The 72,089-nt window shown below is 38.9% G+C and overlaps 2 protein-coding genes across 2 annotated transcripts in view; both read left to right on the top strand.

Annotated features, from left to right (window-relative positions):
• Positions 1-14,317, top strand: part of LOC149298984 (phospholipid phosphatase 4-like) — a 24,308-nt gene extending 9,991 nt beyond the window's left edge. Inside the window, exons 6-7 of the mRNA XM_089486809.1 lie at positions 12,846-13,016; positions 14,115-14,317. Coding sequence (XP_089342935.1) covers positions 12,846-13,016; positions 14,115-14,317 — 374 coding nt within the window. The remainder of the gene's footprint in view (positions 1-12,845; positions 13,017-14,114) is intronic.
• Positions 14,318-30,545: 16,228 nt separating this feature from the next.
• Positions 30,546-60,343, top strand: LOC149298983 (WD repeat-containing protein 11-like). Its single transcript, XM_089486808.1, has 29 exons — positions 30,546-30,631; positions 34,273-34,384; positions 35,011-35,164; positions 35,305-35,478; positions 35,830-36,016; positions 36,874-37,039; positions 37,924-38,038; positions 39,372-39,570; positions 42,083-42,177; positions 42,609-42,788; positions 43,062-43,146; positions 43,547-43,653; positions 47,793-47,868; positions 48,136-48,244; positions 48,839-48,963; positions 49,738-49,885; positions 52,105-52,211; positions 53,410-53,524; positions 53,824-53,995; positions 54,217-54,325; positions 55,461-55,523; positions 55,697-55,762; positions 56,174-56,321; positions 57,061-57,156; positions 57,405-57,570; positions 58,196-58,293; positions 58,656-58,801; positions 59,034-59,113; positions 60,189-60,343. Exons 1-29 carry the CDS (start codon positions 30,546-30,548, stop codon positions 60,341-60,343), a joined length of 3,639 nt encoding a protein of 1,212 aa, XP_089342934.1.
• Positions 60,344-72,089: the final 11,746 nt, after the last annotated feature.

Here is a 72,089-nt window from a genome sequence, read left to right as displayed (position 1 = left end):
GAAGCTTAAGGTATATCTCACTCCACCAGCACCGTTTAAGATATCTGCTCCTTTATGACATAGGCACAGTTAAGAAGTTAAAAGATTTGGAGCACGGATGACTGCATAGCGTATTAGTATTATTTTATTGACATCCCTTTTTCATATCAAAGACCAGTTGAGCAATAAACACCGTGGTGGTTGTTCTGAGCATCTCATAAATAATAATGCCTCAGCTGCCAAATGTCCCATTATGATTGGGACTGCCTACAAGGGCACTATCGTTTGAAATATTCAACTCTGTGGGAGTTTCTGAAAAAAGCAGGATATTAGCAAAAGTTCCCAAAACTGTGAGTTTTCATCTATTGATGTGAAGCTGCATTTTTGTGAATTGCTTCACCTAGCTCTTGTCATAACTTCAAACATGTTTAGATCCATCCATGCCATTCCCAGTGGAATTGGGAAGTTAAAAGTAAAAAAAGAAAAACAAAAAAACAACAACTTGGGGATAAATACAGCCCCTGTTGTTGTTGGTTAGGTTTCCGTATAGATGTTTGGAGACACATAAGCCTCATCGTCTCAATAGTAGTAGGTAGTGTTCCCTCTCAGTTTTAGTGAATATACCAACATGTCTTTTTTAATATTCTTAGCTTTATAAATGTAATGCTTTGAAGATTTATGGAAAAAAATAGGGCAGTTGGTGGCAAAACCTACTAAACTAACCATGTCTTGGTTCCTATCTAGCCTACCTTCTCTCCTTCTAGATTTTCCGTAGAACAATAACAGGATAATAATAATGCATAGACAGTGTTATGTTGTTTAGATGACTGTTCTTATCCATATAATGATACTTTTAAATAGACTTGAACTGTTTTTTTTAATGTGCAAATAAATTGAACTGTAACAACCCAATCTGTTGGGTTGACATATGGTGAGTGACTGTCTATATTCCCTTAAGTATGGTACATAGCATTCCTCTTTCAGTCTACATGCCTTTCATCTCTTCCCAGCTTTATTTAACTGTTTGATAGAAGAGTTAGATTTCAGTATCAATTGTTTTTAATAAAACACCTGTTTTGTGCAGTAACTCAATTGGGGCTTTTTCACTAAAGGACAACCACGGTGAGCTTCTGCATTCTAAAGATTAACCATCTGTTCTCCCTACCTTTGAAATATCCAGACCACTTTACCCTCATTACAATCAAATTACCGTCACCTAAGCAGACCTTTACCCAATCAGTGGTGTCGGCAGGCGGGGGCAGAGGGGACCATGCCCCCCCCATGAGCCCCGCCCAATTGAAACGCCATCTTTTTTTGCAGCCGTGATAGATGCGGAGTTGAGAGAGAGACAGGCACCGAGCGGTCGCTCAGGATTAAGTTTTCAGCAAATTTCAGCCTCTCACTCTCCTCCGCGAGGCCTCTGTCTTGGTTGCATCATATTCCGGCGCTCAGCAGTGATGCAGCGAGCACCGCGGCAGACCAGCAAGACAGAGGCCTCGTGTTCCCACCGCAGGACTTCTACAAGGTAAGTGAACTTCAAAGGGGGCAGAGGGTAGATAGTGAGAAGGGGGAGAGAGGGTAGATAGTAAGAGGGTAGATAGGGAGAAGGAAGTGAGACAGGGAGAAGGGAGGGAGATTGGGTGGATGAATTGTGTGAAAAAGTGAGAGAATTAAAGAATTTCTGAGAATGCATTAATGAATATGTGTAAATAATGTGTGTGAAAGAGTGAAAGAATAAATGATTGTGTAAATGAATTGTGTGAGTCGAAGTGAATTAGTGAGTGACTGTAACAAAGATGTCATACGCTGGGTTGTTTGGGGACAAAGATGGCACATGTAATTTGGTTGCTGGTCAGGTTCTATGTGGACGCCAGGGCTGGCTTTGGGGTGTGCAACCTGTGATCTATGCCTGTAATTTAGGGGGTTTTATCTATACCTTTAATGCTGAGTTTTTATGTGAATTCCATTTGATCTATACATGTATTATTCTGTTGATCTATTACTGCTATGCTATGTTTGAATACATTATTTATGTATACCTGCAAAAATAGGGTTTGTATGTCTTATTCAGTTGCACGTGCTGTTTCCATGTGTTGTTTATTTGATCTATACCTTCAGTGCTGCGTTTACATGTGATTTCCAGTTGATCTATACCTGCAATGCTGGGTTTGTGTGTTCTGTTGATCTATACCTGCTATGCTATGTTTCCTTACATTATTTATGTATACCTGCAAATACAGGGTTTTTATGTCTTATTCAGTTGCACATGCTGTTTCCTTGTTTTGTTTATTTGATCTATACCTGAACTACAGGGAGTAAGTAAAAGAGATGTATGGCTATGGTATGTATAGTGAATGAGGGGACTCTGGGGATGATTTTCGGGGGAGAGGACCTCTCAATGTCACGGTGCAGTCAGAAGGAGGGAAGACTGCAGTGACTCTCACTATCTTCCCCTAATCTGCAGTCAGCGTGGCAAATTTTTGTTTTTTGGTGTGGTAGGGGATGATTGCATGCTATGGAGCATAGAGCAGGGCCCAAGGAAATGCTTGGATAGGGTCCAGTTTTTTCACTATAAAATATATTGGCAGCAGGGGCAAATATTTATATATATTGGCAGCAGGGTCTAATATTTATATATATTGGCAGCAGGGGCTAATAGTTATATATATCGGCAGCTGCCACCTGTCCACTGCCGAAAGCGCCTACAATGGGCACGGAGCAATGGAAGAAGGTGGCCTGGTCTGATGAATATTTTACATCACGTGGATGGCCAGGTACGTGTGCGTCTCTTACCTGGAGAAAACATGGCACCAGGATGCATTCATGGAGGCCGCACCTCACAACTTACAGGACTTAAAGAACCTGCTGCTAATGTCTTGTGTGCCGCATACCACAGCACACCTTCAGAGGTCTAGTGGGGTCCATGCCTTAATGGGTCAGGGCTGTTTTGTTAGCAAAAGGGGGACCTACACAGTAGTAGGCAGGTGGCCATAATGTTATGGCTGATCTGTGTATACTTTCACAGTTAGATGCATTGTTGGATTTTCATGATAACAGAAAAGGATCATGAATGAGTTGTTACAGATGTATCCATTAATTTAAAAGATACGGGGAAAGTGGCAGGGTTAAATTTTCAATGATAATTAAGTAGCACATGGCATTCAGCTAAAGACAAACTAAAATAAACTATATCTGGCATGGAGTTGCCAGGATCACCATCTAATGTATGGTGTACATTTTGGTGCAAAGCCCATTTCAATTAGGGTTCAGTTAATTTCTTTATGCTCACTGTGTATTTGCTCTGAAAGCTGGTGCCTAGAAAATTAAACTGTTGTGGTTCATTTTAAATTGGTAATTATTATTAACTAATCAGAATCAGTAAAAAAAGCATTTGTCATTTTGGGCATGTACTTTTTCTGGTTCAAACAATATTATTATAAAGGCATTTGTGTTCACCTCCAGTGGGTTTGTGAGTTTTTAGAGGGATCACCAATAAATCATTTTATTTGGAAATGTTTCATAGACACCTCTGGTTGTGTTGGGGGAATCAAAGTAAAGCAATCTGCTGCAGGTGACACTGTATCTCAGTACTTTCCTTACTTTCACCTCTCATTTTATCATTATTTTTTTAGAAATTTATGTTCTCAAAGAACCAAGTGGTGTCCTTATTGACACTGGTGTCCTAATTAACATTGGTGATATAACTCAAATTCTTCAGACAGAGGCAGCTATGGGAATCTGGTGCCTTAAGCAAAATATTTTATGGTTTTTTAAAACATACTTTATAATGATATCACATTAATTATTAATGCTTGATCTGCTTATACCATCAACATATCTTTAGATAATAAATTCAGATTTGTTTATGTACACAAACATCTTGCTTGTAATATCTATTTAAGGGTTATATTTATAAACATCATCCTTATTGTTTAGGAGCTGGTTTACCTAACTCATTCAGAGTATATTGCAGTCACCTAACAGTTTTAACATATTTTCTATAAAAATCCCCCAGAGTGGTGAAAAATAATCTCTTTTGGATCTGTATAAATCCCCCTCCTGCTTTAACTAGACACCTGGGAGATGTAGAAACTTTAAGATGAATGACTTGCTGCATTGTAGGCTACAGAGTGTGTCTGGGGAGATGGAGAATTAGACTTTTTCCAACAAAGGAAAACATGATAAATGAGATACTTTTCTCACCTCCTCTATGTTCTAATTGCACCAGGAATTCATTCTTAAAGTGATATTAACTTGAGAGTTGTGGAGGTCTCCCAGTATTTTTTTACTCTTGTCTACCTTGTTACTGATATAATTGCACTTTGCATATAAAAAATTAAGGTTGGATTGGACAAATTGATTGTTGGTTGTTATCAAGTAGAAATTGAACCATAATGAAGATTGTTGTTTTCCTGCTGCTTGATAATTGCATATTATTTTGTATATGTTGAGTGATTTCTTTACTAAAAAGTGGTTAAAAATATTATTGGAACAATATGTTTGTGCGTTAGTGGATGAAACAAATGATTATATAAAATGAAACATGGTATTCATTAGATTTATGAAAATGGACCAAAAACAATGACAACAAATGTAGTTTTTTGCATTTTGTGTCAGACAAAATTCTTCTTGTTCTCTGCTTCTTGTTCTTCTGGCTCTCTGCTTCTCTGGCTCTCCCCTATATTATACTGACCCCTTCCATGTACTTCTGCAACAGGGTAGAGCATGAGAGGGGGAGAATGGAGGACAGGCTATCCCCATGGTGTGTGTGCTGAGGCTCTGTCACACCAGGCCAAACAGATCCACGGAAAAGAGAAGTGTAGAAAATCTGAAGTCTAGTATTCATTAGACTTGTGAAAATGGACCAAAAAATAATTCAGACTAATTTTTCATTTTGCTACTGGTCTATTCTTTTTCGTAAAGCGAATTTTGTTTCCTGCCCTTTGGGTTCTGTTTCAGAAGGTTGTTTCCTGCCCTTTCGGTTTTGTTTTGAAAAAAAAAAATTGTTATCATTCATTCTTATTCATTCTCTCTCACTATCTCTCACACTCTCTCTCAATGTCTCCTTAACTTCTCCAACAAACACTTGTGTCTCCACTTTTCCGTCTCCTTCGCTGCAGCTCCACTTCTTGTTTTTCTCCGTCTCCTCCTGGCTCTCCCTGGCATTATCCTGGCCTCCTCAGTGTACTTATTCACCAGGGTGAAGCCTCGGTGCACATCTTCTCGTACGAATTGACAAATTTATCAAAACTTGTCAAAATTACAATTTGTATAAATCCAAATGTACAAGTCTAGTATTCATTGTCCCTAAAACAAAATATTAAGAAACTAATATATTAATTAAGCATTCCCAAAAACATCATTCACAGATGTGGTTCTGTATCTAGATACTCTTAATTGATTAGTTGGGACTCATTTGAGCCGTATTTTGCACATCTCTCCTCATCATGTTAATTGGCCCTTTTGTGTTAAAAAAAAAACCCCCAAAAAACCAAAGCATAGCTTTTATTTTTACCATTTAAACTTCTATGACGGCATATTCTCCTCTTCTGCAGAGAATATGTCATCAATATAGCATGTTTTAAGCCCTATATCTCCATGACAATACACCATATATTATAGAACCTAAGGGCAGAGATTTATTATTGCTGTATTGTTACATTGCTCTGCATCACTGTGCAAGTAAAAAGTATTAATAATTAATATGATTTCTGTGCTTGCTTTATATCTTTGAACTTCACGGTGGGTGTTAAAATAAAAATGTGTCCAATGATATATTGATATCATGGGATGCACATATCAAAGCAAGGTCTGACTAACCTTGTATAAATCATGCAAAGGGAATGTATAATACATTCTCATGCAATCACACCTTTACTGGGTAACAATCCTGTTTCAATCATTACCATAAAGGAATAATTATCATCCAAGAAAGATGTGCAATTTTAAGACACCTTCAGCAGTTTATAGCTTCATATATTGATTTATGACTTATGGTATATGTCAGTGGGAATGTTACAGACATGCTTATATACATGTGTTAAGAATAATAACATAAAAATATATAACTAACCTAGTATAACTATAATAATACCCTGCTTATATTGTAATATACATGTATTCATATTGTGAAGCTGTAAACCCCAGGGTACAGGCATTTGGGTACAGGTGCTATGCATATGATACATATGGGTCCCTGGGGTGGAGCAATTGGAGAGTAGGGTAGGCCAATCCTCCGTTCCCCCATTCTGTGGAAAATCCATGCCCGCTTTTCCAAGTGGCTAGAAGTCTGCAGGATCCGGGATTCCTATGGGACCTGCATCAGGCCCAGGTGCTGGGCATTAAAAACTCCTGGAGCTTGCACTCCCAGGGCAAGGAGAGGCCCTGAAGAAGACCATCTCTGAGCCAAGTGAGGCAATACCTGCCTGGACCTGTGTTCTGTCTGGGGGAGGTTTTCCAGAGCCTGGCTTAGCTGGGTCTGGCGGGGAGGTCAAGTTAGTGGGTGTTTAGGCTGGCCAGTGTGGACCAGCATAGTGTAGTTAGAGAGGGCTTTAATTGGGAGCTAGGTTTTTCTTTTTATGATTTGGTTTTGGGGTTTGAGCAGTTAAAAATAAAGCACTGTTTTTGCTTATCCCTTGTCTACCAAACAGTAGGCACCAGGTATTTCCTTGTGGATTCCCGTATCAACCCCTGCTATACTACATTTATCCTCCGTCATATTCATTTGTTTGTTATTCGGTTTGACAAAACGAAAACGCAACATTCCTGTTCGTTTTCATGTTCTCCCGAATACAAAAAGTCTATTAATTGCTTTACTAAGACTTGGACAGTTTTTCACAAGAAGAACATGTGGCCAATGCCCTGAAAAATGATGCTCCCACACACACTTGGAGAGATGTTTGGGGGTAGTTATGGTATCTTAACCCGATGAGCCCCTCTCAAGAAGAGAAGAGAGACAGACCTTGGCTGGTGGAGACACAGATCTCCCTGGTTCACACTGGACTACCAAGGACAGAGGTCACAAGGGACATAATTGAGTTGGGCCCTGTGGCTTGATTGCAGGTGCATCATATTCTCACATTATATATGTTGCCAAATATACATCCCTTTCTCAAATATAATATCTCAATTAAAAACTAAAGTGTAACATAGGATTAGACACACCTCTGTTGATTGCATGTAACCATTCAAAACTTTTTAGTAGTAAAATCTATTGGTGACATTAAAAATCCTTTAAAAACAATATAAGCATGAGTGACCACAGGGTTTTTTCCAAACAGGACCAAAAGAACAGATAATTTGTGCAGCATCTATTGCTACAGTGCAAACTAATAAGCAGTACAGGAGCGCTGTGGCTGAGTGCCGATACTGAAATGGATGTCAGTGCTTCCCTTGAAGCATAGCATGTTGTATATTACTACGCAGGTAGATTGCTGCAGAGAGACTGCTGTGTTTTAACAGTAAAGCTGCAGGTACATCATTCTGAAGGGTTATATGTGCACTCTATACTTTGACATTGCCTGTAAACATTAATATTTTTTAAACTATATTCACTGTAGTGTGGCGACTACTACTGCATTACTAGTCCCTAACTGCATATTTTATAAACACGTATTGGAGTTTTGCATGGGCCCCAGTTCAATTTACAAATTTTGACTTCTTATAGCAGTAACAAAATGAATAGTCAACATATTTTAGAAATATATGCTAATAGGAATGCACCCTGTATTAGAGCCCTGCGCGGGATTGTTTTCTTAATCGCGCCCCCGCTGAATTTCTGACCATTACCGCCTGCTCCCGCAACGTGTGTGTTCCACTCCCACCCTCTCCCGCAACATATGTGTCCAATCCCACCTGTTCCCGCAATATATGTGTCCAATCCCGCTCGCTCCCGCAAACATTCTGTCACAGCTTTTAGAGATAGTGAAGAATTTAATTCCCTCATTCACAGATACTCATTCATTCCCTCATTCACAGATACTAATCATTCACAGATACCCATTCATTCCCTCAATCACGTATACTCCTTCATACAAACTCACCCACCCCCTTACCTGAACTGCAGATTCCCTGCGCACTCTCGCAAGGCTGCCTTCGCATTGCTCGCACACAGCATCTCTTCTCTTGTCCCACCCAGAGGAAGCAGGGACGGAGCAGAGTCATGTGACATGACGTAAATTTACATGACTCCGCTGGGTTCCTGGGCGGAACAAGAGAAGAGATGCTGTGTGCGAGCAACGCAAAGGCAGCCTTGCGGGAGTGAGCAGGATTACTGGGACCCGCAGGTACATTATCTGACCGCCCGCTCCCGCCCGCAACACCCATAAAACCGCCCGTCCAACTTCACCTAGCAACATGTCCCACAGTGCCACCTTGGTCCCAAGCAGCTTATCAGTGCCATCCTAACCCCAAACAGTCAGTTTGTGCCATTTTTGCCCCAAGCTTGTTAGTTCCCCCAAACAGCTTATCTGTGCCATGATTGCCCCCAAACAGCTGGTCTGTGCCATCATTGCCCTCAGCTTGTCTGTGCCATCATTGCCCCCAAACAACTTGTCTGTACATTCTTTTCCCCCAAACAACTTGCCTGTGCCTTCTTTGCCCCTTGCCCCCCACTTCCAACACATACTCTGGCACACATACGTAAACAAATATACACAAATTACACACACTTACTAACACTCACTAACACACACTCCATCTCACCTCACTTACACATCCATGCTCACACACACATACAATTACACATACATGCTCACACACACAGTTACACATTCATGTTCACACACAATTACACATGCATTATCACACCACACACATAATTATACATACACATTCATGCTCACATACATCCGTAAATACAAACATATATACATATATACCCCCATACCTCTCACCGATCCTACAGCTTGCTGTACGGCTGCTTACACACTGTGCGGACAGCCTCGGTTTCACTGTGGGATCACGTAACGTAATGTGAACCCAAGACGTTCTTGTCTCCCTGTGCCGGTTCAAAATAGTTTAGAAAGGGCCCTTCCAACCTGGACCAGTACGGTCCAGGTCGCAACGGCTCTTTCTAAACTATTTTGAATGGGTATGAGGAAACAGGATCAAGAGTTTCCAGGGGTCGCCTTGGGCCCCCTAGAGGCTGCTTCCTCTGTGTCACTTTGCACACCTATTTTAGGCATCTCCATGTATTTGTGTAGTGGATAAAAAAAGAGTATAGCTCAAACCTAACTTGACGATACAGGAGTTAACAGAGTCTACTGATATTGGTGGGGGTTGCATCCGAAAAACTCATAACTGTGATAATGAAATGAATTATTGAGAAGTATAATATTGAGTTCCTTGCACCACAAAGGTCTGCACGAAGGTATGTTTGCAAAATCATAGATTTTACTGCAATTATTTAGAGCACCAGTAGATTCTGTAACACTATTGAAGGGCCCTTGTCTTGCAAGCTTGGTATGGCCCTAAATGTTTATGGGTGAAGGAAATATTTTGGAGGCATATGAATCACCCCAAGAAATAAAAGGAGAAGGAAATCAATGTGTAGTTGTTTTTTTTAATTAAAACATTACATGGTATTATAAGGATGTATTTGATTTCTCAATAACAATCGTCATTTCAGTTTTACACTTCCTCTTGTTACCTCATGACCTACTAAAGTTGTATGGCCAGTCAACAGGTTAGAGTTTTTTTTTCTTGTGAATGAAGAAAAATATCTGCTAGATCTTCAGTTTATCCATTTAACTGTTCTACCACTTTAGGGATCTGAGTCTAAAAGGTTAATACTTCTCTGGTAGGAGCACAGAAAACATAATACATGACTCCTGCATGCAGAATGTTTAATGGGGAGGTTTCAGCTTGGCTGCTTGAGCTAGACTTGTTGCACAGTTATCTTCGATTAGAATCATATTTCTAAGTGTTATGAAAACATGACTAATTTCCCGTAGGACAATTGACAAGACAATTTCTGTCATTCTGTAGCTTTGGAGCTCTGTAATCAAGGCCAGTCTTTGCAATGGAATTGTTCATTATCTGCAGCAGATAATTACCAGGAGGTTGTTTTGATCTGTTTTACTAGTGATTAAAGAGTTTCAGTTTAATCTGAGCTGTCACCGCAAGGCCCATTTGTCATGTTTACTTGACAGTATAGTGACTGTGCTACGTGTAGAACTGCTTTTGGGGAAAATGTTGTGGTTTTTTTTTTCTATGGAGCTTATCTATCCACTTCAAAATGCAGATGCATTCGATGGTTATTTCACTGGTGGTAGCCCCACCAGTTTTCTGTCTATCTGTTGGCTGGTATGCAAACACCAGGACAGACGAATCTTAGCTGCTGGGGTGTTGCCAACAGTTTCTTCCCTATGTTAGCATTGCAGGCAGATGAACCAGATTTATGTTTTACTAGTGTGCTAGAAATCTCAGTTCATGTCTGACTAAAGCAAAATTAAACTATCAATTTTATTTATGGGTTATTGAAGACTTTGGTGACAAAATATCACCAGACACTTTAACAGAAAGAAAGAGATGAAAAAGAACGATATTAATTCTATTTATACATCAATATGATTCCAAACACTGAAGTGTGTTTGTACCAACTGAGTTAATGCAATACAGAAGGGGTACCAAGGTTATTGGAGCTACAGTATCAGGGAGTGTTACCAGAGAGAATAATCTCCTATAGAGGTCTATAATCTATAATGGCCATGTGACACCAGTCTGCAGTAGACAGGACCATGTTAGCTTCTTAAAGGACTATAGGTAAACTGAATGGTATATTTAACTTTGTGGCTGTTGTTCTAGGCATCGCACCCTCTGTGGTCGGTGTCATGATAACTCCCTGAGGCTGAGGACACATGGAGCTGGATTTTAGTTTGGGAGAGGGACACTGATGGATTCCTGGGGAAACTCCTTGCCTGTCTGCCCAGCCCTCTCTTATGTCTAAGACCTAGCTGCAAATCCATGGAATGACAATTGTGTCACTACCTGTTGTCCCACCACATTGCTCTTTTTGGGATTACACTATGCTTGTGGTGGGCAACACTCGGTCATTACGGAGAGGGAGCTTATTTGGGAGCCCTGGATTTATTACCAATCTTTAGGACTGGGGTTCACCCAGCCACGGCTATTGAACTCTGGCCCGGCTACCACACGGACTATTCATGGGGATGTTTCCGATGTAACTGGCCCATTGTTCGGTGGCACAATGGGGGCTTTGTCACCAGAGAGGGCGATCTTAATAAATATCTCACCAAATAAATAGTTTCTCTTTAAGATTTCATCATGTCATTGTAAGAACTGTAAGAATTGTAAGTGCTAAACCAAAAAATGAACATATAGTTTAACTCGTGTGTTCAGAATGTTGTATAAGATTAAGAACCTGTTAAGAAGCATTAAAACAACACTCTCACAGATACTGGCCTTTGAAGTACCATCTACTGGAAACAAAGCCACATCAGATTCTTTCGGTGCACAGCTTGCTAAAAATGAACTAAAGTTCTCTTGAGGCAATAACATCATTTTTTATTAAATTCAATGATTAGACAGAAATTATGTGTGTTGGCAGATACTGACTCAAATGAACATTAAGAGAAAGGAACATGTATATAATAGGAACTTTATGTGTTGTAGAAGGCAACTAAAGTATTTTATGATATGCCTAATATATTAATGTTATTATTGTTTTGCATAGTGCCATCATATTCATATAATAATCATACATGCAAATTTTCTCAGTTACTTGACTCTATAAATGCTCCAGCCTAAACCTGGAGACGATCGGAACCACTCCAGATGTGACATTCGGAAACTGCATTCAGTTGTTGTAAACTATAGTATACATATATATATATATACATATATATATATATATATATATATATATATAGTATCCCTACTCAGTGTTCAACACCAAACTATCAGTTTTTTTAATTTGTGCATTTGATGGCTGGAGTGTCCCTTTAAACCCTACTTGCCATGTATAAACAATTCAAGTTTTCCTTTTTCTTTACATTCACTGATTTCATATTTTCTTTTTTAATGACCTTCTGTGGCATCTGATTGTATCCCTCCAGCACAATCTTGCCTCCTACCTTTCCACTGTATACAAATTTATGTTTTCACTTTCTTTACATACATATTTATTTTGTATGCCATTTTAATGTAACTTTTAGTCAGTTACCCTTTAAGTATCACACCATTTTCTCATTATCCACATTTTTCTTTGTTTTATAGTCTCCCCTCTAGATACACTTACCCTGTGCCCTTACTAAAACACCTACATTTGTTTAAATCTATTTTAAACATAATGTCAATGTCTTCTTTTTATGATGGCACCCTTTGCTTGTTTCTCAATTATATTATTCAAAAATCTGGAAGGTAGAACATTTTACATAAGTTCTAGCAATATGGAACTTTACCGCTCATACAGTACATTTGTTGGAGATTTCATCCAGGTCTGTATTTACATGCCCAGTGCCTTTGTTCTGTAAGATAGTGTAATAGGTAGAAATGGGCAAAAAATGGTGGGGAGTTGGCAGGAAATGCACAAAATTGGCAGAGCATTGCTAAGAGCAGGTGGGTTAACATTGTGTCCCATCCAAAACATGGCGCTATAGCCACAAGCCTTGTGGGAAATCCATCCCTGCATGCAACACAATTCAGAACAATAGGCTGTAATGTTTTCTGGCAAGGATAGTTGATCTATTTTGATGTGCAGTGATCTTTTTTGACTTCTCGTTGCACAGCTATTGTATGGTGGGTTGTGTGCACTCTAATTCCCCTTCATCTCTTGCTTTCCTTGATTTGTTCTATAATTTTGCTGTGTTATAATTTGCTTTCTTGTCTTACTCTCTTTTTATCAGTTGCCTTTTCAGGCTTGGGCTTCACTTCATTCTACCTAGCAGGAAAGCTGCACTGCTTCACTGAGGTTGGGCAAGGGAAGAGCTGGCGTCTCTGTGCAGCAATACTTCCACTCTATTGTGCTATGATGATCGCTCTGTCACGTATGTGTGACTACAAGCACCACTGGCAAGGTAAGAGGTAATCCTAGGCAGCAACGACAACAGCAATGTATTTACCCTGGGCACTCCCCCGGCACACCAAGGAATCCCTGATCTCACCTGTGTGGCTTAATGCTGAGCACTAGGATATGATGGCGTAAGGACATGCGGAGCGAAGTTGAACATAATGGTTTAACAATATCTGGCCCAGCTGTCATGACTGTGTGTTAATATACATGGCAGTACCCTTACGAAAAAAATTCTTCAGTTTTTCTGAAGTAATACTGCAGTTTTTTGGACATGAAAAAACTGCAATACTGCACTTTTACTGCAGTATTACTGCACATTTACTGCAGTATTACTGCATTTGTACTTCACTGTACTGCAGTTTTACTGCAGTTATTTTTGTACGGAAGTACAAATGCAATAAAGCTGCAGTACATTGAAGTACAACTGTAGGTTTGCAGTATAAAAAAAAAAGTGCAGTAAATGTGCAGTAATACTGCAGTAAAAGTGCAGTATTGCAGTCTTTTCATGTCCAAAAAACTGCAGTATTACTTCAGAAAAACTGCAGTAATTTTTTGTAAGGGTAGTGTAGTACAGCTGTTAATTTCTTGTTGGCTTAAACCATATAAGTCTTGTTTCAAGCTCTGTCAAATAACTGTTGAGGTGGTTGTTGTCAGTTATGTAAGCTAGGGGACAGTTTTTCATTCAAGCTGCCCATCAGACCTGTTAGTCCTAATGTGTTAAATGTAGTTTTGTGTCAGCTTCTGCAATCATAGGAAGGCAAGGTAAATTATTTAACTGATTTACCTTTGTAATCAGAGTTTTCAACTAGACAATATCTGAATGAAGTTTTCATCACAACTAGAGGCTCTCTTGAGTTGAGTTAAACATAGAAGTTGGATAATTTGGTCCAACTAAAACAAGTTTGCCATGCAAGCGTAATTGAAAACCAAATGAGATTAATTAACCTTTAGTAAATAGACTAAGGCTAAGATCATCAAGTTTTATTGGTAACACAACTGGGAAAAAAACTCACATTTTGTGGTATGTGGTTCTTACTCGTAAAGTAATATTTGTTTATGCTTCTCTATACAATTGTTTCCATCATTCTTTTTCAATTCCCAGATTCCTTTGTGGGTGGAGTTATTGGACTAATTCTAGCATACATTTGTTATCGTCAACACTACCCATCCCTGACACATTCCTCTTGCCACCGGCCGTTTGTATGCCTGCGTCAGGTCACCAGCACTCAGAAGAAAGAAGAGCCTCCAACAACAGAGAATACTGAAGGGCTGATGAATGAAGACACGGCAGAGGGACCTGTATGACAATGGATCTTACTTGACTTCTAATCTTGCACATCCTCATCAATGGGTTTCCTGCACTTTGTGTATTTTACCATGCACATCTAGAATATGTGACCCAGAGCACTGTAGTGAAACCATTGACAGCATCCAGCCACCACGTGGAATCCAGGGAGCATAGCCTTAAGTGCTAACATCCTCATGATCCTAATTGAACTGGCAAATGCATATTTTCTGTTAGTGTAAATTGTTTATTTCCTATTTGGATTCTGTTTTATGTCTTGTATTTGATGCCATTCATTTCATTACAATGCAATCTTGACTCTTGCAATATTTTAATGATGTCATGATAACCTCATACAAACAGTGCACTTACAGTGTTTGAAGGTCCAATCACAACGCAGGAATATTCACACCTACCACTGTGCATTTATATAAAGTCTTCAGAACTTTCCAAACATAAACCCACGCATTAACTTATAGACTGGTACAGATACCCTACACTACGTTTTCTACATCACTGGTAGTTCTTTTTGTCTTAGGATATAGCACTGGTGTTTTTATGTGTTTCTGCCCAGCAGCTAGAATTTCATGTTTCGTTGCCCAGCCCTAACCAAGGTTCTGACAGACGTATTTATGTGTACTATGAAAAAATACCAAGCATGTAATGTTTTTTGTTTCTTCTGTATTTGGCTAGTCAAGCATATTGTTTGATAAATATCCTGCTGTCGGCTGCAGAAAAAATGGGTCAATATGTCATGTGACTATTTCAATAGCTATCTTGCATCCATCCTGTATGTGCAGGTGTATCCTTTATGTGAACACTGAAAGAGATCAATCCATGACTTGCATTAGCTGCATGATACATACAAGCAATGTTTCTCAGTTTAAGTGCTGTGCTGAATTGTCCTGTAGTTTGCAGATGGCGAATAAGCACCAGCAACATCATTACTGTCTGTTACCTATCCATATTTTTACAGTATTTTACTGTAGAAATTACATGCAAACTTACATGCAAAATACCCAAATTGATTTGCATGTGTTCATCCAGTCGATTGCTGATATGGTCTGGAAACTTCAGAAGGCAGTTGGGTGAGCTCATGGCACAAGCTAATAATCATGCTGTATTTGCCACAATAGGGTACCAGGGGCAAGTGAAATACTCCCTAAATGCCAACATCTGCAGTTTGGGGGAAAATGCACACACAACAAAACATTTTATAACCTTCACTACAACAAGACTAGATTTACTACATCCCATAGCATTTAATTAAAAGTTACATGGGAAAACAGCTACAGGATTTTGGTAAACATTTCACTAAATGCCCTATAGGAAGCAGTGATGGGTAATTTATGTAAACTCTTCTTTTGCTATTAGTGTTCACTGCAATTTAAGGTGAAAATTATTAAACATTCCTCCTTCCAGACTACAACTATGTGCACTAAAGAACACCTTTGCGCAAAAAAACCATATATATATTGCATATAAGGTAAATATCCTTCACACAACCTGCGAGGTATTGCTAAAATCAATATCTATTTATTTTGAGCAATTAAGATATAGTGTTATACTGTCTCTGACAAAAGTCTGTTTTCCTGGCAAACGCACTGTAATAGGATCATTTATTTTCCTTTTTTTAAGCAGTTTATAGGCATTCTGTTTTGCAATAGCTGTATTTACAGTTAACTGTTATGATATACATTGAAATCTTACATATAGGATATTGTAATAAGTCAGCAATCACTAGTGACTCATAGATTTTCAGTATTAATAAGTTTATCTATTAGACTATGCATGGCTACTGGAATTCCCAGAATATAGAGAGTCCTGTTAATGTGATTATGTGTTAACAATTTGTCATGATTTTTACATTTGTTTACATTATGAGACAGAACAAATAATTTCATTATTATACAAATCAGCACAAACAGAAAACCATACCATGACTTATTGAGTTGTATCTCCCTGGAGGTCAGTGGGTGCTTAGATCTGTAGCTTGGTGTAACAGAATTTCTACCAGGTTCTTTGCATAAAGTTAACTTTTAATTCCTTATATAAGGATCAGGCTGAATTTAACTTGTATGCACATTTGGGAACTCCAAAGTTATTATCTGATTTAAGCACAATAGATCATATTTTATTACCAATGAAAACTCTTTAAAAATGTATGTCTTTCTGAACATAACAATCAACCCTTAGGACAGCATTTAGAATGTACAAAGATATATTACTCCTTCAGCATCACATTGCTAGCAAAGCAGGTTAAAGCCTCCAGCCAGTTAGGAGTTAGTTCTATGTGCAGTGCTTAACATAACCAAGTGAAAAGGATCTAAAGAATGCATTAGCCTGTGCTAAAGGCAGATATTCCCTCTAATATCATGTCTGGGAAACATTTTGGTTCAGAATTTTAAATATTTGTTTCAGTATTAATAGTCAGATCTTATAGCAATGATAGATTTTCAGTTGTATATGGGCCAGGAAAATTGCACTGTTTGAAGTTTGTAATACCCCAATGACCATCTCTCTACTCTACATCATGTGTAGTAAAAAAATGATATATGCCGAATAATATTTTACATTTAACACAAAGTTCTATGTTAAAATGAATTCCCTCTTACGTGTTCTAGATTGCGCACATTGTACACATTTTTCCTATCTTTCACTTTCTATTTATCCGCTAGTGGACCACAGATCACAATTTAAAATCTGATCTACTAATTTAGAGGAGGCATTAAGTCATGTTAATGCCAATATCTGTTTGTTGGTATTTCCTGGTTAGAAAAAACTGTAGACGTAATTATCTTGTAAACCCAAAGAGTGGAGTGCTGATGTTGTCATTGTGCTTTACATATAGTCCCCACAAGGAATGTCAAATACAGCTGTCACATTGTGCAGTGCAGCCATGGCTTTGTCTAGTAGGCCTTACAGGTCTTAAACATTTGTGCTGGGGAGTTCCCTAATGCAAGACTTGCGTACCAAGAATCTCTAACGTCCCCCACCCCGGCATTGTGTTCTACCCCTCTAGATTTTTGTTGGTTTCTATGCACATGTGTGGTACACAAGGTGTAAAAATAGTGTAATTAACGTGGATCATAGGTAAGGAGGACCTTCAACACTGAGATCCTCCCCACAAGTACCTGACCAGGTCTGCTTTGGTTTTGCTTTGCTTTCAATCCAGGTTGATTTGACTTTTTCTGTGAAATCACCTGCTTTGCAGACCATTGGCTGTCCCATCGATATAATCCCACAAAGTCATTAAGTATCCATAGTCACGTCTTGCACCACAAAGTATAGAAACCAGATGGAAGAAACCAGGTTATATTAGAAAATGTGCTTATCTACTACCTATAAAACATTGATAACGGCGCATGTGTTGTATTGCATTGCGTAATTCTTTCTTGTACATATTTTCACAACTTCTGTATGGGCATGTTATCTTTTTGTAATCGATTATGTTTGTTACCTTTACAGTTTACCTTTATGATTTCTTGTCTGTGAAATATTGCTATGCTTATGTCTGAAATATACCACTTTACAATTTTAGATTATTTCCGATGAGCATGTCCCCCCTGGTTTTGTGACTACAGCATTTCCCAAAGCTATTCTTTTTGTGTGGACCTGCGTCTCCCTCACATGTATCAGCCTGCGTATTCATGTGTTCTCTCTTTTCGCAGACGTTCAATGTGGATTTGAATAACATATTCTTAATTTACCGCTGCAGTTGCAAGCAACTGATAGAATTTTATTTTAGTTTCACTGATCACATTTGCCTTAGTTAAACAGTCCCCAAGAACCTCTATATATGCTGACACATTGGACTCTTTAAATGTTGCAGAACAGAAAAAAAATACATTAAAATGGCTGCTGCTTTTGCTTCACTCAGCAGTTAGGTAGTTAAATTCCGTGAATCTGATCTTCATAATTGCAGAGGGAGATAATAGATTGAAGCCATTACGGCTGCCATATGGTCCATAAGAGGCTCTCACAAGGAATGAAACATTTAGAGTCTGCTTTCTAATCTCACATAGATTGAATCCAAGTTTAACATGCTGTGTGTTCTGGGACAGGAAGCCATTAGTTTCCAGCTTCCCCTTGTGTTTGATTCTGTCATTCTTGTGCTACTACATTTAACCAGATTACTTAATGAGATGCCAAATAAACATTAATACGCTCTAGCAGCCAAGGCTTTTTAAGTGTAGTATCTCTTAAGCAGGTTAATTACATTACAATTGTAACAGAAAAGATACGGTTGCCACCCTTTTTCATTGTTGTACAATTTATGATACCTGAAAGCAATTGGGCAAGCCAGATTCCGCAGGTGAGTTTCCTGGAGAATAGCAGTTTCAACAACATATGCTGTAAAGGGCCACACATGGTAGCTTTCTCCTGGGAAAGTGCCGAGATGGTCCTGCGTAATTCTTTAGTTCAGTCAAGGTGACTTTCAAGAAATGTCTTTGATTTAACTATGCATTATACGGGAAACCAAATTATTTTTTCCGGAGAATCTCGTTGAGGATTGACCTTTAGAATGTATAGTGAAGTGTGTGAGTTGTAATTTCAAATGTCTTGCAAACTCACCAGGAAAACAAAAGTTACAAAGGACTATGCATTTAATTGGAAATATAACACAATGTGATTTCAATTGTTTTGTCATAAGCCGTCCATAAGCTTTGGTCTGAAGACCACTGATGGTCCACAAGATTTGCAGACAGCCCATTTTTTTAAGTGTGTAGGGAAGAACAGTTCTTGACTATTTCTTTTTATGCTTTATATTAAATTTAAGCGATAATTATATGTTTAGTGATGAGTCTAAAAAGGAGATGGTCCTTGGTATCTAGCTTGTTTCTGTAATATTCTTTGTTTCATTTTAATTTATTTCCTGCTGCAAGGTCAAAAGGTTACAGCCAGTCATATCCCTTGCTCAGGGTTTTATCACCTAATGTCACAGAGAGCCTACTTCTGAATTCCACCGCTTTTCCTAGTGAGACAATCAGCTGCACCATATAGCATGATACATCAAATAGTTGGATAATCATCTTCTATGTATGGCTTAAGTAAGCTAAATAGAATGGAACAGATTAAGTTATCAAGGTCTCCCTGTTTTAAAATATTTTAATATAGTTTGACACATAACTGTTAAAATTATCTTGAGGAAATTGTAAAGCAACAGTAAGTAAGCTCAATGTTATGATGAGTTTGCACACTTACAAAAATTGTAGTACTATGCTATAAAAGCTATTCCAGAGATTATACATTTCTTTCAGCTTTACACTGATGTTATAAAGCAAGATTTTGCCAAAACAACATCCGAGACATATTTGAAGCACATTAATACAGAACAAGTAGACCGTTTTACTATCTAGACACAGCGATGCATGTTAAAGAAGGGAGGTGATGGCAGCATCTTGTCTTCAGATTGGACACAGAACATATTTCAGCAGGGTTGGTAAAATAGTTCATTTTAAACAATCTGAAAAGGATTACATTTTGAAGTATATCGCTGTTTTAGCGTGCAACACAGCTAGAGATTCACATGGATGTAATATTTGCTTCAGAAAACTGACCCTAGTCGCATAGATTTGGGTTAGTGGTTATTTGTCAGGATAAGGTTAAGCTAGGGTTTATTCAATACACATTTCATTTCACCAGTTTAACTATGCAATTTATGAAGGGCCACTACCAGTGAGATCCTCCTTCAGAAAAGCAGCATGCCTAAGTTAGGTGGGGGGCACTGTCGGCATTTGCTCGGTGTGCCAGACAACCAGATGTTTCATTCATAAATCATGTGAACTTCTTTTTTTTTTCTTTTTTTAATCCTTTCCCTGTTTGTAGTTACAGAATAATTTTGTGGCTGCAAAAGTTGACCCAAGAGTTTTCCTGGTATTATGTGAACTGCAGGTAGCTGTTAAACGACGATTACTGATTAGAGAACAGAATATATTCCATCAACTATTTTGCAGCATGGATATAAAAATATGAAAAAATCATTAGTAATTTATTAAAAGCCCGTATCAATGCTTTGATTAAAAGCCCGTATCAATGCCTTTCCCTATGCATTCTATAAATTGGTCCAAAAAACATATTCCTTAAATCCAGTGTAAATGCATAGGAGACTTGTGCATTTATACACTTCATTATATAACCTCATTTTTTAAATGAAAAAAAAATCTGAAATGAAAGGTTAGGAACCTAAATCAATTTTGCTCGCCATGCACAGTTCTAATACATACTGTAGCTGTTCAGTCCATCTTTTTGCAGCGTTCTAGATGGATACTCATACGCTGCTTTGTTTAATTATAGAATTCCTTGCTTGGCACCCTTGCGGACAGCTGGGTCAAGGATATCTGGCAAAATGCATTGTGTTTGATGCTTGCTTTGTGCTTGAATGTATAAGTTAACGTGGAAGTTCTAACGTCCTCAGTGGCATGTTTGTCGGCACCATATATGTTGTTTGCATGTGTATGTAAGGAGGTCTTGCTTTTATGTATGCAGGTTCTGGTTCAATTTGTGTTGTTTAATAATATTGTCTTTTTTCTCTGCATTGTCCAATAAGTTTTTATATAGATTTTATATACTTTGCAATAAAATGTTGGCATCTTCTATTTTGATAATAGTTTTTCTTACATTATACCCTTTTGCACTTTCATTGAGAAGAACATTGGGGCTTAACCAAATGGCACCGCAGAGAAAGAATAACTTCTTACACCCCCTAATTTGGGAGCAGGGCAAGAAGACCATATAGGCCAAGACTCAGCCGATTGTGTCATGCATGTTTGTGCACTTGATGTGCGTAATAATAATAATAATAAAAAAGATAATTTAAGATATACATCTCTATGGGAAACAACAAGTAGATGCTGCTACATGCTGTAAAAATGCAAATTCATAAAAAAAGGAAAAAGTTTAATGTCCAGAAAACCCACTGCTGGACATAAGATCTGATATGCTTTAAATCAGACCTGGGAACTTTGGAGAACAGGCTACCTGGTGCTCTTTGTGCAGGGGGTGTTGAGATGCTCAATGGGCGTGGCTAGATGTGAGATAGGCGGGGTTACCTTCAAGTATTATTAACTGTAGTGGAAGGAGAAGATTATAAGAGTTCCCATTGAGTTTAATAAAATGATAAAACAGAGGTAGATATATATATATATATATATATATTATATATATAATGCAGGTCTTTAGGTATTTGTGTCTTTCTAAAACAATTTTAATTGACAAACAAAAGAGTTTTATGTTTCATAGCCCCTGAGATGGAAAACAAAAAACAACTAGCACATTGTTACAAAACATCTGTGGATAAATAACAAGATGAGCAGTTATTATCCTGTGCAGACTGCATGATAATTGTCTGTGAATACCCACTATTAGCTAAAACTATCAAATGGCATCAGTAACTGCTTCTAAATGTAAGTGTTGATCAAAGCTCTTCAAGGTACATTCCAAAGATGCTGTAGATGCTACTCCTGTATTTAAACACCTTTTCTATATGTCAATGTAATCTGTATATACTTCATGCACCCAATGCTATTAAAGTACATATTAAAGTATATTCCATTATAATGGGAAAGTATTCTTACATTAAAAATAAGTTATTTAATTACTTAAGGCTATATTTAAAAAGGCAAAAAATGTACAATTCCAGAACACGGTGCTAAATAAGTAGCAAACAGCAGATATAGTCTATTAGTTGCTATGGTGATTTCTGCAATTAAAGCATTTAGCCTCATAATTGTTACTTGTTTCCTTTACTAAATACGGCCCTTATATATGCTATTCCAACTGCTGTTCTCAATTTTATATTTTTTTAACTAAATAAACCACTAGAAAAATCATTCCTAATCTCTAATGCCCAAGGCCTTACCAGAAATAATTATTTAATCATGTAAAATTGTATAATAATTTCAGGGAATGCTTGTCCTTCAAATGGAAGAATACAATGATAGATCTGCTAAGGTTTATTTGCGTAATAAAGTGGAAAGCTCAAATAATGTTTTGTCTAAGTGGAACAGAGTGTGTTAGACTAGAAGGATAGGGATGATATAATGGTTGGATTAATCTGTACCATGGAGGCGCAACCAAACACGATGAGGGCTTTAGGCCAGAAGATTGTGCTTTCATCATTAACCACAAAGGGGATCAATCACAACGCATAGCTGAATAAGATGGGGGCATGACGGTGGCAATTAATTCCAAAACCTGGGAATATATATATATGTGTAATGATTTTCACCAGGTAAAACATTTCTGAATAAATTCCAGTAATATTCCTGATCTGATCATGTGCAGATAAATCATTCTGCCACAATGACTCACCTGTGTGCAAGCAAAATATACAATACATTGGTTTTTCATCCATCCTGAGGAGTGATGTTGGGCTGTGTTTGGGGGGGGCAGGAGCAGAACATTGCTTTTCATTACTTTCTGCTTTTAGAATGATTAAAATCAGGACACATCGATCCACACAGTGGTTGTTGCTATACCAACATTGTTTAATTGTAGCCCACATATTTTCAACAAATCTACGTTCAAAATAAAAAATAAATAGTTTCATGTAAAGTATATAGTTTGATGTAAAGGGAGTGATGTAAATTGTTTGTTATGAACACAGAATTCATAACATTTTATAAATTTTACTATATCTGTATTAAACAATTTTTATTTATCAGTAGGACAATTGCTGTGAGCCTGAGAAATCATCTCTAGTTAATTAAATAAGCCCCATTTTCATCCTGTTCTAAACTCGGGGTAAGCATGTTAAACAGGCTCCCTTGTTGTTTATTCACCAGGATACTTTTTATGGGTACTGATCTATAGGTGAATTGAGGAGGATTGTGTTAGATTGATAGATTTCGCATATCCTCTAACATGGTCTATCCCCCACAGTTTTCAGCCATATTTACTAGATACGCATAATTGCAGAAATGACCACTAGATACCAAAGGTATACTAAATAGCAACGGTGGACCTTACATATGACATCATATCCCAGTGCGCAGTAGCTGAGGTAGCAGGTTCTATGGGATCCGCCCGCCGGGTTATCGGGCGCTCGACATCTGCGAGCGGCGGTCAGCCGGGAGTCGGATCAGTGACAGATATATGTATGTATGCATGTGTACTTGTGTGTGAGCATGGATGTGCACTTGTGTATGTTTGAGCATGGATGTGTACGGTGATCATGGATGCGTACGTGTGTGTGTTTGAGCATAGATGTGTACTTCTGTGTGTGAGCATGCATGTGTGCTTGTGTGTGTGTGTGAGTATAGATGTGTACTTGTGTGTGTGTATGTTAGCATGCATGTGTACTTGTATGCGTATGTGTGAGCATGGATGTGCACTTGTGTGTGTGTTTGACCATGGGTGTATACTTGTGTGTGCTTGACTATGGGTGTCTACTTGTGTGAGCATGGATGTGTACTTGTGTGTGTGAGCATGGATGTGTAAGTGGGGTGAGATGGAGTATGTATTAGTGAGTATGAGTAAGTGTGTGTGTGTGTAATTCCTGTAAGTGTGTTCACATATGTTGTATGTTGGAAGGGGGGGCAAAGGGCATAGAAGGCACACACCAGTTGTCAAAGTTGGGAGTTTCTCATTATGCCCCTGCCTACAACCACTATTAAAATTATTACAATAACTATATTATCAATTATCAATCACGCGAGAAGCCTCTTACAATATGCAGATTTGTATCTAGAGCAGCTTCTTAGTAGCCAGTAAGCTATCTGGTCAGTTGCACCAACGGCGAGTCAAAAACTGGTAGACGTTTTTTCGGTCAGGCCAATTATCTAGGTCACATACAATATGGATTAATAAAACAGTCAGTCAACAAGTTAATTTTCTAGGGTTGTGGCCCAGAAAATGAATTGTGGTTTTAAGAACTATTTGTTATGCGTCTTAGCTATGGGAATTATTAGATCTCCCTTTCACCTTCGATGTCATAAACCTTTCTGACAAAAGCAGAGAAGAATCGCTTTTAGAACATTTCGGCAGCGTTCATGTGGAAGATATATCTGCTTCCTCGGGTTATTATTCAGTCTCTGGGATAATTTAATGCAGAGTCTTTAATAAGATAAAGAAAAAAAGCTTAGTGTTCTATTGGGAAATTATTATTTCTTGTGGCTTGAAAAACAGAAAGTACAAATAATTAATGGAACCGTAGATGGATGTTGTGAAATATTCTCATAACAGGCAACGCTGGTACTTGCAGCTTGGTGCAAGTGATCATTTAATCCTTGTACAACAGTTTGTCATTTCTAATTGGACCAACAGAGACTGATTTTTTTTATAGTGAAGTTACTTAGCCAAACATTTGCTTTGAAATAACTTTGAAATCACTCTGAAATAAAAGTGGCAAAAACACTAATCAGTCAATAGTAATACCAAGTTAATATAATAATCACCTTTTTATACTAAGGTTACTCTTTGCCAACTTACTTAAAATTGTTTTCAATTTGAGATGATAAAGGGCCCTGCTCAAACACGTCTATAATGTATGAAATTTACAGGGAAAAAAACAGCAGAAAATGTAGGTCCATAAGCAAAAACAATATTAGTGCCAATAATACTTATCTTATGATGCAATTATGCAATTTAGTATATCTTTAATGTCAACATGCAGTGAATTGCAAAAAGTGTCTATATCAATATACCATATTGGCTCTATAATAGGCCGCACCCTAAAAGTTTAGTATATATTCTGTAATAGCAAAGAACAGGATCTCAATTACACTGTCAGTCTCCTTGCTTAATGTAAATACATTATCTACTGCAGGGAAATTCTTAACAGGAATACAGTCTGGATATAGATTTTACTTTACTGAGAATGTACAATAATGTTGTAATATGACTGGATAAATTTAGATATTGCCGTGCGGGCCCAGGTTGCACTGACCAGAATGAATGTGCTCCCAATTCATTCAAACATTCAACAATCACCATCTGCTGTAAGGGCTTCTAAACTTTTGGTCCTTGGGGATTTTTTTCTTTGGCCTCTAGCCTACTCTGAAGGCTGCATATGCACACCTTACAGCCCTTTCATAACTGTAAAGAGTAGAAGCTAATTAAGGGGACTAAGCTCTAAAACGCAGAGCTAAACGGTAGGGGGAAAATGAACTAAGGGCCTTTTGTACTTTAGTCTTTAAATGGATTACTGCAGATCATGATTTCTAGTCCAAAAAATGACATGCTCTTTTATACCCCCAAGTGTCCTGGCCTTCTCAGAACAGTCAAGTTAATGACTTTTGCAGAGGAGACTTCCATTGTAGCTCCCATGTGGCCTAGGGTGAGGACAGTCCCGCAAAGGGACTTTAAGTCCCAGGTCCCGGGCAGCCTCAATCCTGGACAATGCATTATCCCGAAATGAGAATTCTGAGTGTAGGAGGTTTCAACCAGTCAGGAGGGACTTCTCAGCTCTCCTGATTGGCTGAAAGTTCAGAAGCCTCTCCTGATAAGCCCTCCTTCACACCGAGCACGATGAAAGCCGAAGTCAGCACCAGGTATGTGTGTCTGTGTGTGTATGTAACCGTGTTTGTCTGTGTGACTGTGTGTAATGTCTGGTAATAGAGGGGTTAATTCTCTGAATTTGCTCCAATCTGGTAATAGAGGGGCTAAATAACTGGTCATGTCTGTAATGACTGTATGTATATTATAATATACATTATAAATCAACATAGTTCACAAGGCTAATAATTGAAATAAATTGTATTTTATGTGTAAGTGATGGTATGTAAATATGAATCAGTGTGTATGTGAGATACACATTGATTCACATTTACACACCATCACATACTGATTCCCATATGCACACCGTCACATGTATGTGACAGTGTGCATATGTGAATCAGTGTGCATGTGAAATATAGAAGATGTATGTTATGTGTATGTGACAGTATGTGTAACGGGTTCACCAAAAGAGCTGTAGTAACTCCCAGAGATCACCCAGATGTATCCTCCTGTTTTCCCTGAAATCACTTCCACCACCAGTCAGCATGAACACCTTGGAACCCTGCTATGTGTACCCAACAAGTAGACACAACTACCTTGAATTGAGTACAGCAGGAATGAACAGTTTATTCATTTTCATTTATCCACAGAACTGCATTAACATAAATTAACAGATACATGTATAGAACCCAACCTTTAATTCCCCTGGCAGCAATCCTATTGATGGGATTAGTTAAACAATGGAGTTCCTACCTGTGCTATCTTTGTTTGGCAGCCAGGCTGGAGCCATCTCTGAGTACCTTGGGCCCCTGTATGACAGGTCATTCTGTCACAGTATATATGTGAATCAGTGTGTGTGTGTGATATATATATATATATATATATATATAATTATAAAGTACAATTTATGTGTATAGTATCTCACAAAAATGAGTACACCCCTCACATTTTTGGAAATATTTTATTACATATTTTCATGTGATAACACTGAAGAAATGACACTCTGCTACAATGTAAAGTAGTGAGTGTACAGCCTGTATACAGTGCACATTTGCTGTCCCCCTCAAATAACTCAACACACAGCCATTAATGTCTAAACCTTGGCAACAAAAGTGAGTACAACCCTAAGTGGAAATGTCCAAACTGGGCCCAAAGTATCAATATTTTGTGTGGCCACCATTATTTTCCAGCACTGCCTTAACCCTCTTGGGCATGGAGTTCACCAGAGCTTCACAGGTTGCCACTGGAGTCCTCTTCAACTCCTCCATGACGACATCAGAGCTGGTGGATGTTAGAGACCTTGCGCTCCCCCACCTTCCGTTTGAGGATGGCCCACAGATGATCAATAGGGGTTTGCAATTGAATTGTTCACGTTATAGGTCACATTAAAGGTGGAAAAAGTTCTGACATGATTTATCTTTGTCTCATTCTTTAACATCACAAGAACCAAGCATTTTAACAGGGGTGTATAGAATTTTTATATCCACTTTATACTGTAAATAAATGTGATGTAATGTTTGCAGTCGGTGGTTAAATGTATAGCATAGCTTCTCAATCTATATCCAAAGCAGAAAAGTGCTGTTCGAGCTTACTTTTCAATGAAAATTATTATACATTATTTTTCCAGAAGCTTAGATGACCTTATAACCAGTTGCAGGACACGGTTCCAGTAATCCATGTCCTTAGTCTGCTTTTCTTCAGCAAACTGTTTGCGGACTTTCTTGTGCATCATCTTTCTCCTATATACAATTATTTTGTTTATTATTGTTAACGCACAAGCATTTTCTTCTGGAGCTTGGAACATAATAAGATTGGAAAAAATCCTAACTAGACATAAAATACAATGATTGTAGAATATTGTTTCTTTAAGTATGATAAGTAAATCCCTATTTGGTTATAAGGTCAGTTTTCTGCACTGACACAATAAAAAGGCAATAATCCTTGACAGTTCCACACGCATCTAAGCTTCTGTAAAAATAATGTATAATAATTTTCATTGAAAAGTAAGCTCGAACAGCACTTTTCTTCTTTGGATATAGATTGAGAAGTTATGCTATACATTTAACCACCGATTGCAAACATTACATCACATTTATTTACAGTATAAAGTGGATATAAAAAGTCTACACACCCCTATTAAAATGTCTGGTTCAGAACTTTTTCCACCGTTAATGTGACCTATAACGTGAACAATTCAATTGCAAAACAAACTGAAACCTTTGAGGGGGAAAAAATGGAAGAAAAAAAAGCCCCTCACAATAACCTGGTTGAATAAGTGTGCACACCCTTAACCCCTTAAGGACAATGGGCGGTCCCTAAACCCATTGAAAACAATGCATTTTGAGCCCGTACATGTACGGCCTTTGTCATTAAGGGGTTAAACTAATACTTTGTTGAAGCACCTTTTGATTTTATTACAACAATCAGTCTTTTTGAGTAGGAGTCTATTAGCATGGCACATCTTGATGTGGCAATATTTGCCCACTCTTCTTTGCAAGTGTTCCAAATGTCAGATTGCAAGGACATCTCCTGTGCACAGCCCTCTTCAGATCACCCCACAGATGTTCAATTGGATTCAGGTTTGGGCTCTGGCTGGGCCATTCCAAAACGTTAATCTTCTTCTGGTTTGTGGATTTGGATGTGTGCTTAGGGTCGTTGCTGAAAGGTGAACTTCCTCTTCCTCTTCATAACGGACGCCTGAAGGTTTTGTACCAAAATTGCCTGGTATTTGGAACTGTTCATAATTACCTCCACCCCGACTAAGGCTGCCACCACCATGCTTCACCGTGGGTATGGTGTTCTTTGGGTGATGTGCAGTGTTGTTTTTAACTGATATCTTTCAACAATTAGATCCATCTGATGCTTTGGAAGCTCTCTGGGGACCATGGCTTCTGTTCTGAGATGCAACTAAGCAAATGTCAGTCAAATCCTACTAGAACAGCTGAACTTTATTTGTGATTAACCAGAGTCACTTTAAACAATGGCAGGTGTGTAATGACTTTTATTTAACATGAGTTTGAATGTAGGGCTGAAACAACTAATCGATAAAATCGATAATAGTCGATAATTAAAATCGTTGACAACGATTTTCATTATCGATTAGTTGAATCGATTTTTATCGATTATAAAGAGTTTTTTTCAGAGCAAATGCTCTGAAAAACTCCTCTCCTTATATAATCCGACCTCAAACAGAGATCGGATTATATTGTGTCAGATCGAGAGATGTCGATCTGCCTCTCTCCCATTGCCAACACTTGTGCCGGGGTTACAGGATCCATAGAAATCACCGCCTCTAGGCAACATTGCAGGGGAAAAGCCAATGGAGCTGGGGTCACAGAGGGGAGCGGGTAGAGGCCAGCAGCACTCTGCTCCGAGGGCAGTGCTTCAGCTGCATTTGTAAAATCCAGGGGCACCACAAACTCTGGGGCTGCCCGACCAGACCCTCCTTGGTTGCAGTGGTCAGGCTTGGGAACAAGGAGAAGGGGTGGGCAGAGGCCAGCAGCGCTCTGCCTCGACGCCAGCAGTTCAGCTGGGGGATCTGGCTGGGAGATGCAGGGGGGGTCTCGGTCAGTTTCTGGGCCATATTGCAGGGAACAGGGCAAAGTGTCTGGGGTGAGGGACGGGAGCGGGCAGAGGACTGCTGAGCTCTGCCCGGCTGTTTGTGCTTCTGGTGGGGGCACAATACTCACAGGATCCACCGTTCTCCTATTGACACACTTGCCTGCGCCTATGTCCTATTTGGGACACCTTTGAACCCAGCAAATTCAATTTACCTTATCAAACCATATATTCTTGAAAACCAGGGTATTTCAAATAGTGGTATTTTAACACTTTCCATGCAACAATTCTATCACCAGCCTTTGTCCATTGTCAAAGATCAAACAGGGCACCTACATTTTTTTGTGTTGCTGAACGACTCAATGTCAAGGCATTGCAGCAACAGTTGTTTGCATTATAAGGTTGCTTACCCATAAAGCGCCAGGCACGTCAATTGTCACGAACTGTATGATTTTCTGTGATGTGCCAGGCACATCAATTGTCATCAAGGGGTTAAACTAGTTTTCTATGAATAGCATTACCCGTCCTGGAATATAAAAAATAAATGTGTCCCAGCCCCGACACTAAAATAATGATAGGAATAGGAAGTAAAAGTCACTTTTTAAAAATAACGTACCTTTAAAGAAGTTTTCAAAAGGCACTTCCATTATTATTTATTTATGTAGCACCACCATATTCTGTAGCAGTGTACATGGGTAGACGGGACGAAACAGGTACAGCATAACAACAATTTCTACTTACAGAAACAAAAAGGTATGGCAGGTCCCATATAGAACTAAAAACAAACAGACTGCTGCAAAAAAGGAGACGTGTGGTCACCCTAACCTACAGTGTTTGAATACTAAATTACCATTCATAAGATACCAAGTTAAAACTTTGGCCCAGAGCTGAATTTAAAAGATTGGGCCAGCTTTTGGAGGAAAAATATTAAAATTATTAAAAATTATTGTATCATGACTTTAGCGTTTAAGTAGACTTGCTGGAAATCTGTCTGTCGGTTTGTGGTAAGCGGCGATCAGCACAAACTTTATTGGCATAACCTCGACCCACGACTAATAATTACACGCAAGGCAGAGGAAGCTGCCCTCTTTTATGATGGCGGTCTCGACATCACGTTTCTTCCAGCTTTACCCGGAAGTCTCCCTTCCGCCTCACAGACCCGGAAATGCTGTGGATTCTATGGCAGCTTGCTTCGCGTTAGCTGCCTTGTAACAGCAATCGGTACTTCGTTATCACTTCTGCAGCCCAACAATGATTCCGTTTACCGTAAACATTAAGCTGTCCACTCGCACCCTTACAGGGGCCCTGACCCAGCACAACAAGGGGGCGCTGGACTGGTAAGTTATTTCAGGGCAGAGGTCATAGGTCAGTAGGCGTCAAGGCTAATTAAACGTATGCAGCGCTATATGCCTCTAGTCCGACATAACGACCTATTCTGCTTCCCTTTGTAAACTGAAATGATTTAGCAGGTCTATAGTACATCTGAGTGAACTCGTATTAAATATGACGAGTTATGTGACGGGTTATAGATAACTAATGATATGTATATTTATTGAAATAGGTGACTAATAAGGATCCTTACCTAGATTTTCTCTGAAGGTTTTGTTTAGACTATTCTACAGAATTGTTTAATAAAGTTCATTGGAAAACATTCTGTCACTCATTCTTGTCCCACACATTTTGAGTTCAAGCGGAACAGAATATGTTTTGTAGTAGGTCATGTAGTTGATATTTGGATAAGGTTGGTGTTCTCGTTATTTTGTTGTATATATATCTGAAAGGATGAATATCAGACATGCTTCTCAATTTTGCAACGTGATGCGTATGACTTCCATTATTTTAGTACTTTATAATGTTTAATTATCATACTGCTCCCCACAGTAAAATGGGTTCTGTTGCCATGGCAACCCTTATAATGTTCCTGCTGATCGGAGGCTTAGAAGGCCCCGGGTGTACCAACCTCTCCCTCTGTAATGAAAACACATCTACATATTCATACAACACTCAAGCTCACTCTAAACAACATACGCTTACACACCATGTGCTGACACACACACACACGCTAACACCATACACTTACACAGACATACCCACAATATAGCACCATGTGCTGACACAGACACACACACACGCTAACACCATACACTTACACAGACATACCCACAATATAGCACCATGTGCTGACACACACGCTAACACCATGCACTAACACACACTCTGAACACCATACTAACATGCGCACCCTGCTGCCATACAGTAACACACACTTAGTCATACAGACTCACACACTCCCCTTCTGTCATCATCAGTACAGTTAGCCTTGTCTTCTCCCTCTTGCCTCACACTGAGCCCTGTCTTCCCTCTCACTCTCCATGCAAGGTGCTGCCTCCCTACTACTGTGGGCTCACATAAGTTATGTGACCCTGCTGGGTGCTGTACACCTGCAGCACCCGCCTAAGCACAACCCTGATGTTGATAGGACTTTTTCAAACTTTGCTCTGGATTTTTATAACTAACCCCTGGGTAAGGAGCCTTGAGGATCTCACATGAATAAGGGGCCAAGTTATTGTCTTCTTTAGAAACATCAAAGTACCAGCTACATAGAAATATTAGTAATTAGTAAAATAAAATGTGCATATTTTATGAATATTAAAACATGCTATGGATAACATGTTGAACTTATAACACCTGTAGTCAAATTAAGCTAATAAATATGTTCATGCAATGCTGTCGATATTATGATCACAACACAAGGTGGGGTTAACAGTGAGTAATACACATTTAAGTACTTTGTAAATACTTTAATGTGCATTTTTTAACCTGTGTTGAAAAAATGATAGTACCATTAGAAGAAGCAGAAGCTGCAGCTGTTTTCCGTGGTCCAGTATTTGTGCCACTATTGGCTGCTTGAACAAATCGCCGTCAAGCCTACGAGTTGGGCGGTGGATAAAGAGGCAAATGCATGGTGTGTGGGGTGGGTGTTTTGCTAAATCCCTCGAAGATTGTTACATGTGATAGGTAGAGCGCCCCTTTAATTGATTTGTTGTCTTGTGTCCTGAATAGTGTTTCTATGGGCTCATTTTTTACTATACCAAAATATTTAAGTGCAATCCAACATTTCTCTGCAATTCACCTTAGTGGGTTTCTCTTGCATGAAAGATCTATTTGGGCATGGATAACGCATAACGTGATTTGATAAAATGACACTCAAACACCTTGTGATGTAACTTTGGCCACTTTGCCCGCTGAATTAAGCGGCCTTGAATGCAGAGTTAACTCTGCTCCGTTTGCAGGAGAGAGTCAGCATGACCCATCATGATAAATGTTGTCAGATGTCAGGTGAAGTGTTTCAAGTCTTACACACATTCACTAGTTAGCGAATACATCTATCGGGGCAACATGGTAAAGGGGCAGCTTCTGTACATCCTAATCTTCAGCAGATGTGAAAGGGACTGTGGGCGAGGGTCTCTTCAGACCACCGGGTGAATGCGTGAAAAGTGCTCCCATTGATTTCAATGGGAGAGCTTTCCTGCCACTGATGGTTTCATATGATAAACTGTGTTGAAGTTTGTAATCTCTGTAAACACATTTTTCTTACTATTATGCCTTTATTTACTTTCACATTGGGATAAAGCATATATATATATTTTTTATTAAACATATAAAAATAGAAAAAGGACAAAGACTTACACAACATAACAATCTATACAAACAGTCAAACATTAAAATTATTCATTATCCTAATAGATGCTTGATCACGTTAATCAAATCAGTACTTAAAAAGGAGGGAGAACTCTCAGCAGATATAGAGGCGTCACATTGTTTAGTTTAGATATTACTCTTGACTCCCCCCCCCCCCCCCCGATACTACTTCCCAAATTTTAAAGCCTTCTTCTGCTATTTTGTTTCGATTTCTTTCCATTTCAATTTGATAAACCAATTGGTTTTCAAACTGAAACCAAGTAGGTATATTTTGTGATTTCCAATTTTTTACAATCAAATATTTTATTGCCAAACAGGCATGTATACCAAGAAAGAAAGCATATTTTCTCATAAGAGAAAGGTGCACATTTCTTTTTCTTCAAATAGTTTTCTTTTATCTTTGGCTGTGTCAGATTTAATAGAACATTGCCTTGCTAGAAAAAATAACTTTATACAAAACATGCATTTGTTATGATTTACTGTAAACAGACACATTTAAAGCTGGTATGTACATTGTGTGTATATTATAAATATACATACACACTTTAATGTGACCAGATTAGCTACTTGTACTTATTGACCTATAACTTGCAAACAAAAAATATAAAAACATTGGGTATTTCTAAACTCAGGACAAATAGTAGACTCTATTTAGCATTTTTTTCATTAGATTTTGTAGATGGGTATATTTTTTTTTATTATAAAAACCCCACAATCATAATAATGGTATCTCAAGAAAGCCCTTCCTGCCCTGGAAAAAAATATGTATAACATGTGTGGGTTCACTCAATGAGAAAGAAGAAAATTAAAGCTAAACATGAGCACCACAGAAATATTAAAACCATATAAAGCCGTTGTCACAAAGGGTACAAAATCTAAAATCAGCCATTGTCATGAATGAGTGAAAGTGCATATGGTGGTTAGTGACCCTTTAAGTTGTACAAAAAAAGACATTCTTTTCTAAACTTCATTAAGGTTCCAAAGACCCATTAAAAAGTCTCAGTAAAGCCACATCCATAGTCACACCTCTAAGCGCATACCCAAAGTGTCCCTATTTGGCCATTGAAACATTGTGGGGTGTCATTATCAGTAATGTCTAGATCCATCAAAACCATAATTACGCTTATAGTGCTTATAGGTTGCCAAAAAACAGTACAAAAACCAGTCCAAAGTCCTGATAAAAATATTCGGAGAGGGAAGATACCTTTATTGTTTTTGGCAGATTTTTTGTGATGCTCTATTTAATATACTTTAACTAAAACTGTCTTCTTTCTAGGGGTTGTCAAGGTCTCATTGCATACGGCTGTCATTCCCTTGTCCTTGTGGTAGATCCAAGCTCTGCACAGACCCTTCAAGTCTTGGAAAAGCACAAAGCCAATGTGGTCAAGGTAAGTGTTCACTCTTTCCTGGTTGTGATATGTGCTTTGTAGAATAAAAATATGAGTCTAATTTAACAGCCTTACTGTCCGTGACGACTCCACACTGTGCCTGGGGCCTTATCTGTTTGTTTTGTGTTTGGATACTGAGCTAAAGTACTGAAATAGTGTGAAGATAGTTAAATGTTTCATCTCTTGTGTTCAGCTCCTGCTTGGGGAGGGATGTGCGCAAGAGCTATAACTTGTTTCTTTCAGTGTGTCTCCCTGGGGTGTTGATGTAGATTCAGTCATGTTCAGTATGTTCTGAACGTAGCTTTGTTTAAGTCTAATTAGTATGCTGCAGACAAGCTCTTTGGTCCTGGAAGCAACTGCTACAAATTCAAAGCGAATTAAGTTCAGTGACACTTTTAAGAAGTTCCCCGTGACATGTTTTAGATCATTCGTCTTTGACACATATAACTTTTTAACAATAATTTAAAGTGTAGAGTAATGCAGAATTCTTGTCTAACGTGTGTACTCTCTGAAAATTATGTTCAGTGCCTGTTTACTGCCTTTGATGTAGGTTTTCTGTGTCTATTGTCTATGTGTAGCTCTAGTGCTGTTAACTAAGGTTTTACTTTTCTTTTTTCCTCTTGTAGGTCAAATGGGCCAGGGAGAATTACCACCACAATTTGGGATCCCCATACGCCCTGCGCTTGGCATCTGCTGATGCCAGTGGGAAAATAGTTGTCTGGGATGTTATGTCGGGGACAACAAGATGTGAAATACAAGAGCATTCAAAGCCCATCCATGGTAAGGGAAAATGCAACCGCTACAGACTAGGTGCACTTTAAATATTCAAATTTGTATACGCCAGTAGTTCCATTCTAAAGACTGCATTATGTTACATTGTTAAAAAGAATCAAGGGTTTCAGTCTGTGCCTTTTCTCCAGACATGCAGTGGCTCTGGAGCCAGGATGCATCCCGTGATCTGCTCTTAGCTGTTCATCCCCCCAACCTCATTGTGCTCTGGAATGCAGACACTGGCACCAAACTGTGGAAGAAAAGCTATGCTGAAAACATCCTGTCTTTTTCCTTCAATCCTTTCCAGCCTTCTCAGCTTGCCCGTGAGTCTCAGAAATAAATAAAACATCGAACTTACTGTCCTGCTGATATTCACTCAATTTGTACAGAGATATTCTTAAGAGTTTAATTAAAAGTTAAAGTCATGCATTATAAGCCTTGTCATACCACATTAGATGTAGCCTTATAAACATAGTGGGTTTCCTGCATAAAATGTTATTGCATGGAGGACATAGGTATTTATGTTTATAGCCCCTAGTGATAAGATACGTATCATGGAACATAAGGCCAAGGCAAAACCGGAACAAATCAAAGCAAAGTGCATTCCAGAAAACCATGTAATGTGTCTCCTGGTGAACTTATATCTGATCCCCTTTTATATTGTCAATCCATAGTGCTGACCAGCGAGGGGATTGTGTTTGTGTCTGATTTTTCACCCTCCAAACCACCTACAAGCACCGGACGAAAAGTGTATATATCCAGCCCCCATGCCAGTCCGGCTCACTCCAAGCCAACTACTGCAACTGGTGCCAAGAAGGCACTCAACAAGGTTAAGGTTCTTATCACGAATGAGAAACCCAGGTGAGTGTGAACTGGAAGTAAATGAAATATACTGCTTCCCCACCGACCTGTAGGTGCAAAGTGAGAATAATGCAAGACATTCCATTGTGAAAATTGCCACATGTGATATTGCAACACAACATTGGTGTTACAGCAGGTTATGCTTTGGATCATTTAGATGTACTATGATAGAAATCCCCTGACAAATTGTGGGAAAAAAAACTAATTGCCCATTTACTATTTTTGGTGGTGTGGCATTGGGCAACCTACTGATTAGCTATTTTTCCTAGCCTAGTGATTGTTTGGTATGAAAAACATTGGTAAGATTTACCTTCCAGGAAAACAGTCAATATTATGCATATGTTTGTAGTTTCTAGCAATGATAATAACTTCCTATTGTTCTGCTGAATTATGTTGCACAGCTCAAATGTAATGAATGTCATAACCATTTTTTAATCAAATCTTTATGGTTAAATAAATTCTATATAAAGCACTGTTTTCTACAAGTGCACAATGTTGAAATGTGCAGATGTGCTAGTACATACATTGATTTAATGTTTTGTTAAAGGATTGACATTTTTTTCAATGGTTAAATTACATTGCCTATGATCCTAGACCTCCATAATTAAACAATGTAATGTATGCAATCAAAATATATGAAGGGAAAAAAAAAAAAATTAAAAAGGTGCAAGTAGCACCTGAGCAGCTAATTATCCATGTGAAGTTGGCCGACTGTCAAAGACAATTTTGTATGGCAATAATATTTGTGGAAAAACTAAAAAATAGTGGCATTGGTGAAAAACATGGCTTGGTGGCCTATCCAGCTCCTTGCTAAAACCAGCTATATTACCGGTATATTTGTTTTGTTGCTCTTGCAGTGCAGAGGCAGTGACACTTAATGAGTGTTTGCAACTCTCATATTTGCCTTCCAAACGCAACCACATGCTGTTACTTTACCCGCGGGAGATCTTGATCTTGGACCTGGAGGTCAACCAAACTGTCGGAGTTGTTGCCATCGAGAGGACTGGTGTTCCTTTCTTGCAGGTAGAGACATATAGACATATACGTGATTGACTTTCACTTGTCCCACCAGTCTCTTATTGATTTCAAATGTTTTAGTAGCAGGTCACAGCTGGGTTTATAAAAAGTGTATATTTTGATTGAGCTTCTGCATGTTTGCTGTAAAGATGTGCCTTGGTATTGTATCAATGCTTGGGTGCACACCATAATCCATTAACCAAGGATAGAATAAGGTATAGTTGCTGGTAGCTTTTATATATTTTCATGCTGATCTATGTGAATGTGTCTTTCCTTTGCTTCCATATTTATATTTCTGAATTCTAGCTTCGTACATTTGTCAAGGCTTTCTAAACCAGGACAATGTCAGGCACACCTCATCTAAGCCTACGTGGTACAATTGGTTCTGCAAGACTACTCAGTCTATTCAAGGACAGACATCTAAATGAGATTCACAGACCATTGCGTTACCTCTCACTCCGACATAAGTTTCAATATGTCAAAATGCTCAAACCACTGATTTCTTTATTTTTATTAGAGATAATAATGGCTTAGTCTGTCTTGAAATTGGAAAGCACGGGTTAGCAAAATTATTTGCTTGCCAAGTTGCAGTAAGCCCTGCAGTTGTCCTGCAGTTGAATTTTAGTTCCTGTATGTTTTTACTGAGTTCATCTGAGCACCAGAGCCTTTCTTAAACCTTCTATTAAACATAATTGTCAAAAAAAATCCAAGGGAAGAAAGTAGAATTTAATTTCTGGGACCAGGGGTGGTGTTGTAAAGTTTCTTGACTGAATGCGTGGTTTTATAATTGTCGCAATTTCTTCAATTGACGTAGCCCAGGCTTGTCCATTTTCTCTGCATTTATGGAGGTTGTTCTTTCTAACCACTGGTTGTGAATTTTCTCTGCCCAGGTCACCCCATGCTTTCAAAGGGATGTGCTTTTTTGTCTCCACGAGAATGGCTGCATCACCCTTCGTGTGGGAAGACAAAGCTGTGGCAGCTCAGGAGCACCAAACGAGGAGGCAGGTGAGAATGTTAACTACAACTGGACTACAACCAGTACCACCATACCGTGTGCAATTATATCATATTATCTGTACTACCATTATACAGATCATTCTTGTTACACAGTGCATCTACTGCCAATATACCGAGCACAATACAGAGCAGGGCCCTCCTCACCTGTTGTTTCAGTCAAATTGTTATGTTAGATACTACTTGTTGTCTACTGCGCTATATAAAACAATAAATAATAATAACAACAATTCTACACCTCTTCTGCCATGCAGCCTGCAAAAGTCTGTATACTAACAATTTATCTGCTAAAAACTATACTACCATTATGCAAAGGGTTACAAAGTATGTATATCACTATTATACCGTTATGTAGAATATCTAATACCATTATACAAAGCATCACTATAAATGCCTTGGGGAATGAGGGGTTAATATTCAACACAAGCTTGACACATAGTCTGTGCAACACTGTACAAGGAGCACTTTTCTTTAAAACAAAGTCAATCAGTTGTGTTCCTTAGTCATTGCATAATGATTATTTTTTGCTAATTGTGTTTAAGGCAGATCAAGATACATTTTTTCTCAATGGGACCTGGGGAATTTAGAGCTGCCTCTGTTTGTATTCTATATCTGCCACGGTGTTACTAAATCAGCAATAAAGATTAATTGCTCCTGTTTCTATCAGCACTTAGTATACTGTGTCACCATGGTGATCATCTAAATGAGGCGACTGAAAACCTGCAAACTAATCTTAAAAGAAAGGGCATCAACATGAATTTTATATAACGTAACAGCCGTTGGGGTGACAGACATCGGCAGGGGGACACAATGAGTACAAATGGTTCTATGAAAAATTGATGTGAATGCCCCGATGATGAGTGTCTGACTCACACACTAAAAGTGCAATGCTAAAAAAACCAGTATCTTCCCAGTATAGTGACATTTTTCGTCCCCAACTCTTGTATTAGTTTATACTCACATTCATCTGCCTTCTAGCTTTTTCTACAATTTCAAAAAGTATCTGTAACCTCTGCAGAGATATTTCCAGTTTGTTTTTTTTAATTAAACCAACATAAATGAAAGCTTGAGGCACAATTTTTGTGTGAGTTATTGGAAACTCTCAGGCAGTGGATGGAAAATTATTTCACACCAGCTATAAAAACGCAAGCTCTATTGTGTTTTGAGCTCTTCAAGCTAAATTAATCCCTGTGGATAACGTAAAAACAGCCTTGTTCATCATGCCCCACGTTGCATTTGGAATATGAATAGTGCAGATTATATGACTCGTCCCGAAGGAAACTGTGCGCTCTTTATGGACTAATAACATAATTTGTCTTCTAAGACTCTGATGCTGTGCAGGAGATGACTTATGATCTGCGCTGCCAGTGTGATGCCATCCGAGTCACAAAGACAGTGCGCCCATACAGCATAACATGCAGTCCCATCAATGAGAATGCAGTTGCCCTGGTGATTAGTGATGGTCGAGTGATGATATGGGAGCTGAAGTCCAGTGTACTGGGGAGGAGGACACGAAATGCTGGGTAATGCTGGGATTTCACTATCTTTATTATAGTTGTGCTTGCTTATTGATGTTCATCAGATAAGGGTAAACATTATCTGCCACTTCTTAAAATGTTATGTTGCTGAGCAACTTGCACTTCGCAGTCTGTTTTCTACAGTTATGTAATAGTTTGCTGGAACTAAGTGGTCACTTTGTAAGGACACAAACCCTTTTGTCTTGAGCTTAATTTGGTCTTGAGTAGTCTTATTCAATACAGTTTTTCATTAACCACTTAACGACCAATGACATTCCAGACATGTCACAGAAAAACATACAGGTAAGGACAATGATGTGCCTGGCACATCATTGGGTTGAACGAGTGTGGAAATCAATCAATCAACAATCGCTTTCTTCGCTCAAACGGTGTTGCTGCAATTCCTCGATATTGAGAGCAATCACAAGCGCCATAGCGAGCATCCTGCCTCTCACAAGATTGCGGCGCCCCGTAAAGAGGGTCTGTTCAGGTACTGCAGCCAACCATACAGGTCAGTGGAGACCAGGCTAATAATCTTCATATAATCAGTAAACTAAAAATAGCAATGTAATAAAATCAAAAAATAAAAAAGACTCCAGTGATGACACCATTATGAGCAAGTCCTAAAATTGGTGATGTATCTTCCTAAAAATCCTTGCATTGAAAGTGTTAAAATACCGCCATTTGAAAATGTTTTTTTTTGGGGGGGGGGGTAAATTTAAGATGACCAGATGTTGAAATTCCAAGTTGAAAAATACACACATGGCCTTTTATCCACCAAACAACCCGCCAAACCTATGCATGGGTGGTATCACTGTACTCGGGAAACGCTGCTGATGACACATTGGGGTATTGTTTGGCAGTGGCAAAGTTAACTTAACTCCTATCACTATATACTGAACCAGACATTGACATAGGTACAGCATAACTCATATCACAATATACTGAGACAGACATTGACGGTGGTACAGCCAAATGATGGTGGTACATCATAACTCGTATTACTATATACTGAGACAGACATTGATGGTGGTACAGCATAACTCCCATCACTATACACTGAGCCAGACATTGATGTGGTAGCCCTGCAAACCCTGCAGAAGTGTTAAAACAGCCTCGGTCAAGAAGAGTACAAAATTTAAGAAAAACAGCCCAGTCCTTAAGGGTTTAAAGCACCTTATATTTCTACATGCTTTACAGCATTATAATGTACTAGGTATTTAAGGAACACCTCGACCATCATATGGATATGTATATGAAAGCTGAGTTGTCCCTTTAAAATGCTGTGTGCTCCCCGTTTAAAATATATGGGGCATTCTGTAGAATCCCCTCATATACAGTACATTTGCCCTCAGCTATTTGTTGCTGTCAGGTTATTCAGGGCTGCAATCAGCATGTAGTCTTTGAAACCTTCCCCAGAATGGTATAAATGTGATTTTCAGGTGTGCGCAGTGGAACAGTAAAACTAATAAAAAAAAAAAAAGCAAATAAATAGCCTAGCTCTGTCTCATTTGCTATGCTTTTTACAGGCTTATACGCAGTTTGTGTGTAAGGGTTTGCTGCGGTCGCTCTCTGAATCTAGCAAACAGGGGAAGTATATTGAAAATGTGCACATGATCGCTTTTGAGACTCATAAGCGAATCTCATCAGGCATTTACATCGAGTCCCCTTCCTGAGTGGTTGTGTTCACTCTCTGAACCTGTGGCACCAGAAAGAGAATGGGACATAAATACTATAACTGCATCCCTTCTATTACATCAACTTTCCATTCTAAAAAAAAACATGGGGGGCTTCCTTTTAAAAACACTTTTTTTGTGCTAAATCGGGTGAAAAGTTTTTAATGTCTGTAAATAGATATTTGTGATTGGTTTAAATGGAAAAGGAAAATACATTTGTATTTGACTGACAACACATAACAAGGCTAAATAACCTATTTTGAAGTGTTAATTATACTTTCTATTATACAAATCAGCCTGAGCAGATCTATCATTTTATTTCCCCTAAAAGTTTAATTAATTACATAACAACAACATGGAAAATTTTAAGAAGACTTAATTCAGTTTTTAGGACAACAGTTTATCAGGGCCTGATTTAATGCCACATGACAATTAAGGGCCACAGGCTAAAAGTATGAGGCACTTTTTTCCACATTAAAGAATTGTTTCTGGGAACTAGGAGTGGGGTTTGTAATGCTCTTTTTAGCTACACAAGTGTTAAATTTAGCAGAGTAAGAGGAACAGCACCTTTAAGTCGAAGCATGGAGGTTTTCATATAGGGAAATAATACTTCCTTTAGTCCCAGCACATTTTTCCTTATTGGCAAAAATGCTTTCCAAAAAATTACGACTAATCTCCCTTTATTAAATCTTGCTTGTTGTATTATCACAGAAAGATACAGTAATAGAACAGCTGACAGACAGCTTTGCGGATACGTTATAGCTTGATGGAACTTCGCCCAGCTGTTGTAAATAGGCCACGAGTCCTGATTATATTTTCCATCTCTTACATTATTTCCACAGCACTGCCGCTTTATACGCTCCACATTCATTCTGTGGGAAACCGGTGGGAGCTCTTCAAAGAAAAGTCAATGACCTTTCACTGGACAGTATGATTGGTGAGACACCACATTTTCAATACTGTCCTGTGTAATGACTGTCTATGTGCTATGTCTCTTTCCTTCTGCTCTGAAACCAATAGCTCTGATTGTATTTCTTTTATAGTAATGCAAATGCACTACAATACAAGCAGAATCTGATGAATGAAAAGAACCATTTGGCCCATCTTGTCTGCCCATTGTTTTTCTTAAAGTAAAGACTCGGCCATACTCATTCCTTGGCCTTATTCATATACTTGGTCTTGGCTTTAGTCATACGCTTATCTCATGTATGTTTAAGTTCACTCACTGTATTAGCTTCTACCACTTCTACCACCCTTTCAGTAAAGTAGATCCTCCTTACATTACATCTAGAATCAATCCTGTCACTCTTCAGTTCTATACAGTAACGTGTGATGTATTCTTGTTGGAATATTTGCATGATTTCACAGCTGGGCAGAGCATACAGGCTGGTGACGCTCAGCTATCTGGTTCCCTTCTTCAAGAAGTCCACCTGAAGTTTCTCCTTACTGGCCTCCTCTCTGGGCTGCCCCAGCCACCGTTTGTGGTGAGAATGTGTCCTCCACTAACTACCAAGAACATTACGCAGTACAAACCCCTGCTGGCCATAGGTAAGAGCTACAGTGTGTGCAAGTTGGCTGGTAAATTACTGTGAGAGCATTATGCACAGTGATTAGTATTTACATGGCTGGTACAATTAAGACTGCTTTCCTATTTGAGAATATCTTATTAAACTATTTTGATATGAAGATTTTTGACAAGATGCTGGATTGCACTTAAATTGATCATTTCCACTAGCCCTAGTATCTCTCTAGATCCGAATGTGAAGGGGTTACTTGTGCTGAGGAACAAGGAAAACACAATACTTGTGCCTCTCGTTGCAGGTACCAGTAATGGCTCTGTCTTTGTCTACAACCTGACCAGTGGACTGCTGTACAAAGAGTTAAACATACATTCCTGTGAGGTCAGGTGAGTGTGTTAAAACACTGAAATCACTTGGTTGGATAGATGCAATGTTAAAGGACATATTGTACACATAACATATTTTTGGCACATACATCTTTGTATGAATATATTTTTGTTGTGTTGGATTTTAAAAACTCTCCATCTCAATGTAAGTCACCCACAGTTCATCACTTAACGAATAAAGCTAAGTGTATTAGGATCCTTCCTTGTCAACAAGTGCCTGTTGCTGCTGTTGTATCACATAATGATAGCTGAAGTTATCTACATTAGGGATTTCACAAAGAGCCTTGCATAAATGTACATAGAATGTAGAGGAATTGGAATTAATCCCTAATGTTTATCACTTCAGTGCCCATCTGCGAGATGTAAAAATTAGTTACCCATTTCACAACCCTTCTTCTAGGGCCATCGAATGGACCAGCCTCACCAGTTTCCTCTCTTTTGCTACATCTACTCCAAATAACCTTGGTCTGGTGAGAAACGAGCTTCAGCTGGTGGACCTTCTCACAGGTTACATTTATTATGTCTTATTTGTCCTTATGTCTTATTTGTGCCCATCCTGAGCATAATAACTTGTTTACATGTGAAATAAAGATACAGCGCTTAAATGTGAACAGAAAAACACCCACAAAATGTACAGTAATCAATTATTGTGTGTGAAATATAAATAGCAAAAAAAATGTAATTACCAACCATAGAAAAAGGAAGGAAACTGGACTTTAAAGATTGATAACAACCAGTACAGAGCAAAGCAGCTAATCCGGACAATAAGAAACTCCCTACATAAATATACATAACACAATAAAAAATAATAATAATAAAAAAATATATATATATATACTCAAATAATTATAATATTATAATCAAAGTAATGCACATAAATATAAAGTAAAAATACTTAAAAGGACCTCTATAAAACGCTCCCCCTATAGAGACGAGGAGTAACAAAAGAAGAAAATAACCACTCACCACTGATAGAATTGTGCCTGGCCAGGCAGGCGCCAAATACAGGACGCGTTTCGAATACTTCCTCAGCTGTAGAAAGGGGCACCTTTTGTTTTTTAACTTGTCTACATGGCTTTCATTTGGTCATTTTGTCTACCAACCTGCAATGAAGACTGCATATCCCTGTACTCTGCATATCAATATGTTGTCCACTGAATAATTTAAGTCTTCAGCCTATTTTATGAAATCGGCTATACTTTTTTTCTTGTCTAGAGAGACATCATTTAGGGTAATCAAGACAGTATTTCAAGATCTGCAAGAACTGGTAAAGATCAAGATCAAATGATGACAGAAACATTCATAGTAACATAGTAACATAGTTCATAAGGTTGAAAAAAGACCAAAGTCCATCAAGTTCAACCCATATACAAACATGAATGAGTTTACAGTTGTATAGGAGAAATGTATTTATTTTACAGAAGACATAAAGATCTCCGTTTAAATAATAGTCATAGACTTTGATGTAATAAGACAAAGGCTTCAGAAAAGAAAAGTTTTAAAGCAGTTATAAATTGGGCTTATGATATGGGTCAACCAGCACTTCTGTTCTTACTTTATTTTTTTATTTTTTTTGAGGACTTGTAGAAAGTTTACTTACTATTGCCAAGTGTATGTTGCATGCATGGCTGCATTATTCTTTTTTTATATACATGGCTTGGCTAAAGGCGGTCACAATTCCCTATATGCAAATAATGTATTTAAAAGCAGATGATCTGTATTGTGTCATGTAGTCCGGATTTTCCTGCCTTCGATGCACAACTGGTGTAATGCTTGAAAAGTGATTCCTCTCCAGTGTTTGATCTCTATAGCAGCCATTGTAATGGTCTAACCAGAAGGAACATTCCATTGGATGGTACGGTGATGAGACTTCTTTTATGAATGGATTACTTTGGAATGTGACAAGGGGGGACTTCATTACCTACTTAAGAATTTAGCGGTTTATGGTCTTTGGATGGGAATGTTTCCTTTTAGTGGTGCTTTGACAAAAGAGTTTTGAAAACCCGACATAGAAATAGGTTTTTACATTTTGTCCATCAGCCGTGCCGGTTTTCAGGTCATTATCACAGGAGCGCAGGTGGCTCTTTCAGAATGAGACATTGATTGATCCACTTGTGCTCATGTAAAGAGTTCTGTACTGCAGCGAGGCTTTAAATAATGTATTATTAGATAAGATAATAGCTTTTTCTGCAGGACTGATATGACAGCCAAAGATTTTTTTTCTACATTATATAACTTCATCTAGTTTTCTTGTTCTTGACCTAAAGCTCTGATGGTTTATTGTGAAGAAGAGCTATCATTGTCCCCTAAATATACGGGCTAGGGGAACTGCTAATGTCCCTACTTGGGAAGCTCACAAAATTAAGTCAAATGTGAAACCGTTTAAGGCATTTTAAAGTGTATAAGGAGCCACATTGTGATATGAGAACAACCTGAACTAGAGGTAGTGCTCTTAAAACAGAAAGGAAGATATTAAGGGAAAAACAATTTAAATCGGATTAATAATTGGGTATTAGATTAATAGAATAATCTCCCATCAAAGGACATGACGCTAAAATGCTAAGGTAATTCTGGAAAAACTGACACAGATATATCTTTTAAAGACTTTTATTTGGTTTGACATATAATCAAAAGTTTCTGTATACAGTAAGTACAGCTTGTAGATTGAGGCAGTAACATGTAGAGTACTCATTAGAACATTTTATTGTTTAAAAAGTGCTTTTTATTTCAGTCTTCATATTATGGTCTGCCTGACCATTGTATGGTTTCAGTGAAGTTAGCCATTACAGTAGGGCTGAAACAACTAATCGATAAAATCGATAATAATCGATTATGAAAATCGTTGGCAACGAATTTCATCATCGATTAATCGATTTTTATCGATTATAAAAAGAGGGTTTTTTTTCCAGAGCAAATGCTCTGAAAAACTCCTCTCCTTATAATAATCCGATCTCAAACTGAGATCGGATTATAACACCAGAATCCAGATCCCCCGCAACGCTGCAGGAGACCTGGATTCCCCTCACTGTCGGCCGGTCTCTCACTTCCGTCTCTCTCTCCCCTCCCATACACCCCTCAGACTCCTCCCCCTCCCATACGTCACTCTGCCTCTCTACCCGGCTCCGTTACTGACAAGGACTTTCACTGCAGCTTCATAGAAGCCACAGTGTAAGTGAAGTGCAGTAACGGAGGCTGTCTGCGATGCAGACACTCACAGGCTGACAGAGAGTCATCCTCTCTGTCAGCTGGTGGGGGACTGCATCGCACATACAGCCTCCGTTACTGTCAGTAACGGAGCCGGGTAGAGAGGCAGAGCGGTGTATGGGAGGGGGGAGGAGTCAGAAGGGTGTATGGGAGCCACCCTCCCATACACCACTGTGGCTCCTCCCCCCCAGAGAGGATGATTTTCTGTCAGCCTGTGAGTGTCCGTTACTGCACTTCACTTACACTGTGGCTTCTATGAAGCTGCAGTGAAAGTCCTTGTCTAGTGAAGATCCGTTGCTGACAGGAGGCAGAGTGGAGTATGGGAGGGGGAGGAGGCAGAGTGGAGTATGGGAGGGGGAGGGGCCAGAGTTGTATGGGAGAGGGGAGGAGCCAGAGTGGTGTATGGGAGAGGGGAGGAGGCAGAGTGAAGTGTGGGAGGGGGGAGGAGGCAAAGTGGTGTATGGGAGGGGGAGGAGGCAGAGTGGAGTATGGGAGGGGGAGGAGGCAGAGTGGAGTATGGGAGGGGGAGGAGGCAGAGTGGAGTATGGGAGGGGGAGGAGGCAGAGTGGAGTATGGGAGGGGGAGGAGGCAGAGTAGTGTATGGGAGGGGGAGGCGGCAGAGTGGTGTATGGGAGGGGGAGGCGGCAGAGTGGTGTATGGGAGGGGGAGGCGGCAGAGTGGTGTATGGGAGGGGGAGGCGGCAGAGTGGTGTGTGGGAGGGGGAGGCGGCAGAGTGGTGTATGGGAGGGGGAGGAGCCAGAGTGGTGTATGGGTGAGTTATAGTGGTGTATGGGGGGTATTATGAATTTCAGGGAATATAGGGGGTATAAGGCATATCGATATTAGGCATATCAGGGGGTCATAAAACATCTGGGGGTAAAAGGTATATCAGGGGGCTCAGTTGCATATCACTGGCATATAAGGAGTATAAGGCATATCAGGGGCACAGTGGAATCTGGCATATAAGAGGTATAAGGCATATATGGGGGCAGAGTGGCAAGCTGGGGGTCTGATGTGCATAACCGGGGGCAGTTTGGTAAATAAAAATTTTTTAAATAAGGCTTTTTTTCCTCATAGTTTTTATTAAATATGAAAAATAGTTAACATATGAATTAATATTTACTAATAACTTTGTATTAAAACCTAGTTTGAGAAACACCGTGTTTGGGTTCTTGTAGCTTTTATTATGTCAGTAAAATAAGAAGGTGAATAGAGAGAGGCCATTGTGATAAAGAGATGAAAGTGTAAATTGTACATTTTTTATTACATTATTTTAAATGTAAAAAAATTGCATTTTTTTATCCGATTAATCGATTAATCGAAAAAATAATCGGCCAACTAATCGATTATTAAAATAATCGTTAGTTGCAGCCCTACATTACAGATATAATAGTGATTACAGAAGACCTGGCTTCACTTCTTTTCTGTTGTCTCACTTCCAGGAAGGAGTCTACCGTTTAGAGGGGAGAGAGGTAATGATGAACAGCCCATGGAGATGATTAAAGTGTCTCATCTCAAGTAAGTTTATAGATGAGCAATTATTAGAATGAAACCTTCTGGGCATGGCTACTGCTTTTTCTTCATGGTATTTCAGAGCATAACATGTACAAATCCAGAGGTTTCAAATACGCCGTACCTGAAATGTCTTGTTTGACCAGTAATTAAAAGGTTAATTAGATTCATTAATTGGTTTTGTGTAACATCTTTGCTTATCCTTCTCATGTTGTGCAGTGTCCAAATTGTACTCCCTCTCAAAGACCTGACACGTGTCCTTGAATATTACAGGCAGTACCTAGCAGTTGTGTTTAAAGACAAACCTTTGGAATTATGGGATATTCGGAACTGCACTCTGCTCCGTGAGATGTCTAAAAACTTTCCGACGGTGACAGCTCTGGTAAGGATTTTTTTGTTCTATTATGGAAATTGCTTGCTAGATCTTATTTTGGCCATCGTCGTTTCACTTCTACTGAGTGTAAGCATGTGATCAGAGGATAGCAAAAGTCAGACACCTAGCTAACACTCCAAGGTGAGCACATCAGTATGTAGGATATACAACAGAGCAATTGTGTCCCTTCTATGAGATTATTTATACCAGATAATGTAAGGCAGAAGTTTACATATGCTGGTTAGCACTATAGTAAGCACAATGTGAAATGTGTGGCCGCGCTTCTGTTTAATTTTTCACATATATTGTAGAGAGTAGGTTTAGCCTTGAAAAAGACCAAAACAGAAAAACACTATATATATATATATATATATATATATATATATATAGTGTGTACTCTGGGTTTTCACTCAATAATTTAGTTAGCAGTGAAAAGGTGGAAGACGAGTATTCAGGAACATGACCTTTTAGGTAGAGAGGAACAGGATTGTCATTTTATTATTTTTCTTTTAGTATTGCAGGGTTAGGATGTATTTATGTCATCAAGTGACTTGCCTTGCTGCTGTTTAGCCATGAATTAACACACAGGCCCTTGTCTTTTAGGAATGGTCCCCATCTCACAACTTGAAGAGTCTCAGGAAGAAACAGATGGCAGCCCGTGAGGCAATGGCTCGTCAGACTGTCTCCTCAGACACAGAGCTGAACAGTGTCGAGTCTTCAGTTATTAGGTAACATCTGTCAACTTTGTAATAACGCAGTAACAATTCAAGGCTCGTTCACCAAGCTTTCAATGCGATGCATACGTGAGAGTAGAAGATCTGTAACACAGATGTCTGACTGCAAAAATACTCCACTTCTCCATTTTCATGTAATTGACTTGGCAGAGGTGAGGATTAGAATATTGACGTGGAGTATAAGTAATTCATAATTAGTACTGTTCATTTCAGAAGTTCTTTTTTTTCGTGCATCGATGCATTAATCCTCTAAATACTAAAGGCGATGTTCTACCTATAATATTTGTAGCCGGTGGGTAGCCAACAGTTACATTTCCACTTGATGAATTGCAACTTCTGTGAGTCATATGATTAGATGTATAGTGATGTAATAACATCCGAGGAAGGGGGCTTTAAGGTCCTGGAAGCCTGCGTATCTATACATCTAACTTTGTGTGAGTGTTTGTACTTTAAAGAGAACAATTCTTCTTACATTTTCATCAAACCAAATTAGGCTGAATCATAGGATTTGTAGTCCAGAGCAAAGGTAAAGCTACCTATTGGCTACCCTCTGCTCACAAAGGTCAGCTCCCCAAGGTGGTAAAATCATGCAGATATATGTGGTGATGTAGAGTATACGCTGGAGATAAATAAATTAGCACAACATAAGTAGCATATATTTGAAATAATGTACTTAAAATGTTAATGCAGTGCTAATGAGACAATTCAGACAGAAATTCAAGCACAGGGCCATACAATCAAGACTGTGATCAATACCTGCTTTATCAGTCTGTTACAGGAGGCTGAGAGCAAATCCGAGATGAGCCAGAATATCTCTGCGCGAGAGCACTTTGTGTTCACGGACACGGATGGCCAAGTTTATCACCTGACTGTGGAAGGGAACTCTGTTAAAGACAGTGCCAGGATCCCACCCGATGTAAGTTAATCATTTGACTTTCGTGCCCATGATGCATGTGTGTGTTCTGCTTGTCATTGGGTGTCACATATGATAGAATCGATGGACGACTTTAATTTGGTGTAATTTGCAACTGTCAAAAAGGAAATACAAGCGATCTGTAGCTTAATAGTAATTAATATGTGTAGTATTGTAGTTAACTTCCTCAGTGTTCCTGTTGCCTTTTGACTGTTTTATGGGACACTAAAGCTATAAGATGCATTTTTGTGTTGCCTATTTTGCAAATGCATGGGGGCATTCTGCAGAATCCCCCATATACAATTTCAGAGGTGCCAAAGCTGTGTTGTTTTGTGAAAAAGCATTGCTGTTAAGTAAAAATATACCACTACTTCTCATGAACTGCTGAGTTTGGGAATTTGATGCCGATGTGCTCCCATGATGCTGTCCACTTCTGTCACCTGCGAGTAAGGTAGTATTAAAAATGGACTCCAACTCACACAAAAAAAAAGAAAACTATAATTATGGGAACTACGCTATTCTTATTTCATCTAGTTTTCAAAATCTATGCGATTATTCATCCCCATATGATGACGTTATCCCTCTCTGGATGTTGAGCTGAAGAGACAGGATTCTAAATAGATTAGACATGCTAGTTCTGCCACCTATTGCCACGTCTCAGTTTCCCTATGGTTTAATGTTTAAAATAAGCATTTCTTCAAAGCAGTAACGCTAAAAAAACACAATCTGTAGCATAAAAGGTTTCATTATTCATTTATCTATGCAATAAAAAAACCAATTCATAAATACACTATCTCTTTTATCTGCTTTTATTAAATGCATCATTTCCTCATAGAAGTAATAGGGCTTTAAAACTTGTTTACACCACTTGCTTTTTCTACCTATGACAGTTATTGGTGAAATTGTTCATGTTGATCTCCTTTTGAGAGCCTTGTGAATCACTTATTGTGCAGTAATTATTGTGGTGTTTATGATGATGATCCATTATAACAGCCACCGTGTACTGTGTATTAATGATATATATATTTCCGCTGGGTCAGCCGCACATTAACTAGACGGGAAGGTTCTCTCTAATACCATCTGAGCTCAAGAAAATCCTGTCTAATCAAGTCTTCTAGCTTGAGGCTGGATAAGTTTTTTTTTTTATGTGCTTTCAAAATGGACATTTTCAGTGAAAAAATAAATTAGGCCCGTGTTATATACTTCTGGAAAAATGGCTTTGACTATTTTACGTAATATAAACGGCAGAAATAATTTCTTCTCCCTGCAGTGCTTCCTTTTTGTAAGCGAGGGTTACACAATCTGATCACTGGGGTGTTACCGGCAGCTAGATACGCGGAGATTAGTGCATTCACACTTTCTGCGCATGAGGTGTGGGGTAGAATAGGATTCTGTAATTCTATAGTTTGAAAAGATATTTATTTTATACATTTAAACAAAATGAGGTAAGCATTAATTCATGTTATTACAGCTGCATAATGCTTCCCACCAAGTTTTATTTATTCATTTATTTAAAATTTTGATTACGTTTCCTTTCTAAAAATGTGCGTCCCAAGACTGCGTTGAGCTGCCATGACTGGGTGTATGATCACAGCTTATATATGAGACTTTGAGAGCTTTTATCGGTTCTTAATAGATAAAAAAATGACATTTACTGTTAAACTGATTTGTTTCCATCTGAAGAAAACACTTCATCGGTCCGTAAAGCTTATGCAACTTTACATCTTCTTCTGTGTTGATCAAGTAGAAGGTATCCACTTGGCCATTGTTCCCATTAATGGCCAACTTTTTTTTGCAGGAGGAGGAACACACAGTGGCCTTTCATAGAGCATAGCTTACTTTAATTCACCTACACCTTGTTGTGTGGTATAAACCACATAAAAATAGAGAGAGCCAACCTGTATGGAGTTGTGTGTCATAACAACTCCAGTTGTCTGCTAGCTACCCCTGTCAAAACCACATTAGAATGACCACTGGCAGGTCTGCCACAGCGGAAATTACATTATACAGCAAAAGAATTATCTGTAAAAGGTTAGAAAAAGACTTACAGCATCATCTCTAGGTATATAAAGCTCACAGAATGCAGTTCATTTTCTAGGTTCACTTTAAATATGTATTAACATAACCATTTTAGGCAATACAGACGCAGCAATTATTTATTCCACCTGCTATGTGCAACACTGATCAGCCCATAAAAATGATTGATTTTCTGTCTTCTGCAGGGAAGCATGGGCAGTATTTCCTGTATCGCCTGGAAGGGAGACAACCTGGTCCTGGGAGACGTGGATGGAAATTTAAACTTCTGGGATTTAAAAGGCCGCGTCTCCAGGTAATTTACTTCAGAGACAACCAGAGTATTCTTAATAAGAGATCAATGCCTCTGTAAGAGATCATAAACACAAAATTCTTACTTTCCACTTTCTTCAGTATATTTTATTAAAAGTGTAGGAAGAGAGAAGCCAGGCAAAGATTGCTCACACGTAAGCATCAGTCAAGGTGCCGCTTACCCATTTTTTTTTTTATTTTTTTTTTAAACATTAATTGCGATCACAAACATTTCTTTTTTATGTCTATCTACATTATATGGCAGAAGGCACTCGGGCATAGTTTGTTTGCTGTAAATGCAGGGTGTTTGCATGCAAAGCTCCGTATTAGTTCAGTTTGTTTACTTCTGTGTTAAACAAGCTTGGTGGAAACAGTATTTTGGCTAATGATGGAGCCCAACCGTGACTTTTTTGGAAGTAATGGCTCGTTTGGAAAACGGCATGTGAGGCTGGAAATCCTTGGCTAATAATTGTGTCAGATCTGTGTGACCTCATACACCTCTTAGTGGCTATGCATACAGTTTTAGCATTTAGAAAAGGTCTGCAGTGTTACCTTTGTGGAAAATATTAACACTGTGGGTGTGATCATTTCTGCAAAGTGTGAATATAGAAATACCAGCCTTATTATCTGCATAATGATGAAAGTGGAGAGGAATGTTGGACATAAACATCTTATCTATCAGATTTATTTTAGTAGTTGATGTGCATTAAATTGTCCTCGTGGATGGACAGGCAGTAACGTTTTAAAACTATCTTTGCTGCTTTACTGACCTCCTGTAATTTAATTAGTGGTGAGATTACCCTTTAGAGGTGAGAGGCTTGGACAACAAATACATGAACATATATCTATAAAAGAGAGGCAAGTATTTATTGTGCTTGAAATGTAGTAATGTCAGCTGATTATGTCATAGCTATTAATTATAACAAGTTGCTCTAGGACGGGTTTAATATGCTAGCCTTCATACTCCCAAATGGAACAATGCTGAATACATGTTTGTTGCTATTTATTATTATTTTCAAGGTTGTGGTCAGGCCAGTTATAATGTATAGTCAATAACCCCTGTATGGTTAAGTACATTCTAATACCCCCTTTTAGGAATATTATCTATATCTCTATTCATTGTAGGGAGACAAAGTTGGTTTTTGTACATTTGTACATAGCTGGCTCCTGTTTGTTTCTAAGCATGTATTCTTCTTTCGTAGAGGAGTTCCTACTCACAGAAACTGGGTAAGGAAGATCCGTTTTGCCCCAGGGAAAGGCAACCAGAAGCTGATAGTCTTGTACAATGATGGCGCTGAAGTGTGGGACACTAAGGAGGTAAGTGGAGTACTTTTAATGGTCTATGGATTTTTTAACCTGCTGCTGGAATTTACGAGAACGGTTTGGAGTTTATTTACTAAACGGGGCTGGCGGGAGATTTGAAGTTTCATCTCCCTGACTTCGCCCTGCTTTGTGGAGGGACAGCCACCAGTGAGTTTCTGCTCCAGGAATAGCTTGGAAGGCTCTGTATAAAGCATTTAACCACTTAGCCCCTGTGGTACTGATATGTCCACAAAGCAGATTATTGAATACCTAATATTAGGGAGTGACCTGCGTTCTGCAACCTTTTCTAACAGATTCAGATGGTGAGTAGCCTACGCACCGGGAGAAATGTGAATTACCGTGTCCTGGACGTTGATTGGTGCTCGTCCGATAAAGTGGTCCTAGCCTGTGATGACGGCTGCATCCGAGTGCTGGAGATGTCCATGAAATCGTCCTGCTTTCGAATGGATGAACAGGAACTCATTGGTAACAGGAAGCAGTACTAAACAGAGAGAATAGTCTGTAAAAGCAAAAATGACATCTGCAGATAATACTTTAAGTAATTATTTTTATTTAGAATTGTAAGTGCTAATATGAAATTACAATTATTTTGTGTACAGGTAATAGAAGCCATGTAAACATATGTGCACATGCAGCAGCTGCATGGATCCTTGTAATCATAATGTAATTGTTTTCCACTGTCTCAGATCCAGTCTGGTGTCCATACCTGCTACTCCCAAGGGCATCTTTAGTGCTCAAAGCTTTCCTTCTTCACCAGCCTTGGAGTGACAAATGTTCTTTGGATATTACTAATGTGTAAGTTGATGTACATCAAATAGCAGTTAACTAAGACTTGTTTCACAGGCATCAAAGTATGAAACTATATATCTTAGCACCAGTCTGTATTTCACAACTGCATAATTGTGTTCTCATAGCAGGCTATCATCTGTTAACCCTTGTATGGAGTATGATTTTCAGCATATCGGTACACTATTTTAGTAGTGCTGTTGCCTCAGAAACTCATTTTTGTTGTGTTGCCCGGGAGAGAACATCCCTAGATTCACAGCTTCATAACGAGCCACCTCTAGAATCCGACCTACATCTACTAATGTATCCTTCAACTATGTCTTGGGTTTCTCTCTAAAGTGTTTTTGGACTTTCATAGATGCCATTTTCCCTAGAATCCTAAGGAGGATGTGAAGAGGTGTCTGGAGATCTAACTGAATCATTCCCAATACTGGAGAGCTATGATTTTTTGATCACCTATAAGAAAGGTCTCAAGATGTCCAAGCCCACTATTTTCTGCTAGATAATTCAGGCCATCCAGCAAGCTTACTTTGCAAGTCACATAAATCCACCAATTAGAATTATAGCTCATCCTACATGGGGACTTGTAAGGCAGCAACCTGGTTGTTGCCAAGTCCTATATTCTATATATATTCTATATATATTCTATAAGTCTGGATCAACACAGTAGGGACACAATATGTATATGGGTTGAACTTGATGGACTTTGGTCTTTTTTCAACCTTATGAACTATGTTACTATGTTACTATAGATTTGACTCTTTGTCTTCTTGGAATGCGACCATTGGCCGAAAAGTTGTACAAGCAGCTTGTCTCCTGTGCTGTCTAGGAAAGCATGCATTTTTATTAGGGAATTCGTTGTACTACTTCATACGTAGGCATAACCAATTTGTTCCCATCCAATATTTTTTTGTGTGCTTTTATGGTAATTGCGCATTAAACAAGTGGACCATTTAAAGTTTTAACTGCTCTTTCTTGGAGGTGGAGCCTCTCTGTCTCTCTCTCTCTTTCGCCTTCCCTCCTTTTATGCTGCCTATGGATGTACTGGGGGAAAAAAAGAAATTCCCAAACGAGAACACTTTCTGTACTGTTGTCAATACTGTTCTGTGTGGAGATTATTTGTTTATTTATTCATTTATTTTAGTGATTATCCAGAGCATGATGACATGAAGATCTTAATCCAGGAGCAGATCAATTCCTTGTCCAAGTGAGTGAGAATTATCATTCACATAATAAATCCAAGCGTAATAAAAACTCGGAGAAGTTAGCTAGTCAGTCCTGTGTTTAACAGTAAATACAGATGAGCGAGTAGGATGGTATTAACTTTGAAGCCGTGTTAAAGAAAAGAGTGACAGTAAGGGGACTTTTTTGTCTTTCCAGTGATGTCAAAGAGTTGCTTCTGGACCCCGAGTTTACCCTCCTGCAAAGGTGTCTGCTAGTGGCAAGGTAAATCACATCTTATTTTTGTACATTGCTAGAGTGCATACACATTTTTAGTTGATTTTGGCTCAATGTCTTTTTTCTGCCATTTATAACTATTTATCTGTCTTGACTTTCCTGTTCACTCCAGCATGAGAATAGATTTCCAAAATTAAAACACTCAGCAATTATTAACCTCTCTGGGTGGCCTTGGAATCGTCAACATTTTTTTTGTGCTTCTTATGAGAAATGTATGTCTGATTTGCAGAACTGCAGTTTGCTTTGCTGGAATTTATGAATATAATATATAGTATTTCTCTTGCTGAGCCAGATACAGGTTGCATTGCATTGGAGAATGCTCTTGATGATTGGCCAATGAGCCATACATTTAGATGTCAAGACGGTCTAACTAGCAGATATTTTAACTGTGTTCCTTAGATTATACGGAGATGAGTCTGATCTGCATTTTTGGACTGTGGCATCTCATTACCTGCAAGTGTTCCAACAAAAAGCATCAAACACCAATATCTCAGCAAACCCCTTGGATATTTGTTATGATCTTCTGTGTGAGAATGTTTACTTTCAGGTAGTATTGCCTTTTACTCTTTATATGGATGTACATCATGCTAGAAGAGTTATTTGTGCACACAGAATAAATGTATTGAGTCAGACAGGAGATCTAGTTGTAGGGCATTTCAAGGTGAAATGATTTGTGTCAATGACCTATGTAAGTAGTGGTATCACCTTCACCCCACTCAAGGGTAATGAAGAGGCCAACATGAAGAGTTGTTATCAGGTACATAAAATCCCATTGGACAATGTAATGAGACGGTGAGTCTGTATAAAGAAGTATTTAAAATATAGCAGGTTTTATTTTACATTAACTCTATAATGATAGCAGGTAATAATATACAGCCGCAGTGATATCGTCACTAAAGCAACCATTTTAACAAAATATATTTTAAACCTTTAGTGTGAGTATCTTTAGCAGGATGGAGGAATCAAGGATCCAATATTAAATTGTCCATTTATTTATAAAGCAGAAAATGTAACTGATATTATGGAAAATGTTTCATGAGTAATTTGTGAGACCCAAATATATGTGTGTACCAGCTTCCCATACATCATTTTAACAGCTGTGTATACTATATAGTGAAGTATCTTACAAATCTGTCCAGATGTTTAAAATAATCCACTAAATTTATGAATAATGATAAATGATTACTCATTAATATCTAGGATAACTGTATGATCATGAAAATATTTACATCATCAGCAAAACCACTAAATGTATGGTTTAGATTGAGGTCTTTATCTTCTTCCAGAAATTCCAGCTGGACAGAGTTTGTCTCCAAGAAGCAAAACGTTCCAGCTATGAACACACCAGAAAATGCGCTGACCAGCTTCTCCTCCTAGGACAGGTGAGTCGAAACATCTGATGTGCTACCTTTTTGGCGGACGTAAAACTATATGGTAATGACTGCAAGTGGTCAACGAAAACCAAAGTAAAAAAGGGAAATCGTGTATTATGTAACAAGAGGAGCTAGACCAAGAGATAAGGCCATCTAAAAGTAAGATTAGGCTGTGTTGATGAATCCTCGTTGCACATTATTGGAATGCCGATTTGGTGGGATGAACTATGTTTATGTGTTTCTGTCTTTACTTACAGACCGATCGAGCAGTTCAGCTTCTGCTGGAAACAAGTGCTGACAACCCACATTATTACTGTGACTCCTTGAAGGCTTGCTTGGTCACTACTGTCACATCCTCTGGACCTTCCCAGAGCACCATCAAACTGGTGGCAACTAACATGATAGCCAATGGGAAACTGGCAGGTAAATTTAGTCCCTATACCCAAAGAGTTTTTTTTACCCGTTGGTTTTCCTTGTCATGTTCTTCTTGATGTGAAGGTGTCACTGTTGTAATGGGGCGCACTGAATAGAGAGAACCAATGCAAAGTAATCATGAAGGTTGTATGCTGATGGACCAACCTGATTTTGATGCTGGCTGTGATAAATGTATCTGATATTGTGGCTACTGCCATCTGAACAATCAACGGCTTCAACACATCATTGGAACCAGATCAACTCATCCCCATCCAAGCAGTCCTCTCCTATTGTCTCACTTCCCCTCAACCACCGACTAGATTGTAAGCTCGCAAGAGCAGGGCCCTCTTCTCTTTTGCACCAGTTAGTTATTGTATCTGTTATTGTATGTGTTTATAAATTGTTCTACCGAGTGTAACAGCGCTGCGGAATCTGTCGGCGCTTTATAAATAAATGTAATGTAATATGTAATGTACTAAAGATGTCAGTGGCAGTGGATCTGTCGGCAGAGTCAAAATTGCTGGGTCAGGGTTACATAAAGAGGTGTTACATGGTTTATTCAAGAGAGTTATTTATGTGGATTTACCCTACACTCATCCATCTTCCATCGACTCCATCTGTTCTCTTCACACAGAGGGGGTTCAGCTTCTGTGTCTGATAGACAAAGCTGCAGATGCCTGCCGTTACCTGCAGACATATAATGAGTGGAACCATGCAGCCTGGCTGGCTAAGGTCTGTGAACTGTTTGAAAATTCGGCACATTTATTGTCTTATGAGAAGCCCCAAAAATGATTTATTCAACCACCTAGAAAGCTGAGATGCAGGAGACCCAACATGCACCATACTATCTATTATGAGCCAAATACACTTATCAAATCTCCAAATTAGTTTAGGAAATTCAAACAAAAGAACAACAAGGTGCTTGCACAAGTAATAACTGATTATTAAATGTTTACATTGGTCCCTTCCCAATCATATTCAAATAAAAAATGCATAAAATCTTTTCATTTTTAGCAGCCAAATAATAACTCCTTTCTGTACAGCTGGTCGCTGCAGAGAACTGTTGGATTAATGGCTTTCCCTTCTTGGTTCAGGTGCGGCTAAACTCAGAAGAGTGTACAGAGGTCCTCAAACGATGGGTGGACCACCTCTGCTCCCCACAGATTAATCAGAAATACAAAGCAATCCTTGTTCTCCTTTCTCTAGGCTGCTTTCAAAGAGTCATTGAGATGCTACATAGGTGAGCTGTGGGGTTTTGTTTGTCTCTAATGCATCAGCAGCCCCCTCAAGGAAAGACCCGTAAAATTTTCCGCATGCTGTTTAGTAAACCCCTTTACGGAGCTATGGCTCCTATATTAACTTTGCTGCTTTACAATGGGGCATTATAAATTAAGCATAATAGTAGTAAATCTAACCCCAAGTAAAAAAAATTATAACTGTGTATTCTGTGTCTATATTCTTGTTTGTTTTAGCATGAGGTGTTTTGACCGTGCTGCCTTGTTTCTGGAAGCCTGTCTGCGCTGCTCTGCAATGGAAATTGGTGATGAAACGAATATCCTTTTCAAGTGGCAAATAAGTAATTATGTCCACTATGTGGGAAAAAACATTATTTAAATAGCGCCCCTGCAGCCTTCCCAGCTGGAGACCCAAGGAAGAGCTAAGGAAGATGAAGAGGTTCCACATTCTTCTTAGAAAATCGAGTAAAAGCCAGACCCATTATATATATATATATATATATATATATATATATATATATATATATAAAAATAGGAAAAAAAAATTTTAATATTACATGTCAAAAGATGAAAACATATTAAATGGAACAGAGACAAGTAATGATACCTTCCATGCTGGTATGTCACCTGATGCGTTTCGTCCAACTAGTGAACTTTAGTGCATCCTACTCTCCGATATGCTCAGACAGCCTCCCCTGCCAGCATTTTCCACGGGGGGGGGGGGGGAATTGCTGTATTGCGTAGGTGTCCCCATCCAGCCCCGCAAGACACACGGGAGTCTGCTTTGGTAAGTCGTGGGGGGGAGGCACATCTTGGGGGCAGAGTGGCAGTATATATATCGGGTGGAGGACAGAGTGGCTGTATATATCAGGTGGAGGGCAGAGTGGCAGCATATCTCGGGGGGCAGAGTGGCAGCATATCTATTCTACGTTTTTTTTTTAACTAAGAAAATTTTTTCCTTAAAAAAGCACCTAACTTTAAGGGTGCGGCCTATATTCGGATGCGGCCTATATCCGAGCCAATACGGTATATAAAATGTAAACTTTGTTTATCCCAAAAGTAATAGCGTTCCATAAAGATGTGATTGAGTTAAATAGACAAAAAAAACCCATAATTTTTTCATATAGTTATCTAACGTAACGTAAAGGATGCACGGAATTTGAATATTATGTTATATGATAGATTGTTTAAGCAGAACAATGATCAGACAGTCTATTGTATAACTATCCTATGTATATCATTAGTGATATTAAATGCTGAGTACAGATTACGTTTGTGTTAATACTTCTGTTATGTGATTGAGGCTGGAAAACATAAAGGCCATGTTGTACATTACCTCAGGACAGTTGCTTCTCATAGCTAAATGATTACCATTCTTTAACCTTTCCGCACATAAACTTATCTCCGCTGTGTATGCAGACTACGCGCGCAACCTGCGTGCATTGGGATTCTCACAAGGAGCCTTGCGGTTTGCTCTGAAGGCAGGCGATGCTGGCTTAGAGTTGGTGACTGAGCTTCAGAATCTGAAGGTGGCAGAAGAAAAATAAGCAATGCCCATTATAAGACTTTCGACACTAGGGTTTGGTCATGTCGTAGTGGGGAATTAATGATGACAAGTCGTATATGTGTCTCCCACCATCTCATATTGTCATGTTTATCCCACTAGGTGGTGAAAGATGGACCAATCCAATATACTTTATCCCATATCCATATATTCAACAACTGTTAAGGCGCATACTATTCCTCCTACAACTATATGGGGAAATGGATACAATATTTTAATTAAATCTAGATCCCCAGATGTAGGTCCAAGACAAGTATGCCCAACGGTGTAGGCTCTCTTTTCTCCTTTGCTGAGTACAGATGGCCTTTCATTGGTACTGGTAAGAAAAACAGGTCTGCATTGATGCTCATTTGAGCAGATCTCGAAAATCAGCCTTTTGAGGGCATTTGAGGAACTTGATTTGTTCAAAATACATGTTTCTTTTTTTTTTTCTTACGAAATGATTCTAATCAGAATACTAATGGCTCTCAAAATGCAGCTTGGTAGAACATTTACCACTAGTGCTTATAGTATTTTACAGATGTAGCAAAGATCGTGATTTTTTTTGTAATTATTTAATGGGATTTGTCTGTTTGCTTGTTTATTTTTCTATTTATTTGTTTCTGCCCTGGATATTCAAGATCAACTTTAAAGGCATCCAAGGTCTCTTCTCAGCCTCCTGTAGTGACCAAAGGACACTTGTAAAACAGAAGTTTTTGTGTTTGTTTTTAAAAACTGCACTTTAATGTTACATGCATAATACAGGATACATGAACTGGAAAGGTCCCAGTATTAAATGGATGCTGTGTTATTGTGATGCTTGCACTGATTATTTCTCCTTTACTGTGCACTTATGTGCCTTCCAGGGATTTTCCAAATGATACACTATTCCTTTGGGATCAGTGTTGTGTAAAATTGTCTTTCTCTGTTGTATTGTTCTATTATGCCGTCTTTGAAAATGATTTAAAGTCTTTGGCAATGCAGATTTTGTCACTAAGTAATAATCTGTAATAATAGTTTTTCATGAGAAGTGAATCACTTTTAGTAGTTGTGTAAAGGTTCATTTTGTGTCCCACACTCTTTTCATTTGGGTCATGGAAACATTTTCGGTTGTAGACTTTGTTGTCACACAAGGATATTTATGTTATACAGAAAAATGCGAGTCTAAAAGAAAATTATATTCTCAGACACCCACGAATCACTAGTTATTTTTGGATTTCCACTTACGAAGCATTCTCAGGGAGAAGACAAAAGGTGCTTTTATTGAGAAAATGGATTGGATTATACATCTAACATCCAAAGTACTTCCTACAGCGCCCACTAGGTGGCAGTCTGCTTGCATTCATAGCACATAATCCTGATTTAATAGGATATACCACGTTTCCATATGCTTTATTACACATGACCGAATTGGACCCATGAGGTTTGATTTGGGATGGTAATTATCAATTAAAACACCACTTTGTATTTATTACAAATTTATTTCCCAGCCATTTGTCACTGCTGGCTTTTTTGCTTGCTGGCCCATAAAACTCCTAATCAAAATCCTGTTTTATGGCACTCCTGTTTTCAGTTGAACTGTTGGCTGCAATGTTTCTCATCTGAGATAGGCTCTTTTGTGATATCACTCGTTTTTTGTTTATATAAACTGTTTAAATATACGTAGGTACATTGCAGACTTGTGATCAAACATATTGTGCTAGTAATAATGATCTGGGTAAAAAATAATCAATTCTTAACAGCAGCAAAAGCGCAAACTCAACATTTCTTTATGCACTGATAATGATCCATGCAAATGATACTGCTATAACAAGGCACAAATGGCCGATCGGCAATAATGCAAATACCTGCCTCTGTATAGAACTAAACTTCCAATTCTAGACTGAAGTGGTAGGGATGTGGAATGTCTTCCTCCTTCACCATTCATTCAATGGGCTGTGCTTTGCTGTTTTAAAGACTCTAGGAGCTCTTCATAAGGGCAAAAGCAAGCCACATGTGGACCTCCTTTTCCACTACACCCTGTGGGATACCAGCTACAGCCACCTTCTTTGTGTAGAATAAACTTGCCTCATATTTAGGTTCCAGATGGCCTGTGTGGGTGGATAAGTCTGATATGCTGACGCCTTTTGATAATGGCACAAATAAGCTACAATTTGAGATTCTCCTGAGCTGGAACTCACGATCGGCCAAGCTATTTAGCATTGTCCTGAGCTAGCGTCACACTCTTGCAATTTTTGTTTTTTCTTCTCTGAGTGAACTAATGTGCTTCTGTTCCCCTCCACCTTATGAGCTCCATTACATACGGCCCATATAATTATACAACAATCTGGCAGCCACATGGCAAAAACGTCTATACTCTCATAGCCAACAGGAAAATATGCTGCATGTTCCCTCTCTTCGCTGCCGCTGTTGAATACCTTAGTGTGGCATGTAACACGTCTTTCCTAAATGTTCTAGTGAATAAATGTAGCTGGATATGGAATATTTATGTGCTTTATAACCTCACAGCTGTGTGTGTAAACTGGTAATTTAGGATAAGAGCAAAAGCATACAGAATACACATTTTATTTGTATGTGTAAGTATCTGTGCTACTTATATATGAATATGGGAGTCCAATATTTGAGTGTCAGTTTTAGTGGTTACAGCCAACTGCCCCATAATACTCTTTGAACTGTAACAAAATTTTTTACACATTGATCCATGCATGCACGCACTTATTTCAGTACACTACACTTTGTACCTACACATGATCATTGCATCAGCTCCTTACTCTGTTTAAGTTTGTTGCTGTAATAGTTAGAGGCACAAACCTTATAGTATTCAAAAAAACACATAAAAGAGCTCCTTTGATGATGAGGCACGGGGGGGGGGGGCGAAAAAAAACCTCTCAGGAATATCACAAGATAAAAAATAAAGCCCAGCACATTCGATATAAGCATTTATTTATGACATCATACAAGATAACATGCAGACATGTGTTTTAACCTATTGAAAAATGTATTCTTTGTCCGGGCATGCTTTTCCTTTTTCATTTTAGCCCCAATGAAGAGCCATTAAAAAAAAAAAAAAGATCTAAATGTACTTAAGCAAGTTATTTTGCGCTGTCATAAATAAATCATTTAGTAAAAAGGCATTGTGGCGGGATTTTTATTTATAAGTTTTGTTTTCTAAGTTCAATGCTGACCCCAACCGTTCTGCACATGATACATGGGAGGTGGTCATCCATGGAACACCTCATGCCCTTATTTTTCCATATGCACAGTGCTACATTAAGGTACTAAATGTGTAAATGCTACCATCAGTCCCAATAATTGAGGCATTTCCATGTAAATTTTGGTCTATTGGCAGCAGGGCCGGACCGACACTTTTTTTTTTTTTTGTTTGTTTTATTTTTAACTCGCACAGCGTGCAGCCAGGCAAATCCAGCTGGCGGCCACACACTACAGCACCCAATCTGGGCCTGGTTGCCAAGTAAATGAGAAACAGTAAGTATTTGCCCGAACTACAAGAAGGATTATGACAGTGGAATAAATCATAGCTTGCTCCATTAACCCATGAGTAAAAATGGCATGGTTTCCCTTAAATCTACATGAAAACTGAGACATATCTTACATACAAAATGAAATCTCTCAACCCGTTATAACATATTGATGTCCTGCTTATGGACTTGAGCAAAGGTGTGATGGATTTGCCTGTCTGCAAGTGACAAGTTTGGGTAAACACCCCCAAAGCATAAATTTAAAGAGGAGGTGGAGGAGATGATGGGGAAATAAAGAGCACACATCCCCATCCTATAAACAGGAAAGCGGCTGAATGAATAGCTCTCCCCCTCTCGCCCCCTCTGTCAAACAATGAGCTGATTACGATGGAAGGACTACGCTCAGTCTGTACACTATACTTGTTAATACATGCTTCCTTGTTAATTCACAGATTAGTAGACAGTCTAGTAATAAAATCTCATTGCTTAAAAAGTTGTTTGTGTTTTCATTACTGTATTGCGTGTTCATTTTGGTTGGCTGAGAAGGGAGACTTTGTGTCTTTGAATTTATGATGTTGACTTATTGTTCACAAATCTAATTTGAAACTGGTTGGTAAAATACGCTGGCTTAAATTTGCCAAATCAGTCGTGTTGCACATGCCCATATATCTTTACTTCCTATAGTAAATAATTACCCAAATAAGGCCGGTACCATGCTGCCCTGTGGTTCTGCATTGCAAAGAGCATGTGCAAGTTCTTTGGTATCAAAATTAATGTGGGGTGTATTTGGATAAGAGGGTAGAGATATAAGGAGGAGCCGAGTTATTAAGAGCTGTGTAGGTCAGTATTTTGATTCTGGAGGGAATTAGGAGTGTGGGATCGCAGGATCACAAGGGCCCTGCTGCTTACCTGTGGGTTGCTCAACACACGGTACAAGCAAAGTCTTTTGTACCGCACAGGGGAAGCGGAACCCAGCACAGTCATGTGAATTTACATCACATGACTGCTCAATTCCTGCTTCCTCTGTGTGGTACAAGAGAAGTTGCTCGCACAGAATGCGAACAACGCAGAGGGAAGCAGCGCCCCCTGCGGAAGTCTGCGAGCGGCACCAAGAGAGTTGCAGTGCAGGGAAGGGGAGATTGTATGAATGAGTATGCGTGATTGAGGGAATGAATCTGTGAATGAATGAGTATATGAATGAGTGTGTGTGTGATAGCATGGATGTGTACGGTAGAAGATGATGGAAGATGAGAAAAGTAAGAGATGGAGAGAAAAGGGTGTAAGGGCTGTGTATATGTGTGTGCATGGGCACTATGAGCAGTGTGTGTGTGTATGGGCAGTGTAGGTATTTGTGTGTTTGTAAGCTGGTGTGTGTCTTTAAAGGGAGGGGAGTGTCAGGTCAGTGTATGTGTATACACGTGTAAGGGCAGTGTATGTGTATATGTGTGTTTATGGGCACATGTGTTTAAAGGCAGTGTATATGGGCAGGTGTGTGTAAGAGTGTGTTTGTAAGCTGTTGTGTATGTGTATATGTGTGTAAAGGCAGTCGTGTATAAGGGCAGTGTATGTGTATATGCGTATTAATTGGCAGGTGTGTATGTAAGGGCAGTTTGTGTATATGTGTTTATGGTTAGTCGTGTGTAACAGCAGTGTAAGCATATATGAGTGTTAATGGGCAGGTAGGTGTAAAGGCAGTGTGTATGTGTGTTTATGGACAGGTGTGTGTAAGGGCAGTGTAGGTATTTGTATATAAGCTGGTGTGTGTGTGTATATGTGTGTAAGGGCAGTCGTATGTAAGGGCAGTGTATGTGTATATGCGTATTAATGGTCAGGTGTGTGGGCAGTGCATGTGTTTATGGGCAGGTGGGTGTGTGTGTAAGGGCAGTGTATGCGTATATGTGTGTGCAAGAGCAGTCGTGTGTAAGGGCAGTGTATGCGTATATGTATGTTAATGGGCAGGTGTGTGTGTGTGGCTGCACACTGAGTCCTTTGCCACGTGAGTGGAAGACTGTATCAGGCATACAATCTCCTACAAGAACAGCTGTTCCATCCCTGCATAATGCAGTTAAACTGTAAGAGGCCTACTGTAATTATGCCTTAGGCATGGCCGACATAGCCATTCAAAAAGAAAAAAACTTACCAGATTCATATAGAATATAGACCAGTGACATGAGATTTAAAATTAACTGTGCCTAAAATCAGGAGGGGGTTGGCAAAGGGACCGGAGGGGTAATTGCCCTAGCTGTTTTCATTTGAAGACTGTTGTCAATTGGCAGTAGCGTTTTTGGTCGCCCAAATCAATAGCATCGCTATTCTTGACTAGCGGAAATCTGAGACACCATTTACATCATGACTGATTCTTTTTGGTAAATAGTTTGGACTTTATTTGGTAGCACACACTGATATCAGCCAAATTAGGGCTGCTGTATCAAATTTCACAATCAAGGTAAGAGTCTTACAGCCTTCTGCATTAACTTTGAAGCTTAGAAACGAACATGTGCTGGTCAGCAAACGTGAAAATGACACATGTCCTAAAAGAATGGCTGATGTGGTCACGTTGGCATGAATGTAATATGCAAGACCATGGATATATTTCATACAGGATATTTTGTTAAATATAATATATTCCAAGTACTAAACTATATAATGTGGTAGACAAATTAGCTGTCATTTTAATACAGATATGTTTTAAGTTGATCTCATTCAATAAAGAAAAACTGTTTCTAAGAAGAAATGCATTGTGTGATCAAACCTTTAACCCCTTTTACTGTCCAGGGATTTTCATTGTGACTAAATGCACACCATGTCTGCTTTCTGTGATATGGTGTTTATCTTTAGTTTGACAAGTCTTTGGCATTCACTTACACCGGCTCCAGACATCTTATCAATTAAGTTTGTGGCTTCCCAGTGAAAGTTTGCAATGAGGCCAGGTGTATTCTTTAAACAGTTTGTCATGTTATGGGGATTGAAGAATTATGAAGTACAGCCAGAAAAATGAGTTAAATGCAGTGGTTTTATGTTGATTGATTTTATAATTTCCTGTACACTTAAAATGACACTTTCCCTAAAGCAGCGTCCACGGTCTGATAAGAGAGAATTATCTATTAACGATCTAATTATAGGATTGGCAGAACGGCAAATAGAGAGAATGTAAAGAAGAAAAATAAAATATTAGTTCTGCATGTGTCATGACTCACCAAGTGAGCAACAAAGCTTAGGGTCGGCCCTGGGTAGAGGCGGCACCTTGAGGATGCGGAATCTAATGAAAGAAGTTACCACTTTAGGGTAATCCTAATTCTGAGCGATATGAATTTTGGGTAAGGCTAGGTGTGAGTATGTCATCCAGTGATGTGGGGTGTTGACCAAGAGCCTACTGAGGTAAGAGGATATGGGGTTCTTGTGATTCCCTAAGAGGACATGCAAGGAGTTTATGGGCCAGGCCTAAGAAGGATCGAATCCGGATGCAGCCTTTTTCTTGGACTGTCAACATAAATGATTAATACCTATATACATTCCCTGCATTGTGTCTCTGCTTATGTTTTGCTATTCCTTTCCACCATTTGTTCTTTTTTAAAGACAACCCTTCTCTTGCGTCGGAGCAGGACTTCTTAGTTTATACACCTATGGCGTTCACATCTCTGACAGAACATGATCCAGGAGATTTTTGTTAACAGGAGGGCTAAGAAACATTTGGGGCTAGTATGAGAGCATAAAATAGAGTAGCTTTGTTCACATGCTAGCAACAATTGTTTATATACACTCCATAAATATAACAGAATCTGGACTGAATCCAGTATTCTCCAGGAAATTCAGATGCTAACGGCATACAAGGAGGTTACCTTCAGGGAGATTCCCTCACAAATGAGTGTGTGCTAAGAGTATATAAACAGTGGTAGTATATGAACGTTGTGATTTCCATGTCATGATTGCCTGAACATCTGGCAGATGTGATGCCATCGTACGGTATCCCCCACAGCTCACTCCATCCCGCGTCACTGCTCGGAGGGGACAGCGTGTTTGTTTACTCTATAATCTCCCTTACGTATTGCAGTTACGAACAAGAAAACATATGCTTTTGCTTTCCATGCAATTCCTGAATCAAAATACAAGCTCTTTAACCATTTGTAAGCCACTGTAGGGAGGCAATTCATTGCTCCCTCTTCTTGGACCATGGGAGAGCTTGTGAATGTGTTGAATACATTGCCTGACCCACTGGCCCTCAGGTGTATTCAGCAGGAGAATTGTAGTTTCCACTCAATTACCTCATCATGCATTATAAGGGATGTTAGAATGAAAATCTAGCTAAAACATGAAAGATAATACCGATGTTAGGTAGACTGCAGCACTGGTACAGTCATCATGCATGTAGTATATTAAGCAGTGCTATTCTAATCCCATTTCAGCTCTGAAGCCAGTTGAGGCCAAATGACTCTGAAGCACATTTGGCAGACAACGCACCATGTTTGTCCGGTCCTGTCAAATACACATTCACCCTGGGAGCTATTTCTAAAAATTCAAGGAGACACCACATCCACTGACATCACTAAAAACAGCACCATGTGGCTATAGTAGAAACTTTGCAACCATGAATCTGACAATAAGAGAAGTTTAATACTTCTGTAAAAATGAACAATGTATCTGTGCTTAAAATCATTACTCACCCCGGTGATATAGCAGAGCATGGCATCAGAGTGGTGTCACATTACGCAATTAAAGTATTATTAAACTGGGTCACAGTGTCACTTAAGGATTTCGATGGCCAATAGTTGGGTCCACTACTAAACCAAGCAATGACCTCAATTATACTATAAATAATACAATAATACATGTTTTTTTGGGGGGGTAGAGCAGGGGGCAGAGTGAGAGAGTTGCCGCTTCACCTGATATTTGTGGATGCGGCCGCCAATGCATTTCAATGCATTTCAAACTTCGTCCCAGGCGCCTGCCCTGTTAACAGCTTAGCAGAGTATCTACACAAAAACAAATGATGGAAGGTTTTCAACAAATGTGCAATTTGCCTGTGCATTATGCAGTCAGGGGCTGCAGTTTAAACATTTGCCAGTAAGTGGCAGAAGAGCTTATGGAATAAGAATTTCTCAAGCGGGATGAAGAACTAGATTCTAATGTGATTAAGCGTAGATTTGAGGTAAAATCCACAAGAGCAGGACTTAGCAGGCCAGAACCTTTTCTGCACACATTTGGTTTCTGTGAAAATGGATACACTCTAGTCACAAAATTCATTCTAACCTTACCTCCTGACTTTGAATGTGCTTGTTGGCTGACGATGGCATCTGAATTATGTCATAAAATAACACACATGACTATGGTTTGGCTCCACAGAGTATATCTAACCGTCACTTCACCATAAAAATCATGGTTTCCATGAAATATAGAAGTTTGTAAAATAAAAACATTTTAAATGAATCAAATTACATTTACTCAAGTGATGCTGAATAACTTATTGATAACAGAACAAATTAAACATTCACATGCAGGGGGGATGAAAAGAAACAGTATCGCAAGATTCTCAGAAAACATCAGCTGATGTGAGGTCAGTGGTTGGCAATCAGGGGCTTCTTGTATACCCCTCGCAATGACCCTGCACTCCATTGCATCATTGTTTTCCCATGTGTGGCTTCTAATTACTATGACTTGGAATATTTACCCTAATACATTAAGACAGCATTTCTCTTTTAGATACCACATGTTCCGGTCCTTCAAACATGAAGTAAAATGTGGCAGTATCTTTGCTCTTCTACATGTTGATGGTGGTTGATGGACACCATTCTACTGGGCAGCATCCAACGCTTCATTCAGAGTTATTAGAAAAGATATTGGGGAGAAACTCTGTCCTTGACATAAATCTCCAAAATCTGCTTCAGCGCATATCCCTCTTTCAAAATTGCTGACTATGGTGGCTTAGTGCACCAGGACATGATGGATGGAGTCCAAGACTCTGGGTCCAACAAAAGGCAAGCAAGCTGTCATTTCTATACCACTGAAAGGGTTAAAAAGACAAGAGGATTAAGAGTGTACTATCCTTCCAAGACACTATGTGCCAGCTTATCAAAACAGAGTTCTGCTTAGGTTCCATTCCGGTCCCTCTTACTGGCACAAACATGTCTATTGTGGTAGTAATTTTGTGTACAGAACAGGCTGCTATAGCCTATAGCCTGAGGATAACACTCCACCCCTGCCAACCTTTAATCCATCAATCAGTTCTCTGGGTGAACGTAATCAGGTTTTTGTAAGGTTGTAGCATGTAGTGTGTAATTATGCGGAGGGAGAGTTGTGAATGATCTGGAATAGTTAGCATAGCATTTAAGTGAGTTGTGCAGGATAAACATATATATAACTTGGAGGAGAGGGGGGAGAGAAAAGAGAGAGTAATGTGATAGAAACATTTAACTACATAAATGGATTTAACAAAGTATGGAGGTTATTTAAAAGAAGAGAAATTATCCTACAAGAGATCATAATCTAAAACTAGAAGGTCAGAGGCTTTTAGATGTAACGTAAGAAGATTTTACTTTACTGAGAGGGTGGTAGATAAGTGGAACACCATCCCAATAGACATGGTGGAGGTTAGCACAGTAAATTAATTTAAACATCCCTGAGATAAGAATATGGCTATCCCGAATCTTTAGGCAAAACAAGGACCAATTATGATTTGTTTCTTTAGAGGACGGAAAATGGACTGGATCTTATCTGCCGTCAAAATCAATGTTTTTGTGTTTTAGATCTAAATTACTGTACCTTGGAAAATGTGAAATTGGCACTAACATATTCAGTTGAATTATAGACCATATACATGCAAAATGCCAACGCTGCACAAAAATAAGCCTATGATAACAAAAACCTTGCACATAATCTGCTCCACTCATAAAACAGACCCAGCTCCATCTGGCACTGTGAATGCAAATCTTGCTGGCAGTCCAACTAAACAGGACATTTGCTGGGACAGAGAAAAAGCGGGACCAAATCCAGAACTGCTGGCAAATAAGTAAGTGGCAGGTAAGAGGAGAAAAGCTGTAAAGGCCAAAAGTACAATATTAATGGCATTGGCTGTGATGCTCTTTATGTGGAGACTGGCCTTTCATATCCATGTTGTAGTTTTATGTTTTCTATCCCAAAGAAGTGGAGAGACCAAAGGCAAACTATCCACAAAGCCACCTTGGCCTATCTCTGGGAACCCTGGCCACATGACTACCCTTGCCATCAGCCAAAACAACCATTAAACGGTTGTGTACGTGGTACAAGCATGGAGGGCACTACAACTGTACCCTACCTGGAGGCATCTGGTTGCTGATCAATATGGTGGTTAAGGGGTTAGTGTTCAGGGAGACCATTAGAAAGAAAATACATTTGTCTGTATGTCTACAATACATTCTACAAGAACAATGTGTGTTTATTTGAGCCTTCAGATGTACAGTTGTAGAGAAAATGTATATTTAGGATTGATTATTACCATGGGGTCCAAGGGCAGCCATGATTCACTGCCTTCACATACGAAAACCAGGCTCCCTGCACGCTTGTAATAAAGCAGTAGGAGATGTAAAAGCATAATAATGCATAACATACAGACTGGTAAAATGTTAAATCGGACTTAACAGAGTCGGCATGGTGGTAGAATATGTTACAAAAATGTTCTGTAATGTAAATAGACCAAGTTAACGTTATGACGGGTTATGATTAATGGATGAAAGCAACTGAAAGAAGATTGATTGTCTTCTTCTGGAATCACAAAAAAATCTTCTTAAACACAGTTTACACCAACGATAACAGTATGCTTCTTTGGGTCAAATTATATACATGTATGGTATACACCGGGGGGAACAATGCTAGTCTGCGAGAGCTGCAAACAAGCTCCAATTTTTGAGCACATGTATCTCAATTAAAAATTAACAAAACTGTTTGTTTTCAGGGAAACATTACAAATGCTTCCTGGCCTGTTTACGACTCTCAAGGACTGGCGTTCTACATCCCTGATATAAACCTGTATATGGAGGGTTGAAAATTTCCACTACTACTTTTACTTGGGTAAACGAGAGAGAGAATACCAACTGTTTCAGGTGTCCAGAAGTGTCCTGGGATCTGGCCACTGACCCGTAGCAAAGTAGCTACTTTGCAGAGATCAGCATCAGCGCATCCTAAGGGGGTCACATGGAAGCTGATTTTACTGCTTTTTGTGCTTTCGGAGGAGATCAAAATATCTCCTCAATTGAGGAGGACTAGTAAAGCTTTTATCCAGGCATATATGATTACGTAAAT

The sequence above is a fragment of the Sceloporus occidentalis genome, unplaced genomic scaffold, assembly GCF_023333645.1.
Source record: "Sceloporus occidentalis isolate IW3139 unplaced genomic scaffold, rSceOcc1.0.p SCAF_30, whole genome shotgun sequence".
In the NCBI taxonomy this organism is placed as follows: Eukaryota; Metazoa; Chordata; class Lepidosauria; order Squamata; family Phrynosomatidae; genus Sceloporus; species Sceloporus occidentalis.
The sequence above is the reverse complement of the archived record's forward strand: the minus strand, read 5'-3'. Positions and strand labels throughout refer to the sequence as shown.

Bases quoted from the DNA above. Each gene is read 5' to 3' on its own strand.
- LOC149298983 (XM_089486808.1), top strand. From the start codon at position 30,546: ATGATTCCGTTTACCGTAAACATTAAGCTGTCCACTCGCACCCTTACA. The intron at 35,165-35,304 runs GTAAGGGAAAAT...CCTTTTCTCCAG, and splicing joins GCATTCAAAGCCCATCCATG to ACATGCAGTGGCTCTGGAGC. The intron at 58,294-58,655 runs GTCTGTGAACTG...TTCTTGGTTCAG, and splicing joins ATGCAGCCTGGCTGGCTAAG to GTGCGGCTAAACTCAGAAGA.